The sequence below is a fragment of the Ambystoma mexicanum genome, chromosome 1p (genome assembly GCF_040938575.1).
Source record: "Ambystoma mexicanum isolate Mex_15411 chromosome 1p, UKY_AmexF1_1, whole genome shotgun sequence".
Taxonomy (NCBI): Eukaryota; Metazoa; Chordata; class Amphibia; order Caudata; family Ambystomatidae; genus Ambystoma; species Ambystoma mexicanum.
Genome location: NC_090921.1, coordinates 418353650 through 418425738, shown reverse-complemented (window position 1 = coordinate 418425738; position 72089 = coordinate 418353650). Strand labels below are relative to the sequence as shown.

General features: G+C 46.6%; 1 protein-coding gene across 1 annotated transcript; it reads left to right on the top strand.

Annotated features, from left to right (window-relative positions):
- The first annotated feature begins 41434 nt into the window (after positions 1-41434).
- LOC138487834 (deoxyuridine 5'-triphosphate nucleotidohydrolase-like) lies at positions 41435-41929 on the top strand. The gene has a single exon (XM_069614466.1). It carries the CDS (start codon positions 41435-41437, stop codon positions 41927-41929), a length of 495 nt encoding a protein of 164 aa, XP_069470567.1.
- The last annotated feature ends 30160 nt before the right edge of the window (positions 41930-72089 follow it).

The following is a 72089-nucleotide window of genomic DNA, read 5'->3' as shown; positions in this document are numbered from 1 at the left end:
ACTTCTATCAGTTGGTTGACATCCCACTTCTGATACCATATGTGACGAGTCACAAGAAGGAGTCAAGCACATTTTGGGCATGCTACGTTTCTTTTAATGAAATAATAAAGAACATGCCTATCAATCCCTATTGCTATGGGGTTTTCCCTGCCTGACTAAAGTAACTCAAGGTTCTCGTTTGTGGTCTGGAAGTCCAAATTAAATGTCCGAAGTCCAATTATAACTCTATGTGACCCTACCACTAATGTGAATAACTAAAGTTTGCCAAACAAAAGTCTCTCATCTCCTGGTCATTTCCCTTTATGCCGTCTTTCTTTCTCGTGGCTTTATTCTTTTTTGTTTATTTCGTGTTTCCTTTTAAGCTTGACATGCAAATGTCTATGGTTAAAACCATATTCCTTATGTGGCTATTCTCTGATACTGTTTTGGGGTTTACCTGACAAGCTCTTTCAGTTCCTCCCAACTGTTCATGGGTTTTATGTTGTTTTTACCAGCTTGTTTTACATGTCTCTCCTTGTTATATTCTCTCACACTCTTGCCTTTGTGTTTATGCCTTTTTATACCTTTACTTGTACTAAGAGTTCCCCTCTCATGCGTTCTTCCTATTGACTTATTTCCCTCCTTATTACTTTCATTTGACAGTCTAAATTTACAACACATCGGACACTGTTTCAGGGATTGTTTTCTCCATACTTTAACATCTAGGGATGGTGGTCTTCTCTTTCTTTCCCACAGTTCTCTTTTCCACTTAGTTTAGTTTATTATTTCTGTAGCGCCAAAGCTAACCCATCGGCATCAAGGCACTGGCAGAAAAAACAGCAAAATAAATATCAAGTCAACACGCAACACAAAAGTAATACAAACAAAGAAAACAATAAAAAAGTCAAACAATATATGGCTGGAAATACTGCAATAGACCTGCACATCTATAATACAAATAAATAGGCTAATGGTTCCAATAAATAAGTCGTTTACACTGAGTCATTATATCATAGAATAAACCTGCACAGTTACAAATCCATCACAATTTTCAGGATGAAAGGGGTCGTTGGTTACAAAATTATGGGTGCTCAAAGTCATCCACCACAATGTGGAATTTTGAGTTACACTGGCATTGCTCAACGGGCGTCTGGCCCACCAGGGTAGGACTGTGGTCACATCACCACATCGGAGAGGATTTCTCTCCCTTCGTTCACAATGGTTTTCCCGTTGTCTCTGTTGCCGCTTCTTCAGTGTCCCAGGCTGACTTTCAGCATCTTTCCTATAGCCGTGCGCTACGCAGCTTATTCCATTTTCGTCTCTCCAAGGCATGCTTACGTCAGGGGTCCTCCCCAGCGTACTGTACTCTCTCCTCTCTCATGATCCACTCGTCTCAGTTAAATACAATTCTCTTAAAGAGATACTCTTGTTGCAAGTGTTTGAAGCGCGGAGGACTTTTCATTTTGTGATTTACTTGGAAGACAATGGACGTCTCTCTGCGGCTGCTCCAAATTGGGTCTCTACCACTTTAAGGATTTGGGTTTTAAAATCCCTCCACCTACGCAAAGCAGAGTGAAGTGTGCGCCAGTGTTTGGAGTGTGAAGGACCTTTCATTTCGTGATTTACTTGGAAGACAACGGACTTTGCTTTGTGGCTGCTCCAAATTTTTGTCCCTGCAACTTTAAGGTTTGGGCTTTAAAATCGCTCCCCATCCGCGAAGCAGAGCGAAGTGTGCATACGTGTTTGAAGTGTTCGGAGGTGGGCAGAAGTTGCCAGCATGGACTCAGCAACTATTATCACTTGATGTGGATGTGGTGAGGGAGGAGGTGGTAAGCCATAAATTGGTACTTTCCTACTCGTAGCAACGACTGTAGAAACTGTGGGCCATTGGGCTTTGATCTCCCGCTACGATCAGAAAAAACAACACGCTTGGCAGGCAATGAATTAACTGTTCGGTGTACTTGTCATTCTCTGTTGTGAACGAAGACCCGGGTAGACTGCGGGCCTTTGGACTTTGATCCCCTTTATGATCAGAAAAATAACTTTCCTGCCATTTTAAGTGTGCCTGATTCTTTCTGCTTGAACTAAGGATGGGATAGTCTGCAAGCCAGTGGTCTTTAATCGCCCTTTTCGATCAGGCGTCCTAAGTGTGCTGAACATTTTCTGTTCTGAACTAAGGATGGGAGAGTCTGTGGGCCAATAGCCTTTGATCTCCTTTCACAACCAGGAAACGACATCTTTGGATGCTACGGAAACTATTCTGCTCTTTGTATTTAACTGGCCTTTTGTAATATGCCAGCTGAACTCCACAGCATGGTGCGGACCCTTTAATCTGCCGTTTCTTGGCAAGCTCAGAATGAGCTATTGAGGGATATATATGTGAACTAACAGCAGGGTCCGATTTTGAACAATAGGTTGATGTCGGACCCGGAGTCCTTGACCCCTGATTCTGACTTGGGGTAACCAGTTGGGAAATGGAAATAATGATCAAGAGGTTGGTATTCAGGGAGTACTCTTTGGCCATGTGCGAGTTGTTACATATGCGCAGGTTCTTACCTCTGATCAACAAACAAGGCATGTTTTATCTTGCCCACAAGAGGATCAATTTACGGTTATGATGGACCCGGTTGAACCAAATGATATCGCCTCAGCTTAATTGGGGGCAGATTATCTGGTTGGGTCTTTCCCACTTGATAGCTCAGTAATTCTGGACGAGTCCTTCATTAGACTTTGTAATGCAATGGATGTGACAAACAGGACCTTAACGATGATGAGATAAGGTTACACCTTCATTGGCACATTTAGGGGGGATAGAGAGGACAAAAAGGTTTTTACGCCAAAGAACATTCATCTGAGGTGGCAGTCGGAAAACCTGCCTAAAGTATTTTAAATTGTATTGTGAAACCTAGGCCTTTTCCCCTCTATTCAGGACTCTCAAACTTAGGTGTGTTTTTCTTCTGTTTTTAAAATTACATTGTGAAAGTAGTGCTGTTCTTGGCCTTGCCTCCTAGCAAAGCACTCATCTAGTGAATCCCTCTATCACTACCTAAATGCCTGTCGTCTTGTCCAATTGTCTACGTGTCTCGTCTCCCTCTGTCTCGTCTGATTGCACCCTGTCCTGTGTCCTTCCCTGGTGTTCTCCCCTACCCCTACCCCTTCCCACTCCCCTCCCCTCCTTCTCTCTCCTCTCCCCACCTACTCTATGGTGCTCTCTGTCTCCCCTATCTTTTCTAACTGCTTCTCTATCAAATATCCTGCTCTCCTCGTTAAATCTGGTAAGAAGAAGTTTAAAAAGGACATCCTGGTGTGCAACCCAGGCCTCCCTATCGCTGACACCTATACTAGTGCCTCCTCCAGGCAAACTTTCACGACCTCCTCTTTGTCGTTCCCTCGACGGAGCTATGGACTCTACATATGGTCTCTGTGCTCTCTCCATTCTCTTCCTCTCCCATTAATGGTGGCACCCGGTGGGAGGCTCTCCTGGCCTCCTTCCACTCCTCGAAGGTCATCATTAATGTTTACTTGAATGGTACCGTCTTGGTCCAAGTACCTCAAGCCAACCTTCTCCTCTTTGATAGATGCTTCCCATGCCTCATCAATTTCCTTTCTTCTCCTGCTATCCCCTCTCTTCCCTCCACTGCTTCCTTGCCTCCCCCTGCTGTCTCCTCCTTGGCGACGTTGCCCTCTCCTCCTTTCTCTTCTGCCCCCCCTCGGGCCTCTTCTACACCTCCATAGGGTATACCTCTGATTTGTACCCCTCCCCGGAAGTCTTTCAAGGACGGCAACCTTCTCCATATTGCCACCCTAAACTCTTGCTCAGCTGTCAAACACTCCTCTGACATCTGCTGCCTCCTGGAGAAACTTGACCTCGATGTCCTCGGTCTCACCAAGACATGGTTCACGGCCAGCTCTGTCACAAGCTTTGACACTCTCCTCCCTGATGGTTACAAGATCCTCTGCGCGCCTAGATCCAACTGTTCCGGAGGGGGTGTTGCCCTGATCTTTCCTGAGTGGATTCCTGCCTCTGTCATTCCTATGCAGGCCTACTGCTCTTTCGAATGCCTTGTCTGCAGGCTCCCTCTCTCCCCTGGCCATTCCCTTACTGTGGCTACCATCTATTGGCCACCTGGTCACATCGTCTCCTTCCTCCCTGAGTGGGCGGACATCTCCTCTTCCCTCCTGCTCTCAACCTCTCAACTCCTCCTTCTTGGAGACTTCAACATCCAACTGGATGCTTCCTGTCCTTCCCCTGGACTCTTTCTTGACCTCTGCAACTCTCTCTGTCTCTCTATTTTCCCCTCTGGCCTGACTCACTCTGCAGGGCACCCTCTGGTTGTTCTGATCTCTTCAGACCTTCCCCTTTCGATCCCTCTCACAACTCCTCTGTCCTGGAGTGATCACTTTCTCCTCTCCTTCCATCTCACCCTCTCTACCCCTCAGGCCAATCCAACTCTAGCACTGCCACCTACGTTCTTGGCTATCCGACCCATGAAGTGTGTGTCAGTTGAGGCCATCTCCGCCACTTTCTCACCCCCTTCTCCACCTCTGGCTGACTCACATCCGGACACAACCCTCTTCATGCCCCACTCTGCTATATCTGATACTCTCGATGTTCCTGCCCCTGTCATGAGGATCTGCTTGAAACTCAAAGCCAAGTGCAATTCTTGGTACGACTCTGACCTCGTCATCTTTAAATGCAATTGCACGGTGGCTGAGAGGAAATGGCGTGCTTCCGGTACATCCTCTGACAAACTGGGCTGCCGCCTGTTCCAAAGGCAAAACCGGCTCTCTGTCCGCGCCAAGAAGAGAGCCCACATCCAAGCCCACGTCTCCGCTGCATCTAACAACTCGGCCAAACTCTTTCAAATCTGCAAGGAGCTGGCCAATTCTGCTGCAATCTCTACCTCTCCTGTCCCCTCCCAGGCCCTCTGCACGGCCCTGGCATCTCATTTCATCAGAAAAACTCCGGACATCCTGTCTTCTCTCTCTTCCTCTCCCCCTCCTCTCTCTACTCCCTGCTCTTCCTCTGAACCTTCTTCGGCCACCTCTCCCCCCTCCTTCTCTGCCTTTCCCCTGTTCTCCTCTGATGAGGTTTCTAGACAAGTCCGATCTATGAAAGTCTCATCAAAATGTCACGCTCACCTGGTCTCCATGGGGGCGTAGCACGTAGCCGCGCGAATGATATCTGCACTGGCGTTGCACAGCTTGAGTGATGATGCCTGTCTGCGTCTTCTCCCTCGATAGCACCCCAGGAGGCGTTTGCCTGCAATGTCGAAACAAGATATCAGCTAACTGAGTGGAGCCAGGATTGGTTCCACCTCCTTTAACCTTCTGATGCCCCTTCTCCTCTTCGGTCTCACCTTGGAGTTCTTAATGGTAGGCTCTATGTCCTGTAATCTCTAACAGGGGCGCGGTATTGTCATGCATGCTGGACGTGGTTCTACCTCTTACGCTCATAGAACAGCTAGACCGTTCTGTTCCAAATGGCGGTTGTGCGATACGTTGCAGGGAAAACGACGTTTGCACTTTTCACGTCGCTAACTTCACGTGTATTCTGCTTCGTCACGTGAACTACGGCATTACGTATATAAGCAGCATGGAAACTTCACTTGCTGCTTCTGATCGAATCATTTGGCGTTGTGTAGCTGAACCTCCGATCTGCGTCCCTGCAGGTTTCCTCAGCTGCTTCTTGGGCCTTCTATAGCGTGTTTTCCGCCACACGCTGATTCCTGGAGCTGTTTGTTCGCGTGTACTTCCACACGCGCACGTTGTCGTCAAACGCGGCTGTCCTGGGCTGCGTGAATCCTGTTCGCGTGCAAATCCACAAGCGCACGCTATCTTCAAGCGCGGCTGGCCTGGACTGCATGAATCCTGTTCGCGTGTAAATCCACACACGCACGTTGTCTTCAAACGCGGCTGGCCTGGGCTGCGTGAATCCTGTTCGCGTGCAAATCCACAAGCACACGCTATCTTCAAGCGCGGCTGGCCTGGACTGCGTGAATCCTGTTCGCGTGTAAATCCACACGCGCACGTTGTCTTCAAACGCGGCTGGCCTGGGCTGCGTGAATCCTGTTCGCGTGCAAATCCACAAGCGCACGCTATCTTCAAGCGCGGCTGGCCTGGACTGCATGAATCCTGTTCGCGTGTAAATCCACACGCACACGTTGTCTTCAAGCGCTGCTGGCCTGGGCTGCGTGAATCCTGTTCGCGTGCATATCCACAAGCGCACGCTATCTTCAAACATGGCTGGCCTGGACTGCGTGAATCCTGTTCGCGTGTAAATCCACACACACACGTTGTCTTCAAGCACTGGGCTGCGTGAATCCTGTTCGCGTGCAAATCCACACGCGCACGCTATCTTCAAGCGTGGCTGGCCTGGACTGCGTGAATCCTGTTCGCGTGTAATTCCACACGCACACGTTATCTTCAAGCGCGGCTTCAAGACTGCGTGAATCCTATTCGCGTGTATTTTCACACGCGCACGCTATTTTCTTCGCGGCTGTTCAGAGCCGCGTGTACTTTGTTTATACTATAAAAAGGGCGCTATTTCCAACTCCTGCACCTGTGATATTAACAGGGGGATTGATTCATTTCTATACTTTTCTCTACGTGGGAAGGAATCTTTTCAAGGATTATTGGAAGGTGAACAGTACTTTGGACGCTATCCTGTGGTGCATTCAACCTGGTATCTAGCGTGAGCCTCGTTCTGTTCGGGATAAGTCTCCCTTACTAATCTTCCCTTCCTTGTCGTTTGTTCTACTCCTGGATTTTCCTCAAGAGACTTCTGCTGGATTCTTCTGCCCTAGACTTAAGGTCAGTGTGTGCATTAATGTCAAATACTGTTCTATCATAGTCATTTGGGGCAGTTTCTTATGATACTTTATTTTGTTCTAGGCTGACTTCCTATACCTTACCCACGCCCTTTCCAGTGATCCATCTCTCTGCCTGTTTTATCAGTCAGAGAGTTGTATCATTTGGAAGGTCTAAACTTGACTTCACAACTATCAAATCGTGTGAACAGGGATCCGGAAGACCCTACCATCTGTATCCTTTTGAGTACCGTATCCTTTTCAGTCAATACTTTGGTACTTTATGACAGAATCAGAAGCCATGGAGGGTACGGATCCTTTAGCTGTTTTGACTCAGTTGATCAGCGATTTGAGAAATGAAATGGTTACGGCACAGGACATGTTACGGCACCGTATGGACGTTATGCAAGACGCCATGCACGCTAGTCCTCAGGGAGCACAGGTTCCAATGGCCACTGCATCTGGGACTATGACACCCCCACAGGAAACTATTAATGTGGTTATGCCCACTCAGTTTCTCTTGGCCCCCCCGGAACGGTTCACTGGTGATCCCAAAACCTATAGAACCTTCGTTAATCAGTGCCGACTCCATTTTCTTTGTCGTCCTACATCATTTCCTGACCTAACCACAAAAGCAGCATTCATGCTTTCCCATTTAGGGGGTACAGCTGCTGCTTGGGCTAACCCTTTGTTGGAAACAAATAGCCCTTTGTTATACGACTGTGACGATCTCTTGGCTGCTATGAGTAAAGTCTTTGACATGCGTTATGCTACTCAAGCCATGGATCTGGAGTTACTTAATCTACAACAAGGCAGTCAACCTCTTTTGCCTTACATTGCCCGATTCAATCAACTAACAGCCGAAACTCAATGGCCTGAAGGCAAGAAAACGGCTGTTTTCTACAAGGGTCTTTCAGAAGAACTGAAAGATGCCTTATCTACGGTTCCGGTGGTTCCTACGGGATTCAGAGTTGCTCGATTTGGTTCTACAAATCGATGCCCGAAGAAATGCTCGGAAAGGAGAGAAAAAACCCTTCTTACAAGCCTCGGTTCGTTCAGAGACACCGGCAGTCCCCTCGAACGACCCTGAACCAATGCAGATTGGCGCCGTGAGAGGCCGGTTGTCCAATGCAGAACGAGAGAACTGAAGAAAGAACCATTTATGTATGTATTGCGGTTCATCCGAGCATTTATTAGCGACATGTCCTAAGAAACCCGTCAAGCGTTCGGGAAACGCCAAAACTCGACAGTAGCAGGAGTCCCTGTTTCGAGTGTTTCCTCGGACTCCAGTACCATTCCTAATCACGCACCCATAGCTGTTGAGGTGACGTTACGTTGTGATGACCGAGAATTGGTTTCCAAGGCTATGGTTGATTCCGGAGCCACCAACAATTACATAGACATCACATATGCCAAGAATTGCTCCATACCCCTTGTAAATAAGAACAAACCTGAAACGGTTAATACCGTGGACGGATCTGTTTTGACTTCTGGTATGGTAACCCAGTAGACGGTACCTGTTCAGATGACATTATCGAATAATCATTCGGAAGAAATCGTCTTCGATGTCATAGCTGCTCCGCAGTACGAAATCATACTTGGTCTTGCCTGGTTAACCCTTCATAATCCCGCCATTGACTGGGTTTCGGGATTGCTCCAGTATCCTTCAATTTATTGCAATGAACATTGCTTTACCAGTCAGGAGGTGTCAAACAATCAACATATATTGGCCTCTATGGGGGGAGTTTCCACTATTAGCGTGGTACATCAAAGCGATACTACCATACCATGCGAATACGCTGATGTCTTTGATAAAGGCCAGGCAGAACAATTGCCTCCACATCGACAGTATGACTGTCCAATTGAATTGATTCCTGGAGCTAAAATTCCTACAGGTCGTTTATATTCACTGACTCCAAAAGAAGACGTTGTGTTGAAAGAATACATCGACAAAGCTTTAGCGATGGGATTCATACGGCCATCGCAATCACCTGCTGCGTCTCCTCTATTCTTTGTTCCGAAGAAAGAGGGAGATCTAAGGCCTTGCATTGATTACAGGGCACTTAACGACATCACCATAAAAAATCAATATCCTTTACCGCTGATAAACGTTCTATTGGATCAATTAGGTACTTCCAGGTACTTCACCAAATTGGACTTGCGAGGAGCATACAATTTAGTTCGCATTCGTGAGGGCGACGAATGGAAGACCGCTTTCAAGACACGGTATGGTCTTTACGAGTATTTGGTGATGCCTTTTGGTCTGTGCAACGCTCCCGCTACTTTTCAGTTCTTCATAAACGATATATTCAGGGACATAATGGACCAGTTCGTGGTGATTTATTTGGATGATATTCTGATCTATTCATCTTTTTCGGAACACGTCAAACACGTTTCTACAGTCTTACAAAGACTCAGGGAGAACCTTCTTTTTGTGAAAGCCGAGAAATGCGTCTTTCATTCACAGGAAGTGGAATTCCTGGGTTACGACATTACCAATCTAGGTGCTCGAATGAGTCGATCCAAAGTGAAGGCCATATTGAATTGGCCTGTTCCGCACAATGTCAAGTCATTACAGTCTTTCCTAGGCTTTGCGAATTTTTATCGCAGATTTATTCGTTCCTTCTCCAAAACAGTAGCTCCTTTGACGGCTTTAACTAGTTCCAAAGTTCCTTTCTGTTGGAACCAGAATGCCCAAGCATCATTCGAAATGTTAAAGGAAGCATTTACCACTGCACCCGTGCTTCAACATCCAGATCCAGATCACCAGTTTATCGTTGAAGTGGATGCATCCAGTGTCGCTACTGGAGCGGTACTCTCACAAGTTTGCAGAGAAACCAAGGAGGAGCACCCAGTGGCTTTCTTCTCTCGCAAACTTACCCCACATGAACGAAATTACACCGTCACTGAGCGGGAATTGCTGGCTATCAAGGATGCTTTCCGAGAATGGCGTCATCATCTTCTTGGGGCCAAACATCAGGTGTTGGTGTACTCTGACCATAGAAATCTTCAAGCATTCAAATCTATGAAATGCCTTACGGCTCGACAGGCCAGATGGCATGTCTTTTTTGCCCAATACGATTTCCAGGTCACATATCGTCCTGCCAGAGAACACGTTAAGTCGGACGCTTTGTCTCGTATTGGTGAGGAGGCGAAGGAAGAAGCACAAGTGCAAAATCAGTTGTTGGCAGATCATGTAATATGTAGTTGTTCTGTTCAACCATCCTTAAAAACCGAAGTACAAGAGTGGGTGAAAAATATCCACAAGTTATCCAGGACATGAGTCTGGACGTACATAACGGTTTACCATTCACACAAGGAGTGCTCTACTTACCAACGTCTTCGACGCGGAATAAGGCCCTCAAGTGGAATCATGATTCCTTGATCGCAGCCCATCCTGGACGGAAGAAAACACTAGAGCTGCTCAAAAGATGGTGCTGGTGGCCATCCATGACAAAAGATGTCATAAAACATGTATCAACTTGTTCTGTATGCATCCAATGCAAAAACACTCCTGGTAAACCAGTGGGCTTACTCCAGTCCCTACCTGTCCCTAACAAACCATGGGACATGATATCTATGGACTTTGTGGTAGAACTCCCACAAAACCAGGAGTACGATACCATATGGGTTGTAGTGGATTACTTCACTAAATTGGCTCTTTATATTCCCTGTATTGGTTTACCAACCGCTGCTGTTCTGGCTGACCTATTCATTCAACATATATTCCGTTTCTTTGGTCTACCATCAGTAATCATTACGGACAGGGGCTCACAGTTTGCGTCACGCTTTTGGAGAGCACTAACATCAGCATTACTGATTGATGACAGAATGTCCAGTGCTTATCACCCTCAATCTGATGGACAGACCGAAAGAGTCAATAGCACAATGGAACAATATCTGCGGTGTTTGTGTCTGCAGTTTCAATCAGATTGGCTCAAGGTCCTGCCGGCAGCAGAATTCGCCTATAACAACTCCTATCATAGTGCCATAGGCACTTCACCATTCTATGCTCTTTATGGACAACACCCCCGATCAATACCTTTGGATTCCAGCTTGTCTTTGGATACTCCTGCCGCAGGCCGCACTTTTCGTGATCTGAAGAATCTACAAAGGAAAGTGAAGCAGCAATTGGAGCAAGCTAAAAGACGCGACAAGTTCTATGCCGATGCTCATAGAGTACCCGCACCTGTCTACAAGGCTGGTATGAAAGTATGGTTGTCCACTAAGAACTTGAGGATTCCAGGCAAAAAGAAATTATTGCCTAAATACATTGGTCCTTATGCAGTACTCCAAGTAATTAATCCGGCTGCTGTCCGTCTGGCTTTACCACAACGATGGCGAGTGCATCCCGTATTCCACGTGTCACTCATTAAGCCGTGTTCTGAAGCTACCAGATTGCCTGTACGGCCTGTTGCTATTTCTGTGAGGGGTTCAGATGAATACGAGGTACAGGACATACTGGATATGAGACTACGTTCTGGTAGGCCGTTTTATCTGGTGGATTGGAAGGGCTATGGTCCCGAAGATAGGTCCTGGGAACCTCTTTCCAATATACATGCTCCTGCTTTATTGAAGCGTTTCCACACGAGAAGGGGAGAGGTTGCCCCTTTGGGGGATGGCACTGTCATGCATGCTGGACGTGGTTCTACCTCTTACGCTCAATGAACAGCTAGACCGTTCTATTCCAAATGGCGGTTGTTCGATACGTTGCCGGGAAAACGACGTTTGCACTTTTCACGTCGCTAACTTCACGTGTATTCTGCTTCGTCACGTGAACTACGGCATTACGTATATAAGCAGCGTGGAAACTTCACTCGCTGCTTCTGATCGAATCATTTGGCGTTGTGTAGCTGAACCTCCGATCTGCGTCCCTGCAGGTTTCCTCAGCTGCTTCTTGGGCCTTCTATAGCGTGTTTTCCGCCACACGCTGATTCCTGGAGCTGTTTGTTCGCGTGTACTTCCACACGCGCACGTTGTCAAACGCGGCTGTCCTGGGCTGCGTGAATCCTGTTCGCGTGCAAATCCACAAGCGCACGCTATCTTCAAGCGCGGCTGGCCTGGACTGCGTGAATCCTGTTCGCGTGTAAATCCACACGCGCACGGTGTCTTCAAACGCGGCTGGCCTGGGCTGCGTGAATCCTGTTCGCGTGCAAATCCACAAGCACACGCTATCTTCAAGCGCGGCTGGCCTGGACTGCGTGAATCCTGTTTGCGTGTAAATCCACACACGCACGTTGTCTTCAAACGCGGCTGGCCTGGGCTGCGTGAATCCTGTTCGCGTGCAAATCCACAAGCGCACGCTATCTTCAAGCGCGGCTGGCCTGGACTGCGTGAATCCTGTTCGCGTGCAAATCCACAAGCACACGCTATCTTCAAGCGCGGCTGGCCTGGACTGCGTGAATCCTGTTTGCGTGTAAATCCACACACGCACGTTGTCTTCAAACGCGGCTGGCCTGGGCTGCGTGAATCCTGTTCGCGTGCATATCCACAAGCGCACGCTATCTTCAAACGCGGCTGGCCTGGACTGCGTGAATCCTGTTCACGTGTAAATCCACACGCACATGTTGTCTTCAAGCGCTGCTGACCTGGGCTGCGTGAATCCTGTTCGCGTGCAAATCCACACGCGCACGCTATCTTCAAGCGCGGCTGGCCTGGACTGCGTGAATCCTGTTCGCGTGTAATTCCACACGCACACGTTATCTTCAAGCGCGGCTTCAAGACTGCGTGAATCCTATTCGCGTGTATTTTCACACGCGCATGCTATTTTCTTCGCGGCTGTTCAGAACCGCGTGTACTTTGTTTATACTATAAAAAGGGCGCTATTTCCAACTCCTGCACCTGTGATATTAACAGGGGGATTGATTCATTTCTATACTTTTCTCTACGTGGGAAGGAAGCTTTTCAAGGATTATTGGAAGGTGAACAGTACTTTGGACGCTATCCTGTGGTGCATTCAACCCGGTATCTAGCGTGAGCCTCGTTCCGTTCGGGATAAGTCTCCCTTACTAATCTTCCCTTCCTTGTCGTTTGTTCTACTTCTGGATTTTCCTCAAGAGACTTCTGCTGGATTCTTCTGCCCTAGACTTAAGGTCAGTGTGTGCATTAATGTCAAATACTGTTCTATCATAGTCATTTGGGGCAGTTTCTTATGATACTTTATTTTGTTCTAGGCTGACTTCCTATACCTTACCCACGCCCTTTCCAGTGATCCATCTCTCTGCCTGTTTTATCAGTCAGAGAGTTGTATCATTTGGAAGGTCTAAACTTGACTTCACAACTATCAAATCGTGTGAACAGGGATCCGGAAGACCCTACCATCTGTATCCTTTTGAGTACCGTATCCTTTTCAGTCAATACTTTGGTACTTTATGACAGGTATGCACAGTCTTTCCCAGTACCAAGTTACTTCACTGATCCTGCGGGGCTGTGCAGAGTTTTTGAATAGCTGGATTAAGCAGGTAAGTCTCTATGCCAATGGATGCTTGGTATAGGTGCTTAATGTCCTTATTGCCCAAGTTTTAACCTGTGTTTCTCTTTTCTTTCAGGCGCGGTCTTGAGCAGTTTTCGGATGAAGATTAGACTCTTCCTAAGATGCTGAGCAGATTTCCTCCAGGTGAGTATTAGCGCAGGTGAGTGGCGCTGAATGTCTGTATAGCGGTTTCTTTTCCATGCACGACTAACCTGCTGTTTCTTTTCCTTTTCTGCAGGCACAGCGCGGCTCCAGGACGGCGATGGGAAGAACCGCTTCAACGAAATTCCTGAAGAATGCAGACCCCGGGTGAGTATTGGGTGTCCGTGCAGATACCTTATTCTCTGCAGTTGCGGCGGCCCGGAGAGCAGCTGAAGGCACGGCCGATTGGATGGAGCACTGCAGGTAAGGCCTTCGTTGTTGTACTAACTCCTGTTTTCTTCTTTTCCTTCTCTCAGGTGCCGCTGGATCGGGATCTCAGGACGGGCGTGGCTGTAGAAGCAGACACGGTGAGCGTTACGCTGCAGGAGTGCAGAATAATGTGAAGCGTGTCCTGCCTGTAGGGTGTGGCTTAAATAGCCTTGTAAGTAGTTCCAGGTAAAATAGTCCCTCACCCACACCCTGCAATCTCAGGTAAAGTAGTCCCTCAGCCACACCCAGGGTATACAGATAGGCTCAGCCCTATTAGGCTGTGAATGTAGTCCCATGCAAATAGCACATGTTATAAGCCTGGCGCCAATGGCGCCAGGACTGAGTCCAGGAAATCCTAGGACACACTTTTGGGGCTTGATAAGCCCCTAAGGGTGCCAGTGACTGGGGTAGGCCCATAAGCTCCAGAGGTTTGGGAGTTTGTACCATGACAGCACTCCCCCCCAAGCCCTCCTTAACGGTGGATTCTCCCATTGGTCCTGGTTTGCTCGGATGATCACGATGGAATCTTTTTAACAACCGAGGAGCATGAATGTGATCACTAGGTTCCGACGATCTTTCTTGCGGTCCATATCCTTTCCAGTCTGTTAAGTAAAATAGTTTTGATTTGATGAATTTTGAGTCTAGAATATCCTTAGCTTCAAACTCCTTCAACCAGGATTAGTTTTGGTGGTTTCACTACTCGGGTTCCTGGTTGCAATGGTTTCAAAAGTGAGACGTGAAACACGGGGAGAATCTGCATGTGTGGAGGCAAGTCCAATTTCACAGCTACCGGATTAATGATGGCCTTGATGGTGTACGGACCTAAATATCTGGGGTTGAAGGGATGGGTTGCCTTTACTGTTATATGTTTTGAGGCCAGTCAGACTTCATCCCCAACTTGGTACTTTGGGGCTTCGCTTCTGTGAATGTCTGCCAATTTCTTGTATCTTTCTTTAGCTTGTCTCAGATGGTTTATCGCCTGTTTAAAGTCTTGAGTGATGATAGTGTGCAAACTCCTTACAGCTGGCATTTCTAGAAGTTGAGGCGGGTCAAGATTGGAGGTTTGCGGGTGCATCCCGTATATTGTATAGAAAGGACTCTGCCCCGTGCTGGAATGTAAAGAATTGTTATAGGCATACTCGGTTATCCATAAAACATCTTTCCAGCTGTTTGGTGTAACATACATCTTAGGTATTGCTCCAAAGTTTGGTTGGTCCTCTCGGTCTGACCATCGGTTTGGGGATGGTGGCTGGTGGAAAGTCTTACATCGATTTGAGCTAACTCACAACACTTTTTCCAGAAGCGTGAGATGAATTGACTGCCACGGTCTGAAATCAGGATGGAAGGAAATCCGTGTATTCGGACTATTTGTTCTAGGAATTCCTTAGCCAGGATTGAAGCTGAGGGTAAGCCTTTCAATAGGACGAAATGGGCCATTTTGGAAAATAGGTCCACCACCACTAAAATGGTGTTGAATCCATTCCAAGGAAGAAGATCAGTAATAAAATCAAGAGATAACGTATGCCAAGGTGTAGGCGGAATCTCCAGTGGTTGCAGTAGCCCTGGTGCTCTCTTCTTATGGGCCTTGTTTTGTGCACAGACTCCACAAGACAGTACGAACTGCTTGATGTCCTTACGCCATGTTGGCCACCAAAAGTGCCGCTTCATCTTGGCGTCAGTTTTAGCGATTCCAGGATGTCCTTCGACCAATGATTTGTGGTAATTTGAGATGACCTTTTCCTGAAGTTCTTTGCTAGGCAGATAGAGACGTCCGTGAAAATAAGGTAGATGGTTTGAAACTGAGTGGTGAATACTTTTGGTTGGCCAATCCTTCAGAATGTTATTATCAATGAGATGTGCGATTTTCTCATGGATGTCATCTAGTGTTAGAGATGTTGTTATTCCTAGGATTCTTCCTCCAGGAATGATGGGCACTGGGTCGGGGTTTGTGCATTCATCATCTACCCCTATACGGGACAGGGCATCCGCCTTACCATTTCGACAACCAGGTCGGTAAGTAATTACAAAGTCAAATTCAGCAAAAAATAACGCCCATCGGAGTTGGCGAGATGATTGAGCCTTTGCCACCTTCAGGTACTGTAGATTGCAGTGATCTGTGATTACCGGGATCGTGTGCCTTGCTCCTAAGAGATGATGCCGCCAAGCTTTGAAGGCCGCCTTGATGGCCAAAGGTTCCTGGTCTGTAATGGCGTAATTCAGTTCTGGTGCTGTGAATTTCCGTGACCAAAAGGCAACCGGGTGAAATTGACCTGTTTTGGGATCTTTTTGCGAGAGGACCGCCTCCATTTCCAAGCTGGAAGCATCGGTCTCAACCACGTAAGGTAGATCTGGACAAGGGTGTTTCAGGATTGGAGCTGAGATGAATTTTTGTTTTAAGTCCTGTAAGGCTTTCTCTGCCTCCTCTGACCATTGAAAACATTTGTTCTTTTGCAGCAGAGAGCTGATGGGATGCACTCGTTGCGAAAAGCCTAGAATGAAGCGACGATTGAAGTTTGCGATCCCAGCATACTCTAAACTCCTTTAATTGAGGTTGGAGAAGGCCAGTTGAGGATGGCATCAACCTTTCGCGAATCCGTACGTACACCATGAGGGATTAGGACAAATCCAAGGAACTCGACCTCAGTAACATGGAAGAAGCATTTTTCTAGTTTTGCAAATAATCTGTGTTGTCGATGCAAGTCCTAAGGTCTCCTTCCTTCTTAGGCACGAAGAATAAGGGTGAGACCGCCAGGGACTTGTACAGGTGGATAAAACCGTTAGCCAGGTACTGGTCTAGATACTTTTTTAAATGCAGATTTTCAGATTCAGTGAGCGCATAGATTCGACTGCATGGAATCTGCGCGCCTGGTATAAGGTTGATCTGACAGTCATAAGGTCTATGGGGGGAAGAGTGTTGGCTTGATCCTTCGGGAAAACATCCTGATAGTCTTGGTATACCTGAGGTAGCGAATTAGTTAGACTCATGATCGTTGTCACTTCTTTGACCAAAGGTTCTTTTGCTTGATAACAAGTATGAGCACATTCGACTGAGAAGGTCAGCCTCTTAGCACGCCAGTCGAGGCAAGGATTGTATGATTCTAGCCATGGCATTCCCGGAATTATTTGGAATTGTGGAGCCTTGATTATATCGAACACAATGGCTTCCCGATGTCCGTCTTGGCACAGTTCCGTCGACAGTGGTGACTAAGACTGTTGTTGCCTTTTCGCAAAGAGGAAGATTGATCCTTGTAGCCAATTCTTGATCCATATAATTACCGATGGCTCCGCTGTCGATATATGCTCTGACTGCATGCATTCGAGACGGCTGTTGGTGACTTATGAGGATCATTGGCAGGGCTAGGTGCGAGGCCTGGGAGTCCTTTTCGGTCGACAAGCGGACCTTTACGCTTGTCGGGCGGGGACATTTTCTGGTTCTGGCTCTGCCTCAACTTTGCCAGCAACCCCTACTGCTTTCTTGGGTGGTTTCACTGGGCGCTCTCGGAGGAAATGGCCGGCTGGCCCACAATACAAACACAACTGTTGTTGTCTTCTCCTATCTCTTTCAGCCTTGGATAATGGCCCTCACACTCCTCCAATCTGCATGGGTTCGGCCATGTCATTGGTCTTGGAAGCATTTTCCTTTGGGCGCACAAATACCTGAGTGTCCATTCTAGCTCGATCTGCCTTACGGTTCTGCAGTCTATGATCAAGCTGGACCACCAAGTCTATGTATTCAGCACAGTCTCTGGGTGGGTTGACCGCTTGAGCTAAAATATCTTTTAATTCCCCTCTCAAACCACGGTAAAACAGCGTTGTTCTTTTGTCATTCGGCCAATCGGTTTCCACTACCAGTCTATTAAAGGTTGCGATGTACGTTAATAGATCTTGGTTGCCTTGATGCAGAGACAAGAGTTCATTATCCAATGCTTGACCTTGGGAGTGGCGGGCAAACAACTTCTCCATGTCCAGTTGGAACCACTGGAAGTCTCGCAAGATGGGATCATCCCGATTGACTAGCGGTACCGACCAGTCTGCAGCACTGCCACTGAGATACGAAAGCACAAAGGCCACCTTCGAATGGTCATTTGGAAAATCTCCGGGCCTGCATAGGAAATGTAGACGGCACTGATTTATAAAAACTGCGTACCTTTTTGGGTCTCCTGCAAAGCGTTCTGGAGGTGCCAAAGGTACGGCTCCTGGAAGGACCACCTGAACTGGATTGCTTGGTGTAGTCGGAACCGTTGACCCCAATCCTGGTAACAGTGTTTGCCCCGCTTGTGATTGAAGCAGCTGTCTGGCGAGATCGTCGGTGCGATCCTTGGCTACGATCAGTTCTCTCCTCAAGGCATTGGTTTCCTGCCGAGCTGAATGCACGTTTGCCCTGTGTTCTCCCAAAAGCTGGGCTAGCTGGTCGGTCTCAGAGGTTTCCATGACACCCAGGTAGAGATTTTGTGTAAGGCTTCGCGTTCTGTCACGCTCACATGGTCTCCACGGGGGCATAGCACATAGCCGCACGAATGATGTCTGCACTGGCGTTGCACAGCTTGAGTGATGATGCCTGCCCGCGTCCTCTCCCTCAATATCACCAAAGGAGGCGTTTGCCTGCAATGTCGAAACAAGATATTAGCTAACTGAGTGGAGTCGGATTGGTTCCACCTCCTTTAACCTTCTGATGCCACTTCCCCTCTTCTGTCTCACCTTGGAGTTCTTAATGGTGGGCTCTCCGTCCTGCAATCTCTAGCAGGGGAGCGGTATGCACAGTCTTTCCCAGGACCAAGTTACTTCACTGATCCTGCAGGACTGTTGCAGAGTTTTTGAATAGTTGGATTAAGCAGGTAAGTCTCTATGCCAATGGATGCTTGGTATAGGTGCTTACTGTCCTTATTGCCCAAGTTTTAGCCTGTGTTTCTCTTTTCTTTCAGGCACGGTCTTGAGCGGTTTTCAGATGAAGATTAGACTCTTCTTAAAATGCTGAGCAGATTTCCTGCAGGTGAGTATTAGCGCGGGTGAGTGGCGCTGAATGTCTGTATAGCGGTTTATTTTCCGTGCGTGACTAACCTGCTGTTTCTTTTCCTTTTCTGCAGGCGCGCCACGGCTCCAGAACGGCGATGAGAAGAACTGCTTCAACGAAATTCCTGAAGAAGGCAGACCCCGGGTGAGTATTGGGTGTCCGTGCAGATACCTTCTTTTCTGCAGGTGCGGCGGCCCAGAGAGCAGCTGAAGGCGCGGCCGATTGGATGGAATACTGCAGGTAAGGCCTTTGTTGCTGTACTAACTCCTGTTCTCTTCTTTTCCTTCTCTCAGGTGCCACTGGATCGGGATCTCAGGACGGGCATGGCTGTAGATGTTCGAGTACTGAGCAGACACGGTGAGCGCTACGCTGCAGGAGTGCAGAATAATGCGAAGCATGTTCTGCCTGTAGGGTGTGGCTTAAATAGCCTTGTAAGTAGTTCCAGGTAAAATAGTCCTTCAGCCACACCCTGCAATCTCAGGTAAAGTAGTCCCTCAGCCACACCCAGGGTATACAGACAGGCTCAGCCCTATTAGGCTGTGAATGTAGTCCCAACGGCGCCAGGACTGAGTCCAGGAAATCCTAGGACACACTTTTGGGGCTTGATAAGCCCCTAAGGGTGCCAGTGACTGGGGTAGGCCCATAAGCTCCAGAGGTTTGGGAGTTTGTACCATGACACAAAACAGGTTCATCTCTGTTCCTCCAAAACCATTAAGGACCACATTGAACCCTGGCTCCTGCTCTGCCTGATTTCTGCAACCACTCCTTCGCTACTGGAGTCTTCCCCTCTCCCCTGAAGCACTCCCTTGTGCACCCTCTTCTTAAGAAACGCTCTGCCGACCCTACCAGCCCGGCTAGCTATCGTCCAATCTCCATCACTCCTTTCCTGGGCAAAATTCTGGAAAAGCTGGCCATCTCCCAGCTTAATCATCACACTAAATCTGCTGGTTGTCTTCATGACCATCAGTCTGGCTTGAGAGCTGCCAGAAGCACGGAAACAGCTCTCCTGAACATCAGTGAAGACTTGCTTTCCAACCTTGACTCCAACACCCTCTCTGTCCTCATCTTACTTGAGCACTCTTCTGCCTTTGACACGGTCAACCATGCCATCCTGCTCAACCTTCTCCGTAATAACCTGGGTATCACCGATCAGGCCCTGGCTTGGCTGACCTCTTTCCTCTCTGATCAACCCTTCCAGGTCCAATTTGGGTCCTTCCTCTCCTCTATCTCTATCTCTACCTGTGGTGTTTGCCAGGGGTCTAACCTCTCCCCCTGGCTGTTCAACCAATACCTGGCACTTCTTGCCCACCACATTGCTGCTCTCTGCCCCAACTTTCAGTGCTATGCGGATGACACTCAACTCATTTTCAGACTCCCTCTGCCTCCTCTTCTCCTTCTCTCATCTCTGACTGTTTGTTCGCCATCCAGGAGTAGTGTACCACCAATGATCTCTGCCTTAATGCCAGTAAAACTGAGATTCTCCTCATCGGCACACCTGCTCCCCCCTTCCCTGTCGCTCTCTGACCGGCCTCTCTTGGCCCTGTTCCTGCTCCCACCTGTGAGGCTAAAAACCTCAGGGTCATCTTCGACTCCACGCTTTCCTTCTGTTCTCACAGCTCTGTCACGACCCGTGACCCAGAACCCCACTGGCATGGTCACATGCCAGGTAGGGTTAGGACTCGGGGTTCATTTGGGGCCCCAAGGGCCTTACATTATCACCAGGGACTCTCCTGGAGTTATTCCTGGCGCCTTTGGCGCCAGGCTCACATTTGGAATGGGACTTGAGGGGACTACATTTTGTGTGGAAGCCTGCAGCCTACATGGAGACACCCACACAGTCTAGTCCATAAGAACCAGACTGTGCGGTGCAGTGTTTTAGGGTGTGGTAGCCCGGACTACTTCACCTGGACTACTTTACAGGGGTAGGCTATATAAACCACACCCAAGCTAAAGAACGTGCTTCGTGTTATTCTGCAGCCAGCAGCGCGACACTCATCGTGTTCAGAGACCAGCAGCCGGCGTTCCCGGAACGAGGACCTGCAGAGGAGACAAAAGAACATCATTAGCAGCCCCAGCTTACCTGCAGCTTTCCATCCTTCGATCCCGGTTGCTCGCGGTCTTCCATCCCGTTAGCAGCATCTTCAGGACATCACGCACGCACCAGAACGAAGCACCTGGAGGGGGAGAGAGAAAAAGGGACAACGTTAAACAGGTTACTCACGGCAATCACAGCAGTAACCATAACCTCCTCACCTGACTGGGCATATCTTGGCCGGTTCCGCTCTGGAAATCACTGCACACCCAGAAAGACCATCGCGACATGAAAAGGAATAAAGAATACAGATTAGCCCAAAAAGACATTAGCGCGCCGCACTTTGCGCTGAACCTACCTTTCTTCATACGCTCCGCGTCCATAAATCCCAGCAGGAGCCTGATCCAAGCAGTGCACCCAGCGAACCTCCGCACACCTAAGGGGGAAACAATCAGGGAAATACATTAATAGCACGAAAGAAAAGCAAAGGCCTTCAGAGACTGCTATAATCGAACTTACCGCCTTAAAGACACTTGAATGGGTTGGCACCAGTGAAGTTAACTCGGTCGCTTCAACCCACAGAAAACTACGCGCCCCTGCGCAGAAAGCAGGACGGAGAGCATGCCAGACATCATAACAAGGTGAGGAGGGGGCCATCAGGTCCAAAGGGCTGGTAGGAGGAAACGAAATCTGTGCCTAAGTCCAGTCCTCCTATATTTTCAGGCCCACCTGCCATAGAAGACATCATCCTGAATTGAGCACATCCGGGGGGAATCCAGAAACCAGGGCATACGGGCGTCCCCGTGGATACCAGGTGAGTGTAACAGAACGCAAAGCCTCATAACAAAATCCACCTGGGCGCCATGGAGACTTCAGAAATGGACCAACTGGCCCAGTTATTAGGACAATTACGCGCCGAATTGCATTCGGCTAGGCAAGAGACTAATACCCTGTGAAGCGATCTTGTCGTCACCAAGGATCGCACTGAAGAACTCAGCAGGCAACTACTGCAATCACAGGCCGGGCAAGCTCCATTACCTGGGACAACTTCGCTGGCACGGGCATCCACATCGTCTACCGCTCCAGTGCAAATCAATTTACCCGGAACAATACCGTTAGCACCGCCAGAAAGGTTTTCAGGAGATCCAAGAAAGTATGCAGCATTCATGAATCAATGTCGCCTTCATTTCCTCTGCAGACTGGCTGCATACCCTAACGATCAGGCACGAGTAGCATTTATTTTGTCATAGCTAAGTGGTAGTGCAGCGGATTGGTCAGTGTCGCTTGTGAGCTATGATGATCCGTTACTACGTGACTTTGGGGGCTTCCAAAGGGAAATGGAAAAACTCTTTGTACGACACACCCATGAACAAGCTGTAGACAATGAACTCTTATCACTCCGGCAGGGGAATCAGGACTTACTAACATACATAACAACCTTCAATAGGTTAGTGGCCGAAACCAGGTGGCCTGAAGACAAGAGAACCACATTGTTTCACCAAGGCCTTCGAGGGGAATTAAAGGACGTCTTGGCTCAGGTAGTTGACCCACCTAGAGACTGTAGTGAATTTATCAATCTGGTGGTGCAATTAGATCATCGACTACAAGATCTGAAAGCGGATCGGTCCAAATCCGACACACTGGCCGGGTATCTACGAACCAAGGATGCTACTCCGCGCACGTCAGAGAATACCACAGAGCCAATGCAAATTGGAGGCTTACGACCACCGTTAACAAAAGCCGAAAGAGACAAGAGGAGGCAACAGCAGTTATGTTTGTACTGCAGACAATCGGGGCACTTCTTAAAGGACTGTCCAATAAAACCCCCAAAACGAATTATGGGAGCTACAGAAAAGGATGATAGTAAGGAGTCGGAAAACTGCCTAGCTCGACAAAAGTAGAGGTCAGTTTGTCGAGTGAGAAGAATGAGCCACCGACCTCACATTTTGCAATACCAGTGATCCTAATCAATCACCAACAACCTTCAAGGATGCATTCCGTTGAAGCTTACATAGACAGCGGAGCAGTTAGGAATTATATTGATCAAGATCTGGCCGGACGGATGGGGCTTCCCTTAAGCTTTAAGCCGAACATAGAAAAGGTGACCACAGTAGATGGGACTGAAATTGCTTCCGTACCAGTAACCCAATGTACAGCAGGAATAACCTTGCTGTGCCAGGATGGACGCCGGGAATCGATTTCCTTCGATCTCATCAAGGCGCCTCAGTTTCAGCTAATACTAGGGATGCCATGGTTAGTTGCTCATAACCCTTGGATAGATTGGCGTGCAAGAAAACTGACTTTTCCTCATGATTGGGCCTCCACCTGTTATCTCCAAGAAAACGAGTCCAGTTTCAAGGTTTCTATGAGTCCTAGAGTCGTCATATCTACACTTGAAGCAACCAGTACCCTCCCTGAAGAATATCAAGATTTCCAGGATGTGTTCCAGAAGGAACAAGCTAATACACTACCTCCGCACAGGTCCTATGACTGTCAGATTGACCTCATACCTGGTGCACAGATCCGTTGCAGCAGAATCTATGCGCTCACCGAATTAGAAAACCAGCATCTAAAGTCCTATCTGGACTAGTACCTGGCAAATGGGTTCATTTGGCCATCCAAATCACCAGCAGCCAGTCCCCTGTTCTTCGTACCAAAAAAGGAAGGGGACTTGAGAACCTGTATTGACTATCGCGCCCTGAACCAGATCACCGTGAAAAACCGTTACCCACTGCCCCTTATTCCCGAGATGCTAGATCAAGTCAAAGATGCCCAGATTTATACGAAGTTAGACCTCAGAGGAGCGTACCACCTGGTCCGAGTTAAAAAAGGAGATGAATGGAAAACAGCCTTTTGTACTAAGTATGGGTTGTTTGAGTACTAGGCATTGTCTTTCGGGCTTTGCAATGCCCCGGCAGCATTCCAGTATTTTATGAACAACGTCCTAAGGGAGCTGATCGATGTTTGCGCCCTAGTCTACATAGATGACATCCTAGTGTATTCAACCTCAGAACAAGACCATGTCTGCGCTGTCCTAGACAAACAGCGCCAACATCGACTATACGCAAAACTTGAAAAATGTTTTTTCCACATAACCGAAGTTGAATTTCTTGGTTTCGTTCTTACTCCGAAAGGCATTCGAATGGATGCACACAAGGTGGATGCCATTCTAAAATGGCCCTCCCCAACCTCAGTAAAAGGGATCCAGAGTATGCTGGGTTTTGCAAATTTCTACCGTCGATTCATCCCAGACTTTTCTCAGGTTGTGCATCCGATCACCAATAAAAAATTCATATGGTCAGAAGATACCGAAAAGGCCTCCCAAAAACTAAAGGAAAGGTTCACCTCAGCCCCGATCTTACGACACCCTCGTCCAGATCTTCCTTACATCGGGGAAACAGATGCTTCCAGTATGGCGATGGGGGCGGTTCTTTCTCAAAAAGACCCTGAAACTGGCCAATTGCACCCCGTGGCCTTCTGGTTGCGAAAATTCACACCTCATGAACTCAATTATGCCATCACTGATAAGGAACTGCTTGCTATAAAATCTGCCTTCAAGGCATGGCGGCATTATCTCTTTGTGGCCAGGCATACAGTCACTGTAATTACAGACCATCGGAACTTACAATATTTAAAAACAGCAAAGGCGCAATCCTCGCTCCAATTACGATGGGCCCTTTTCTTCGCCGAGTATGACTACATAATCACTTATCGACCAGGTGTAAGAAATGGGAAAGCTGACGCACTATCTCGCATGGGCATCGATGAAAGAGAATATGCAACTCCAGATCCAGTGGCCATTATACCTGAGGACAAGCTTTTAGGCCTCACCACAGCTTTAACACAAAATGAACTTAGAAATGTGATCCAACGGGAAATAACCCCAAGAGAGTTACTGGAATGGCATACCAAAGGAAAACAATACACTGTCAAAAATCAACTGCCATATTTTGACGAACGCCTGTACGTGCCTAAAACCGAGCTACAACAACAAATCATTTCAGACTATCACGACTCTTTGATGGAGGATCATCCCGGAATTGCCAAAACTCTAGCCAAAGTAAAATGCAATTATTGGTGGCCCACAGGGCGTCAAGACGTCGTCCAATACGTTCAGTCATGTGGAGTGTGTGCACAAAACAAGGCATTGAAGCAAAGACCAGCTGGCCTCCTGCAACCATTAGAAATACCTCTGGCACCATGGCACACACTCTCTCTCGACTTCATTACTGATTTACCTCCCAGCCAAGGGTTCAATACCATTTTAGTTGTAGTTGACCTATTTTCTAAAATGGCACACTTTATCCCTTTCAAAGGCCTTCCAGATGCATTCCAGCTAGCAAAAGTGTTTTTGGAAAACATTATCAAGCTGCATGGATTCCCTTCAGTCCTGGTCTCTGATCGAGGGAGCCAATTTGTATCAAACTTCTGGAAAAAGTGCTGTGTTATTGCTCACATCGACATACGGCTATCCACCAGCCATCACCCCCAAACGGATGGTCAAACAGAGAGGACCAACCAGACTCTCGAACAATACCTACGATGCATGCTGCATCAAGTCGAGGGAACCTGGAGAGATCTATTATGGATAGCCGAATATGCTTACAACAATTCTGTACATTCCAGTACTGGGCAAACACCTTTTTTCACCCTCTACGGCAGACATCCGCATACTTCTGAACTTGACAGCCCCCCCAGCCTCGAAATGCCGGCTGTAAAGACTCTTCATGCAAACATCACTCAGGCCTTTAAAAAGGCAACAGAGCAGTTAATCCAAGCCAAAAGTAAGCAAAAAAGGTTTGCAAACCAACATCGGAAAAAGGCTCCTGACTATCAGATAGGAGACAAAGTTTGGCTAGCAACAAAATACATACCACTAAAGGGAACCCAGACTTTTCGCCTTTGCTATTTGGGGCCTTGTCCTGTTCAAGCAATCATCAACCCGGCAGCAGTTAAACTAACATTGCCAGCTAACATGCGAATTCATCCAGTGTTCCACGTCTCACTGCTAAAACCAGTACAACACGGTACACGAGTTAAACCACCATCTGAACCCATCATGATCGATGGAGAACCCGAATACGAAGTGAAAGAAATCCTGGATTCCAAATATACCAGATCCAAACTATACTATCTAGTCGATTGGAAAGATTATGGCCCTCAAGACACATCTTGGGAATCTAGTGAGAACATTAATGCACCACGTTTAATTAGAACGTTTCATCGAAACTTTCCAGACAACCCTGGACCAGGCAGAAGAATCACCTTAGGAGGGGCCTTGGGGGGGAGTGCTGTCACGACCCGTGACCCAGAACCCCACTGGCATGGTCACATGCCAGGTAGGCTTAGGACTCGGGGTCCATTTGGGGCCCCAAGGGCCTTACATTATCACCAGGGACTCTCCTGGAGTCGGTCCTGGCGCCTCTGGCGCCAGGCTCATATTTGGAATGGGACTTGAGGGGACTACTTTTTGTGCGGAAGCCTGCAGCCAGCATAGAGACACCCACACAGTCTAGTCCCTAAGAACCAGACTGTGCGGTGCAGTGTTTTAGGGTGTGGTAGCCCGGACTACTTTACCTGGACTACTTTACAGGGGTAGGCTATATAAACCACACCCAAGCTAAAGAACGTGCTTCGCGTTATTCTGCAGCCAGCAGCGTGATGTTCATCGTGTTCAGAGACCAGCACCCGGCGTTCCTGGAATCGCGGACCTGCAGAGGAGACAAAAGAACATCATTAGCAGCCCCAGCTTACCTCCAGCTTTCCATCCTTCGATCCCGGCTGCTCGCGGTCTTCCATCCCGTTGGCAGCATCTTCAGGATATCACGCACGCACCGGAACAAAGCACCTGGAGGGGAGAGAGAAAAAGGACAATGTTAAACAGGTTACTCACGGCAATCACAGCAGTAACCATAACCTCCTCACCTGACTGGGCATATCTTGGCCGGTTCCACTCCGGAAATCACTACATGCCCAGAAAGACCATCGCGACCTGAAAAGGAATAAAGAATACAGGTTAGCCCAAAAAGACATTAGTGCGCCGCACTTCGTGCTGAACCTAGCTTTCTTCATACGATCCGCGCCCATAAATCCCGGCAGGAGCCTGACCCAAGCAGCGCACCCAGCGAACCTCCGCACCCCTAAGGGGGAGACAATCAGGGAAAGACATTAATAGCACGAAAGAAAAGCAAAGGCCTTCAGAGACTGCTATAATCGAACTTACCGCCTTAAAGACACGTGAATGGGTTGGCACCAGTGAAGTTAACTCGGTCGCTTCAACCCACAGAAAACTACGCGCCCCTGCGCAGAAAGCAGGACGGAGACATCATAAAAAGGTGAGGAGGGAGCCATCAGGTCGAGTCCAAGGGGCTGGTGGGAGGAAACAAAATCTGTGCCTAAGTCCAGTCCTCCTATATTTTCAGGCCCACCTGCCATAGAAGACATCATCCCGAATTGAGCACATCCGGGGGAATCCGGGATCCAGGGCATACGGGCGTCCCCGTGGATACCAGGTGAGCGTAACAATCTCTGACATCTCTAAGAAGTCGCACTACCAGCTGCTCCTCCTCAGAGGTATTCTTAATTTCCTCAGCTTTCCCCAGAAGCTCACTGTCTCCAGAGCTCTGGTTCTCTCTAGGCTGGACTACTGCAACAGCCTCTTTCTCAATCTGCCTGCCTCTACTCTCCACCCTCTGCAACTCATCCAAAACAGGACTGCGAGGCTTGTCTTTGGCCTCAAGCCCAGGGATCCTATCTCTCCAGGACTGAAATCTCTTCACTGGGTCCCAGTGGTGGCGAGGATTAAGTTCAAAACCCTCTGCATTGTCGACAAAGCCTTCTGGTGCCTGGGGCCTCAATACCTTCAACTCTCTCTTCCTAAATATCTGCCTTCTCGAACTCTTTGCTCATCTGCCTCCAACTCCCTCAGGGTCAGTCGCTTCTCCAAACAGCGAGTTGGTGGTAGATCTCTTTCTTCTGCTGGGGCCTCCCTCCGGAACAGCCTCTCTGCCTCTCTGAAACTTGAGGAGAACCATCTCCGGTTCCGGAAGCACCTCAAGACCTTCCTCTTTGCTTTTGCTTTCTCTCTTCCTCTCCCCTGCTGATCTCCTTGCTGATTCCGAATCTGCACTGGTTATCTGGCTACTCTCTGATCTCAGGCCCAGGTCCCCACCCCGCCAGTTGCATACCTGCACTGCCCCATGGCAACCATTGCACTTAGGGACTGTATCTGTATCCCTACAGCCCCCACCAGCACTTGACCCCTGATGTCTGCTCTTACCCTTGCACTCGCCACCAGCTGACCGCACTTTAAAAATTATTTGGCTGTTATTCTATGTACTGCACTACCCCCTCCCCTTTCCCCCTTCACTTTTCCCCTTCCCCTGCCCCCTGCACTTGCGCAATCTCAATGTCACTGGGCCTAGTAGGATCGCTGTCTATTTTCCCTCTGTTCCCCCCCTTGCCTCGTCGCACCTTGAATCACTTGTGTATAGGTGCGTTATTAATGCCATATATCATATCGTATCATATCATATCTTTGGGCCGGCTTCCAAATCAGCACTGCACTTGGTTCTAGAGTCAATCCTTCGACTCTATGATAATATAAAAGATGTTGCTGTTGGGAATTGAATGTGATACAGGAAAATGTATCCATCGTGCTGCATCTATTGGGTCCAGGGAGTCTGGAACATATTGCATATGAGGCTAATGTATTTAATCCAAGAATGGAGGTGACCGTTTTACGCCCGGGGCAACAGGTGTATACTGGCCCCTCTGATCGAGATGTTATTCTAACTCCCCAGGGCTTATGTTTACAGCCCGGTCAAGGTCAACAAGAAAATCAGGAATTAATGGTTATTAGCCAAACCCTGAATAGTTCGTCATCCTTAATGGAGTGTATTGAGCGACTAAGTATTTCCCTCCCATTGAATGTAGAAAGATATAATGTCAGTGAGACAGATTTATTGGGCGAGAGTGATGGGCTAAACACCAAAAATTAGACTACAAATAGGAAGGTCAATCAGAATAAAACAATTAAACCCAAAAACATGCCCGTCCCCAAATTGAATGGACGACATTCCTTGCTAAAATGGTTACGAGGTTTGCCAGTCGAAGAATAAATAATAGATCTTAATTCTCAGGGTGCGACTGATTTGATGGGGATGGGTGGAAAAGGGAGCATTGGGCAGGACCAGGGGCGGATTGTGGGGGATATCAAAGGGTTAATAAGAGGACCCAGGTGTCCCCTTTATCTAGGGGTGTAAAAAAGGGTGTTGTCCCCGGTTGGACCTTCCATTGCATGGGACATGGGTGCTTTGGTCCCTGTCTCGCGGTAGTAGTGGGGCGGGGGGGGAGGGAGGTTGATATTTTGCTGATGATTTAGCCCTGCTTACTGCCCCACGGCTTTGGTGCAGGGACGTCCTAAGAATCAACAGTCTAAGATGACATCTTTCCTATTAGTCTCTGGAGGATAGCTCAGGGGCATAGCTCAGGGGCAATGTGCTCGCCTTGGAAGCAAGATGACACGGAGCAACACAGGTTCGATCCCTGGGTCCGCGCTATCGTATCATGTAAAAAAGATAATGGAAAAAGAATGTTGATGACCCTTCTATAGGAATGGGTTATACTGTAATCCACAATGGTTCCTCTCACATCCCGACAAAGGGAGATCTACCGGAAGTTGTAAAACATCAAGTCACTTCTGGGGGTTGGAGAACACAGAAGGATATGAAAGTGAAGCACAAGTGGAAAGTAAACTGATTGTGCAAAGATATAACTCGGAGATTTTGGGTTGGTCTTCGCTGCCTTGCTCCTGATGAAATTCAAATCAATTTATGTAAACTTCTACAAATCTTTAGGGAAATTCCGCCACTGAGATCTTTGACATCTGATGATATAGGGCCTCATTACGAGTCCGGCGGCAACCAGGCAGTAAAACTGCCTGGTTGCCGCCGGACTCGTATTACCATTCCGCCTCCGTGACTCCCGGAAATACCAGGGCATTACGACCCTGGTGTCCCGGGAATTCCGGAGGCGGAATTCGGTAAATCCCCATTGAGTCCGATAGGACTCAATGGGAATGGGGAAGTGGAAACACCGGCACCATCTCACGATGGTGCTGGTGTTTCCACGTCCGCCTGCAGGCGGGCGGTGTTAAACTCGCCAGGTCAGACCTGGCGGGAACATCACCTCCCGCCTGCAGGAGTCGGGATTGGGCGGTCCGGAATTAACAGTGGCGGCGGGTTTACCACCACTGTTATTTCCAGACCGCCCGACCTGTAATGAGGCCCATAGACTTTATCACACTACTACTGCAAAATAACCATAAGATGGTGTTACTTTCATTCAGTGATGGTGACAAATATGGTATGGGACCAGAAGTTTAACTTACAAACTCTGGGCTATCATTTGGTACCCATTGAATCTCCAGAGGTGGCTAAGTTGTTTTTGGTTCTACAGCAGCAGGAGCTGAAGTTGACGGGAGGAGTGATACCAACAAATAACATTCCAGTCCCGAATGGTGCTTCTCCGGGTGCTTTACTCTCTAATCTGATGCAGAATAGTCAGGACTGATAATCGCTCGAGCCAGCCCTCAAGACCTTTGCAGGGCTTAGACAAGGGCTGAATCAGCCCTAGCTTTCTAGGTTGAGATTTATGTCTTGGAATGTGTGTGGACGAACTAATTTGATTCGTTTCCTAAAGAAGTCTTCATTGGTAAGGGGTATGGATGAATTGCTGCTTCAAGAGACTATGTGCACTACACTCTTTGAATTAGAAGCGTTTCAAACTTTCCCTAATCCTGCTACTTGCCTACATATGGGACAACCAGTTGGTGGTTTGATCATTGCAATCAGTTCTAATTTGAACACAAGATTGTCAGTGGCCTACTCGTCTGAAGGGGTGTTGCCGGTTAGTCTTACTGCAAATGGGGTGTGTACTAATTTTTTGGTTGTTGGTGGTCAAGCTATACTGGAACCCCGCCAAGGTCAGAATAAGGGAGTTTCAATCCAATCTAGCAAACCTCTTTGGTGATTGGCTGGCTAAAGGGGAGCACCACTCAATTTTGCTGGGGGGGGCAGACTTTAACGCTGACTGTGTGGCAGGGGTGCAATGGAACGCTGGCGACTCCATCCCCAAAGCCTCTCAAATTTTTTTATTAGGGGCATGGCCTGGGATAATGTCTTGTCTAATTGGCAATTCTCGAGAGTTGATGGCGAGGATTTGTTAAGTTCTCCTTCATACACTTGGCATAGGAGAAACTGCTCTTATAGAATTTCATTTTTACCACTGATGATCTTAGGGAGGATAGGGTTCCTATTAACTATCACGACCCTGGTTTGGGTGATTATTTGATTCTTTTTTTTAATGTTAGGATTAGCTCTTTCTGCCTATGAGCCGGAACCCGCGCTCTCCTGTCTGGCCCACACAGGTGGGGGATGAGGTATTAAGTGGAGCAATAGACTGGGGGATGAATTTAATCAGTTAATCATAGAGGAGGTTTTGAATGTAAGTCTTCTGGCTGATCCTTATTCTTCGACAGAGGAACAAGCAGAGCAACTGTATAATGCCATTAGGGCATGCCTGAAAACTATTAGTTCCTGATGTTCTGGCCCCTATAATAAGAACTTAACACATTTATTTGATGTGAGAGTACAAAATTCAAAAAGGACCATGCACGGGGGACTGACTGACCTTAAGAGATTGAGACTACAAGGAAATGAGTACCAGATTCGTAAGAAGACGATACGAATCTAACGAAATTACTTAAGATGGACTTGCATCTTAGAAATAATCAACTTATGTTGCACAATCTCTGTAAAACAAAGGAGGGCAGTTCTGGGCAACGATAAATCAAAAGATAGGTGAGACAAGGGATTTCCTTTGAATCCACTGTTACTGAATCAGTATAGGTTGAATACTATGCGAACAAGTACTTATTGGCTGAGGGTTTCACAGATCTAAAGGATCCAACTGAGGGTCCTGTGATCTATGGGAAGTGTTCATGGGAGGGTGAAGATATCCTCTGGGCACTCAGTAGACTCAATCCACCTCTGGCTGCTGGACCTGGTGGTATTCCTCCATTTGTACTAAAGAATGCCCCCCTTATGTGGTCAACAATTTTTAAACCATTATTTGACACCATTTTGAGACACACTATTATGTGGACTCAGTCTATCATCATACCTATTTTTAAAAAAGGTGATCATCTCAATCCCTCTAATTACAGGCCGATCGCCTTAACAGATTCCATAAGTAAAGTTTTTGCAATCCTGCTACTGAGAGATCCAAATCTTGTTATCTCCCAATCCTCGCTCTTTTCGAGATTCCAAGGGGGTTTTAGAAAGAGTATGGGGACGGCCTTAAACGCTACGGTTCTGGCCATTTACTACATGATGCTACACATAACTCTAAGGGACCGGTATACATGGCAACGTTGGATATGACAAATGTACCTCCAAAATTGGTCCAGCTTGTGGTATTGCTTCACACAAATTCCTCTTTGAAAGGGTGCCTTACTCGAGAAGGCTCAGTATCCAGAACAGTACCTACAGCTCTTGCCCTTAAGCAAGGATGTATTTTGGCCCCAACTATTTTTAATTTGTAAGTTAGTGATATTGATGTTTTATGGCAGTTCCCTACTATATATGAAACTAGTCTAGGACATCTTAAATTACACTGACTGGCTTTTGCCAATTTTCTTTCTTTTTTGTTACACCGGCTCTTGGACTGCAACACAAACTACAATTGTTTTTTAAATATGCTTGTTTGAATAACTTAGCGGCAAATGGGGCCAAATCAAAGATTGTTATTATTTACTAAAGCCTTAAAGCCCAAAACTATGAGCTGGATGCCGGGCTTGGTTAAACCGGAGAAGGTACACAGTATGAGACATCTGGGATACAGTCTCTCTAATACCGAGTCGAAAGTTATGTGGAACACTTTGCTAGAGGTAAAAGTGTGCCTACTGATTTCACATATGAAATGTTTGAAATTCAGAGAATGTACATTTTCTATTATCCCGATTGTTCAATACCACATAATGAAAATAGAGCCAGTGTTATTGTACGGCATGTCTTTAATCGATCTCGGAAAGAAACTGAACGTTATTCAGGAGAATCTATGGAAGGAGATTTTGGGCCTTTCGTAATCTGATCCCTATTCAATTGTTCGCCACAAACTGGGCCTTGTATCATTACAGATGAGGTCTGTGTGGTGCCAATTGTCGAACTAAGCTAAGTTCCTTCAACCTCCAGACAATTCATTGTATGTGGACCTGAGTTTGATGTTAAGGGGTTCATCAGTTGTTTCGATTGATGTTTATAAAAGATAAATGCAGGATCTGCTTGTGGAAATAGAATCCTCGGAGGAAGAGTTAATCAGTCGTCCGGGTAGGGCAAAAAATGAACTATTTAGACAGGATTGGTTTGCCGCCATTGAGTTAAACAACACGTACTCATCCTATAGAGAAAATGCCAAATTTGCACATAAAAAAGAATCTTTCCCTTGGTATCTCACTCGTTTCCCAGGTGACAAAGCCCGGTCCCTTTTTATGCGTTTTTTGTCCATATTTTATTTCTTTGAGAACAAGGCATTTTGAAAAAGAATTGGAATGTTTTACCTCTGACCATTGTAGGATTTTGGTCGAAATTAATGTGAGGGGGAAATGTTTCGTTGATCATTGCATTATATCATTTTTTAAAGGAGCTTTTGAATTAATTGTCAAGTTCTTAGAAAACCTTTTTTTTATTATCTTCTGTGTGATGTATGTTATGTATTGTTTTGTGTAAGGTTTATTTTAAACCAATTCACAATTTTGCTTGATCCAACATTGCCTGAAGCAACATAGAAGGATCACACATTATTCTTCAAGGAAGGCAGTCCCATATATGCACCTATGGAGTTCCTTGTGAGAACGGGAGTCCTTGTCACTCCCAGTGAGGTCCCACTTGTCCAGAACCCTAGGGAAGGTCTTGGAGAGCGGGGTCACCTCACTACCCTCAAAACAGGTGTCTACCCCTTGGAAAGAATGGAACGAACACTCCCGATTCTTCACAGATCTCACCAAGAATTGTGTGTCCACCCATTAGCTATCATTCCCCTGGAGTAATATGCCACAGGGTATTGTATCCACTCATAAGTGAAAAATCACGGTACAGTGATGAGACCTGAGATATCGTCACTTCTCCCCGAGGTGGAGCCCCTTCCCATGGGGCCAGGGAGGTGAGCCCCCTCTGCGACAGTCCCCCTGGGGGTGGTGCTCAGCAGGAGGATCTCAAGGGAAGAGACTCACACTCTGGGGATCAGGAAGGACATCTCTGGAGAACGCAGTATGCCAGACCTCTACTCAACTCCTTTACACCCCATTGTGCCATGCCACACACCTCCATATTGCACTCTTCCATGTATGTTTGTAAAGTTGATGAGACAGCAGTCACTGAGACAAGGAAGAGTAGAAATGACTTTACTATGACATCAGTAAGAAGTACTGAGACGAGTAGGTGGTTTGGAGCTATTATTAATCCCCATTGGAACATGAATGAGCGGTCTAGATGTCATAGCCCATTCCGAATAAAGACTGAGGAAGGACTTACCTTGCTGTCAGACCCTACCAGGAGGAACCACACGCTTGGGGCACGTCCAGCACAGAGAAGGAGAGGTTGCCGTCTGGGACGCAAGAAGAGGAACTGAGGCATCCCTACACAGTCTGCCGCACGCTGGCCAACTGGAGAGCTGGGGAAACAGTAGTCCCGATGCAGGAAGCCGCCAGACAGTGCGGTCATGCCGAAATGCTAGCCTGCCCAGAACAAAACCCTGCTGAACTGCCACAAGTACGGGGGAAGACACAGGAGAGCGAGGGAAGGATATAAGGTGTCAGAAGTGCCTGAGACTGCTTAATGAGGCACGACAGAGACCCAGAAGGTCCATGGGCTGTCGGGGCCAAAGGGACAGAGAAGCCTTAAACCAATGGTCTGGGACCTATATATAACACAGAGGAATAATTTAAATATTATTACCTGGTGGGAGAGTAAACCAGGTCTATCAGGAGTGAAATACAAAGAAGAGAGCATGGTTGGGGACCCACACCTTAAGAAGAAGAGTATCAGTGGTCATCTTCTTCATGGCAGGACCTTTCAGGGTGGTGAACCAGGTCTGCCGAACCAAATCACTAAAGGAACTGTGATACGGGTCTGGGACCCACATTGACCAAAATATATGAGAAAGGACAAGGAAAGGGAGACATTCCCCCTGTCATTGTGAACTGTGTTAAAAAGCCTGAGAAAGGAATAACAAAATGGCCACCGCATCAAGAAGACGAGTCGGAGTGCTCTCTGTTGTCTTACAGAAAATTCATCCGGAAACCATAATAAAATACTTCCCAACCTTGGGCAACTACTGCGGGGGTGTTCTGTTACCCCCTCCTATCTCAGCAAGACAACAGCCTGCAATCGATAACTGCCACAAAGACAGCTCACACACGTGAGCGCAGGACCCGGCAGCCACAACTTCAGCCTGACACAGACGTGGGCGCTCCAGTATGACCCGGGAGCCACGTTCTATTTTGTTATCCCTCACAGCTGGAGCGGACTCTGCGGTCTGCGGGTAAAGTGGGACGACCGCAATCAGTAGTGCTTACAGTGCAGGCACTGAGACGGCTATAAGCTCAGAGGTCACGGTGCTTAGCAAAGGTTTTCCAGGGGCAGCACTAAATCACTGCAAGAGAAGAGACTTCGCCTCAGGGTGCCGATGGTCTTCCATGAAGACAAAGAACTTTCAGGGGTAGGCAGAGGAATGCGATTGCTGCGGTCAACTGTTTTTATTTTTTAACCAAACATTGGTTGGAGACTGCTATTAGCTATTTAAAACGTGGCTGACCTCTTCAGGTGATCTTTCATAGGATCCTCAACGCAAACAGGGCGATATGAATAGCCCTTCTGCCCACTCTTCTCTGTAGTGGGAAGTGTGGACTTTCCTGGAAATGTGTGAACCTCGGATCGTTTAAATACGACAGCTCCACTGGGAAACAAGTAAGTAGCTGCTCTTTCTGCCACGACCTACTAACAAGTATATCCAGAACTTTCCCCAGCGCGGGTGAAACCTCTGCTCTATACCAACTGGTTGCTATCTGTAGCGACCCCTTAATAGCAAAGCTCCTTCCCACACCAAACTCACAGTGGCACAATCAGTTACTGGGAGCATAGGCTCTGGCATACATTTACAAAGGGGGCACACTGCTGAAATAATTAAGACCGTAAGGGTACCACACAACGGGTCTTGGGCTCATCAGCATATACCTTATCTGGCACCAAACCCTGCAACAAAAACCTGCGGGAGTGTCCGGAAGCGCATGTGCAACCTAAACATATGGAAAAACGTCCCCAAGTCCTTTATACCAGCTGATAAATGTCGGGGAGTGGAGATAAACAAACCCAAGCCGGCCAACTCCAATCTCAACTAAAATCACAAAAACTGCTGGAAAAACTATGAGCAAGCAATAAAACTCCTCCTGAGCTCACGGCTAGGCCAAGGCACCCCTCTTCACTAACACAGCAACATGCACCTTCTGACATGGAGGCTTTTAGAGAAGACTTTACCAAAAGTTTTCAGAAACGTCAAGACCGGTTCACTTTGAAGTTTCAATCGCAATTCACAGCATTCACGGTCGATATACGGAATGCACTCGAGGAAGTTAGTAAAGAAATGACATCCTTAGCTAAACGGGTTGATCTGAATGAACAAGCCATTCAAACCTTGGACGCAGACTGCAAACAAACAGATGTTGCTATAGAGGACCTGTCTAGAATAACTCACAATCTAGAACTCCAATATGAGGACCTTGAAAATAGATCACATCGATCTAATAGCTGGATCAGGAATCTCCCAGAAACTATCCTGGATTCAGAACTAAAAGAAGCAGCTGTCCAGATATTTTCAAACCTCATAGACGGAGATGAACCTATAGACATACCGCTTGACAGGGTCCAAAGCGTCGGACCGAAGAGACCTGAATCTGGCTCCCGCCCCCGAGATGTTCTGGCAGCCTGTGCACTATATCCTCAAAAACAACTCATTCTCAAAGAGGCGAGGGCCTCAGACACGATCTCACATAATTGAACCGAAATTCAACTACACCAAGATCTCTCAAAGATTACTCTCCAAAACATAGACATATCTAGGATGTGGTAAAAGTCCTTCAAACCCGGGGAATAAGATACAGATGGACCTTTCCTTTTGGACTATCATTTACCCTGGATGGCAGGGAGCAAAGAATAACGTCAAGGGAGTTAGGACTGATCTTGCTGCAAATAGAAGACGATCCCGCTGGAATGTCATCGGAAAGTGCCCAACTCAACACAGCAATAAAAGGTACAAAACCCAAGGTCGGAGAATGGCAAACCAGTACATAATGAAAAAGGAACCGCAGGGAGCAGCAAAAAGAGGAATGGCGTTCGCGACTGAGAGGCCCTACACCGAAATAATCATTCTGAAGGACACAGCAAGCCAGACCGAGAACTGCTTCCGGATGGAACTATCATGGAACAGTGAATTCCTGATACACAGTAAGACAGAGCGTGACTGTTTTGGAATCTATCTGTTTTTAGAAACAGATGGAGGAGTTATGACTTTCCACACTTTTTCCAGTGTTTAAAGATGGACCGAAACCGGGTGAGTTTGTCCCACAATATGTTAGGGACTGTGATTCACACCTGGGAACTTTTGGGAGGGAGGGAGTTATAGGGGTTGGGGGAACGTTGCACATGATGTCTGCAATGTTAAGGAGCCATCAGGGTGTGGGGGGCTAAGTTAGTTTTGGGGGATCTCACATGCAGCACAAGGGCATGTTATTTACTTATGTTTAATATACGGAACATACGAATATCTATCAGCCCGTTAGCACATTTAACACATATTCAAAATTCAAGTGCTTCACATGGAACGTAAGGGGGCTCAACACGCCACAGAAACGTAGGAAGGTGGAGTCATTTTTAGGCAGCACCCACCTGCCTTGGTGGCACTTCAAGAAACCCACATCTGTAAAGCAGATAGTAGCATACTCCGCCTACGCTACTACTCCACAATAATAATGGCATGTGCTGAGAACAAAACGGCAGGTGTGCTGATCGCAGTAAAGGAGGGATGCAGTCTTCAAGTTATTCGCACTAAACACAGGGAAAGCAGATATGTCTTTGCGGTCCTTAAGGTATTCTCTGTCAAATTAACAGTAGCCTCAATTTATGTCCCAATACAGGCCAAGACGGATTTCTGAAACATGCGATGGGGTTGTTGGAATTATTTATGGCAGGAGATCTGCTAATAATGGGGGACTTTCATCTAAAATGGGATCCTACAGGGGACAGAAGTAGGGAAACTCGCTGGGCCCCATATCAGTTTCCATTTTTTTCATAATATGAGATCATTCCTGCTCTATTTCTATTTCAAGGGTCATGAGTTTTTTACGTCTTTTAGCTTCTGCAGCTATAAGGATACCCCTCGTAGTGGCTTTGAACGCATCCTAGATAATGTTGAATGAGATCTCCCCCTGCAGATTTAGATCAAAGTATTCGGTAATGTGTGCAGCAATTTCTTCACTGACAACTTGATCTTGTAATAAAGCAAATGGACATTTTCAGGACCAGAGCTGTGGATTGTCGTTTGTTATATCTAGTGTTAATGTGATTGGGGCATGATCCGAGAGGATGATTGGATGTGTGGTAATTTGTGTTATTATTCCCAGTAACGGAATGGCGGACCAAGCGTAGTCTATTCGAGAGAATGACCTATGCACATGTGAATAAAAAGTATTACCCTTCTCTTCCACCTTCAGAGTAAGCCAAATATGAACTAAGGAGAGATCCACAAGTATTTGTTGCACCCAAGACAAGGGGGAGAGTAGGGCCCAGTGAGTTTCCCTACTTCTGTCCCCTGTCGGATCTCATGTTAGATTAAAGTCCCACAACATTTTAGCAGATCTCCTTCTATAAATAATGCACTACACCTGGAACCCTAAGTCAGACCAACATAGGAATAAAGGGTTTTATGTATGGCAAAGCTCAGCACACAATAATGACATACACCGACGATATGCTGCACAGAACCATCAAATACAATACGGGAGGCCACATATGCATTCGAGAAATTTGGCACAGTGACAGGTCTGAAAATAAATGTGCATATCTCTAGAGGAAACTGCAGACCTACAGGAACGAACACGATTTGGATGGGTTTAAGAGCGGATTACACTATTAAGGGTAATAATTACCCCATCCATCACAGATTTATATGCAGCTAACTACACCCCTCTATTAATGGGATCCACTTATGTTCTCATGGCTGGGCAGAATCCACTCCGTGAAAATGTTTCCCCTTACCAAAGTACTTTATTTATTTAAAGCGTTACCTATCAGGGTCCAGCAATTCTTTTTCTGAAAAATACATAGGGCAGTTTCTTTTTTTGTGTGGCAAAATAAAAATCTTCGGATAGCTCTAACCACATTAATGCTCCCACCAGACAAAGGCGGGATGTGTCTTCCTAATTTCATGACATACTATTGCGCGGCGCAAATTCGAGTGATAATGGAATGGCCGCGGGCTAACTCGAAAATCACTAGGTACAGATGGAATTAGCGCTTGGGTGTCCTACACTAAGAGACGCGCTATGGTTACCGAAATACGATCTTCCACCAAATATACACATAAGTGAAATTATGCACACCGTGGAAAACACCTGGGATGAAGCAATCAAAAACATAGCATAAAAACTTTCCCCTCTCCTTTCACGCCCCTGTTTTTTTAATCCCCAATTCACTGCAGGTCTAGAACCAAACTTATTCAGGGAATGGAAAGCAGCTGGGTGTGTGAAGCTGAGAGATATGTTTTTGGGGAAAACAGTAAAATCGTTTTCACAATGCAAACATGAACTGGGGCTACAAGAAAAATCTACGTTTCAATGCTTCCAAGTGAGACATTTGATCTTGGCTCCTCTCATTAAAGCGGCGGTCACCAGGGAATGAACTTCCTTTGAGCAATATGCTTCATCCAACCCAGAGAACAAGGCCCTTATCTCTACTTTCTACAAAATATTGGGGGAAGGGACATCCAAAATGAAGATTACTTAGAAAGAACAATGGCAGGTCACTCTGGGGGAAGAACTTATAGATCAAGAATGGGAGACACTTTGGGGTACAATTCGCAAACTTACCTGATCAATTCAAATTAAAGAATTTTGGCTCAAACTTATGGTGCAATGGCACTATACACCAGCCCGCCTTGCCCAAATGAAACCTACCATATCTGAAAAATGGTGGCGGGAATGTAGTCAGGTGGGGATCTAGGAACATATATGACTAGGCTGTCTAAGACTGGTAAAATACTGTGGTGATGTAAATTCGTATTTGTATGAAATATTTTCCATTCATAAACCTCAGTCTTTACGTGCCTGTTTGCTACTCATGATGGATAAAGACTTTAAGCGACGCCCAAAATTAGTTCAGAAAGCGTATGTGATATTGCAATTGGCAGCACTACTTCTAATCACACAGAACTGGAAGCAAAAAGAGCCACCTCAAATCTCAGCGTGGTCCTCTAAGGTATGGAACTTCTTATCATTAGAATGGATGACATATTCCTTACAAGGGGATTTCTCCTTGTTTACTGATGACTAGAATGTGGTTCTAAAATCTTTATGTAAAGACTTTAACATCCAGTACTGCCCTCAAAGACTGCACCTGTTGGTCATTGCTTGAAATGATAAATGATAGCAAAGTAGTACAATGGTTCTGTCAAAAGAGCTGTATTTTAATTGGGTTATATGCAGGTGGTGAACGGGAGGGGGTGGGGCGGGGAAATTGTTGGAGTTAAGGGAGGGAGGGGATACGTTTTGTGATTTCATTTTTGAAATGCCAAGACAAATTATTAAAAAACAAAAAAAAGGCTTTAGAAAGTCCAGGGAAAGGGAGACACTTCCCTTGGCATGGTGAACTGTGAAACTAAAGCCAAGAGGTGCGAGAACAAAGCCAAGAAAGGTCACGGTAAGTGAGTCATTGCCCTGGCATTCTGAAATTGTAAAAACCTATTGAAAAGAGAGTCCAGGGGAAACGATTCATTCCCCCTGGCTTTGTGTGATTAAAAAACACTGAGAGCTGACACTTGGAGAAGGGAGGCGTTCTCCAGGAACCCAATAGTGAAGAAGCAACTATGGACAATAGGAATATGTGATGTTTGAACCAGAACTTTACCTTTGAGTTTGAATGGAGAACTCTGATGTTTTTTGACATTTCAACCTCAAACTTTGTTTTGTGTCTTGGAAAGTGATTGAGACCTGGGCAAGGGAATCTGTCCTTCAGGTGAAGATCCCACCTAACTAGTGAAACCGTGATCCATTGTCAGAAGGAAGGGAGCCATTCTTCTGGACCAAGAATATCCACTATCTCTTTAGTTTAGTTGTAGGTGTGAGGGACAGAAGTATGTTTTTGACACATGATGGTGGACTATTGATTTACACAGACATCTTGACAATTCTCTTAGCATTTTTACATGAGGTAGGGAAACCCCTCTCAGAGTTAGGGAAAGTTAAGTTGTCTCTTTATTTTCTTCATTAAAAAAGTGTATGCCAACAACCATGCCACTGAGTGGCGGTCTCCTCCTTCTGCACCCTTAAATATGGTGTTACAGTGGGATCTGACCTAGTTGACACAAACCCGGGAACCCTAAAATGTGCTAAGATGTGTGACAGAGCCTCTAACCCATCTGTCACCACTACAGAGCCTATAAGGTTCAACCTCTCCAGCAGTCGTGATGTAACTATCGAACCTGGAGAGAGACAACTCATTCCCACTGACTTAGTCTTGGCAGCCCCCAAGGGTACATACATCTGGTTGGTCTCCAAATCCTGGCTCGTCTGGAAGTATGGCTTTGATGTAATGGTTGCAGTTGTAGACACAGACTCTAGAGGAGACGCTAACATCTTACTGCAGAATAATGCTTATCATGTAAAAATCAAGGAGACAATTGCTCAAGGAATTCTTGTGAAGGTATTATTCCCCAAACTCCTAGTACCAGAGTTGGATTCCACTGAGAGAGGGGATAAAGACTTTGGGGAAGCTGAACAAGATCCAGACCCTAACCTAGGGTTACCCAAACCAAGTTTTGCACAGGCAGAAGCTGAGATAATCCCAGATTTGGCATTCGGCCAACGCAATGATCCTGTGTTGGCTTAGACCTTCCTCAAAGTCATCTCTGAGGAGGAGGTGTGTGGGGTCAGTAATGCAAGGCAGACAACTGCTTTTAGTTTTCTCAGTATTTGACATTTTATTTCAAATGAAGAAAGCAAACAAAACCTAACTAAGCTGTCCTGTACAAGGGAATTGCCTACCTAGTCTAGGATCTAAGGGAAAATCTCCTAACATACACAAAACTGGCCCTCACTCTAAACGACAGAAAAAACAAAGCGTGAACAACATAAATACAACCGATACAGAAAGTACCTGATGGGTTCGTTTTTTTAAAACCGTTTCCCCTTCTATGGCCATGTCATCTGTTCTACCCCCTGAAGTAAGCAAGCGGATGTTGGCACCTAATACTGTATGTTTGGCTGTTAAAATTAATATAATCCCGATCTCCCGGGGGTTCATAGACCCGTAAAAATTCATACATCTCAGGCTATGTCCAGAAGCCTGTGAGTCAGAAAATCCCTTATGCTGGCACTTAAAGAGAAGACTACTAGAGGTTTTTATTTATGGACCAGAGGAATTTTATTATTACATATATTGAGAAGCCTTGTGGAAAAGAACCAAGAGAAGCCCTGCGGAATAAAGTGCTGGCATGTCTTCGGCAAAGGACTGGGCCAGGAGTGATTAGAAGCTCTGATCTGAAGATTTTACGCTGACTTTAGAGGAATGTTTGCTGTACTCAAGAGAATAGAGACTGTGTGTTAGTAGGATGTGGGACTAGTAACCTGCCTTACCACCTCAGTATCTGTCGATACCTGCCCAAGGGCTCCTTGAACCTAAATCTATAGTTGATTAGATTTAGGCCCCATTCTCTTACCTCCATCCAGGATAGAAAAGATAGAGTTTGAAATACCTCTTCTGCTTTTACAACAGTTCTTCTTTTGTAACCTCTGCAGCGTCTTGAATACCATTTGTCAGGTTGCTTCTTCTAAGGAGGCTGCTTTCTCCTAGGGAACTCCCTTCTGCATATGATACTGTGAAAAGAAGGCTCCTTTTTCTCAATCTAATACTGTTTCAACTACATTCAAATAAAAATGTTCTGACAAAATTATAGACAACCACAGTTCTACTGCGTCTGCTGCAACTTGATACTTCGAAAAATATATTAGGCAACTTAGACAAGGCTCCTCGACCCCTACAGGTAGGCAATGCACACTTATTTCCTGTATGATCCTGTTTTCAGATCCCTCCCGCCTCCCAACCGGCTCCCACCCCTGATTGGTGGCTGCTCTGGTGTGCTCTGGCCTTCCTCCCTGCTAGTGCTGCACTTGCCATTTCTGACGTTTGAAGCAGGTGATCACCAAGACCCTTGTAGGCCTTGGTGATACTTTCTTTCTTTTGGGCATTTTAAAAATGTGCACTCCATGCGCTGTAGTTCTCCCTCCCACCCTCTCCCCTGCATCCATTTCCCTCCCTATTTTCAGGATTCCTCCCGCCTCCCGGCCGGCCTCCTCCCCTGATTGGGGGCTGCTCTGGTGTGTGCTGGCCTACCTCCCTGCTAGTGCTGCACTCGCCATTTCTGGAGTTTGAAGCAGGTGAGCACCAAGACCCTCGTGGGCCTTGGTGATACTTTCTTTCTTTTGGGCATTTTGAAAATTCACGCTCCATGCGCCATAGTTCTCCCTCCCACCCCCTCCCCTGCATCCATTTCCCTGTTTTCAGATCAGATAGTGTCCGCCGGTGTTAGCAGGGGAAGCCAGTGAAGCCGGCAGCCAACGGACAGCAACAAAAAAATAAGTGTGGCATGGGTGTGGAGTAGAGCAATCACTCTACTCCAGAAAGCCCTGCCACTCTACATTACCTGACCAATACATAGACTGCCAAGCCAACATCACTTTCAACACTCTTAGATAGAATTGTGACCATCAGCCTACGTCTATCCGAGACAGGATTGTAATTTTGCCTTGCATCCCATCTAGACATATTTGTGCATGTCAGCAAGTTCCACACTTACATAGATAGAATTAGATAGAATTGTGATTAATAGCAAGTGCAGCACATAGATTGAATCATGAACATTAGCGTGCGTCACATCTAGGTAGAAATGTGAATGTTAGCATGTCCCACACTGAGATTGAATTGTGAATGTTAGCATGCCCCCACACTTAGATGGAATTGTGAATGTTAGCATGTGCCTCACTTAGATGGAATTGTGAATGGTAGCATGTGTCTCACTTGGATGGAATCATGAACATTAGCCTGCGTCGCATCTAGATAGAAATAGGAATGTTAGCATGCCCTACACTTAGATGGAACTGTGAATGGTAGCATGTGCCTCACTTGGATGGAATCGTGAACATTAGCCTGAGTCGCATCTAGCTAGAAATGTGAATGTTAGCATGTCCCACACTGAGATTGAATTGTGAATGTTAGCATGCCCCCACACTTAGATGGAATTGTGAATGTTAGCATGTGCCTCACTTAGATGGAATTGTGAATGGTAGCATGTGCCTCACTTGGATGGAATCATGAACATTAGCCTGCGTCGCATCTAGATAGAAATGGGAATGTTAGCATGCCCTACACTTAGATGGAACTGTGAATGGTAGAATGTGCCTCACTTGGATGGAATCGTGAACATTAGCCTGAGTCGCATCTAGCTACAAATGTGAATGTTAGCATCTGTCACACTTAGATGAAATTGTGAATGTTAGCATGCCCCACACTTAGATGGAATCATGAACATTAGCCTCAGTCGCATCTAGATAGAAATGGGAATGTTAGCATGCGTCACACTTAGATGCAATTGTGAATGTTAGCATGCCCCACACTTAGATGGAATCATGAACATTAGCCTCAGTCGCATCTAGATAGAAATGGGAATGTTAGCATGCGTCACACTTATATAGAATTGTGAATGTTAGCATGCTCCACACTTAGTTGGCATTGTGAATGTTAGCAAGTGCCGCAATTAGATGGAATTGTGAATGATAGCAAGTGCCACACTCAGATGGGTAGAGATGTGAATCTTACCATGCGTCACATTTAGATGGAACTATGAACAATAGCAAGTGCCACCCTTAGATGGAGTTGTGAATAATAGCAAGTGCCGTACTTAGATGCAATTTTGAATGATAGCAAGTGCCACACTTAGATGCAATTGTGAAAAATAGGAAGTACCACTCTTAGATGGAATCGTGAACATTAGCCTGATTGGCATCTAGATAGAGATGTGAATGTTAGCACTCGTCACACCTAGATGAAATTGTGAATGATAGCATGTGCCAAACTTAGATGGAATCATGAACATTTGCTTGAATCACAGCTAGATAGGATTATGAATGTCAGCAAGTGCCACACTTAGATGGAACTGTGAATGATAGCAAGTGCCACACTTAGATGAATCGTAAACATTAGCCTGAGTTGCATCTAGATAAAATTACCAATGTTAGCAAGTACCACACTTAGATGGAATCGTGAATGTCAGCATGTGCCACACTTGGATACAATTGTAAATGTTACTTGCTTAGATGAAATGGATAGAATAGATGAAATGAAAAGAATGGAGGAAATGATGGAATGGATGTGATGGAATTGGATGGAGAAGATGGATTGGATGGATGTATCGAATGGATGGACGGAATGGACGGAATGGATGGATGGATGGATGGAATGGATAGAAAGGATGGAGTGATTAAAATGGATGGACACATGCGAAAAAGGATAGAATGGATGGCATGGATACATGCAGAATGAATGGAATGTAAGTATATGGAATTGGTGGATCGAATGGATGGAACGGGTGGAATGTATGTATATGGAATTGATGGATGAATGGACGGAACTGATGGAATGCATGAAATAGATGGATGGAATGGATGGATGGAATGGATCGAATTGATGAATGTAATGGATAGAAAGGATGGATTGAATAAAGTGGATGGACACACGCGAAAAAATCGATAGTAAGGATGGCATGGATACATGAGGAATGATAGGAATGTATATTCTGGAATTTTATATCCTGGAATTCCTGGAATGAATGGCTGTATATCTCTATGTCCCATCCTATCGCTGTAAGCCCATCCCCTGTCATTGTGTCTCTGTATGTCGCTGTGCTCCATGCCCTCCTGTTCCTGTGATATCGCTATGTATCTAAATGTATTACCCAACCCTCTTGTCACCATGTGTGCCCATGTGTCACTGTTGTCCTCTGCTTTCTTATCCCCCATGCTGTCGCTATATATCAAATACGAACACTACTCCATGAACACCTCATCACCCTAATAAAACGCAGCTTTCCCATGACATTCCGGCCTAGCTGCTCACATAAGCGTCCTTCAGGCCTAACGCAGCCAAACCCAGTCTAGATGTCCACCCACCAGACTACAAACACATTCAACTAATATCTTCAACACCACACCTAACGCTAGGATGCAGCTACCATCCGACAATTACATCAGCTGCCCACATACCAGGTGCACCTACGCACCCTATGACTCCTCTCTCCCTACTGACCTGAACTATGGTTCCCGAGGGCGTTCAACCTACCAGTGCTTTGAGGTTATACCAATGATATATAGAGTGCTATATATATGCCAAGTAACATAACATAACATAAGCGTCCTTTAAGTCTAACGCAGCCAAACCCAGTCTGGATGTCCAACCACCAGACTGCAAACTCATACAACTATTATCTTCAACACCACACATAACGCTAAGATGCAGCTACCATCATTAGATTTGTAAACAGTACCCTGCGTCAATTGTAGATAGGATTGTGAATGCCACAATTAGTTAGAATTGTGAACATTAGCCTGCATCACATCTAGATAGGACTGTGATTCTTAGCAATGCCACATTAACTAGATTTGTAAACAGTAGCCTGCATCACTTATAGATAGGATTGTGATAGGATTGTGAATATTAGCAATGCCACACTTAGTTAGATTTGTAAACATTATCCTGCGTCTCTTCTAAATAGCACTGTGAATGCTAGCAATGCCGCACTATTAGATTTGTGAACATTAGCCTGCGCCAGACCCTTACTAGACTGTGAATTTTAGCAATCCCACACCTAGTTAGATTGTAAACAGTAGCCCGCGTCACTTCTAGATTGTGATTGTTAGCAATGCCGCACTTAGCAGATTTGTGAACATTAGCATGCACCAAACACAGACAGGATTGTGAATGTTTGCAATACCACACTTCCACACTTAGTAGATTTGTGAACATTAGCATGCACCAGACCCATACTAGATTGTGAATGTTAGCAATGCCGCTCTTAGTTAGATTTGTACACAGTATCCTGCGCATCCTGCGTCACTTCTAGATAGGATTGTGAATTTTAGCAATGCCGCACTTAGTTAGAATTGTGAACATTAGCCTGCACCAGACCCTGACAGGATTGTGAACGTTAGCTTGAGTCGCTTCTAGATAGAAATGCAAATGTTGGCATGTTCGACACTTGGGTAGAGCTGTGAACATTAGCCTGAATCGCATCTGGATAGAAAAGCAAATGTAAATGTTAACATGCCCCACACGTGTATCACTGCTTTCCTGTTCCCTATGCTGTTGCTATAGATCCGTATTCCCCCTCCTGTCTCTATATGTCTGTGTGTCGCTCTGTTCCCTGCCATCCTGTTCACGTGCCTAGTCTCTGGCTCTTTAAAGATAACCATCATATCACATCACTAGGCTTACTCTCTACTATACACCATCATTCAACTAGAACACAGCTATCGCCCTGATTAATTTGGCCTGGCTGTTCACATACGAATACGAACCCACGAACACCTCATCACCCTAATAAAAGGCAACTAGCTGAGCACATTCCGGCTCAGTTGCTCACATATGCGTCCTTCAGGCCTAACACAGCCAGAACCCAGTCTGGGTGTCCACCCACCAGACTGCACACATCCAACTGATATCTTCAGGACCACACCTAACTCTAGGATGCAGCTACCATCCGGCAATTACCTCAGCTGTACACATATCTGGTGCACTCACGCAGGCTACGACACTATCTCTCTCTACTGACCAGAACTATGGTTCCAGAGGGCATTCAACCTACCAGCGCTTTGAGGCCATACTAATGATATATAGAGCGCTATATAAATGCCAAGTAACGTAACATAACATATAATAAGAAAGGGCAGCCTCTTTGCCTCATCTGTCTGTCCTACAGCTACCACACAAATCTGTCTTGGCTTCTAGACTACTTCTCTTTCTCAGTTTCAACTGTCTCAGATTCAGATATTGTTGATGATATCTTTTTAGCAAGCACCCAGCTCTCTTCCCTAGGTTTATGTACACCTTCTGGTCTACCCTTCGTACCCAAAGCTGTGTTGCCACTCTTTCATCCTTGGATAACCTTGTCATCCTTGTATCAGAGGACACTGCGGTTATAACAGTTTCAACCACCTCAGAACAACTGTATTCAGATCTTAATTGGGTTGGTTTCACCTTAGACAGGATCTGTCTACCGACTTGTGTAATGCTTGTTCTTCTCGTTACATGAGTCAGATTTTACTTCAGAAATGGATTGAGGTACACACCATCTCTCTTTGTTGATGAACTCCATATAAACCTATGTTCCCTTTTATTCAGGCAGAGTTTTGCTTTAACATGGATCGGGAAACACAGTGGTGCTGTTACAAGTATGCTGTTAGGAAATCTGATTTTCCGGCATTGCGATGCCATTGTGTCCGGCAACCCGTGATGCCAAAATCCCCGGCAGATTCTGTGTTGGCGTGCACGCGCATTCCAGCATGCTGGAAACAGCACTACCGGCATGCTGGAAACACCAAAATGACAATGCCCTCGTTCTCGGTGCCAGTGACTCCGAATCTGGCAACACGGTCCCAGAGCCACTGGCACCGGTAACAGTGGTGCCGCAAATATCGGGACTGGAAATACAGTGATCGTCAGAACAGGAAATCGTCCGGAGGTCATTACTAAAACACAAACTATTGCAATCTCGAAAACATAGGTGCCTTCCACCACTCCCGACCACAGAAACGCCACCCTTATCATGACATCAAGTGTCTGTGAGACCCAGATGCGCAAGCCACGCTTCAGTGAGGCGGTGCTCAAAATGTTATCTGACACCATAGTCCAGCATGCTGCAGACCTGTTTCCAAACGACCAGCACAGGCAGGCCCAGCTGCGCAAAAAGAGCGTCTGGGAAGAGGTTGCCCAGAAAGGGACTGCAGTGGGCACAACCACCCGCACAGTGCGAGACTGCCACAAGAGGTGGGATGACCTGCGCTTGAGAGTGCGCAACTTCCGCTCGGCCCAGCAAAGACAGGACATGGACACAGGTGATGGGAGTGCATCCCCAATACACCTGCTGCCCTGGGAGGAGACGTGCAGCAATGTGCTGCACCTGCAAGGCCATCAAAGGCGTCAGTGCAGCGGCGACCAGAGCCAGGACACCTGAAGAGGCTGGTGAGTACACGTAACCCCAATGTAATGTCAACTTCCCTGTCCACCCTGCACCCACTTCTGTATCAACATATGACATGCATAGTCCACAACACCAATAAAGCCTAGCATGTCACCCCTCAAGAGACCAGCAACCTGGGTGCACACATCGACATCCGCCCCCCCAATACATCATTCATACCACTAATACACCTAGAACATGGCACAGGCACCCTGTACTGCCAACAGAACATACTTCTGCTGCCACTCAGACACACATCCCCCTGCCACAGCTTAATTTGCGTGTGCCCGCCATGCTTACCCTGGTATAAAGTCACATCAGTGCTAAGCCCCTTCTCCACCCTCAAATGACCGGCGTCACACACAAAGGAAACATGTGTCTCCTTCGTCCCAGCCAGCCTGACCAATGAGCAGAAATGGCCATCTATCCCGGTACAGGCATCAGGCACATGCCGACCCCATCCATGGCACACCCCTCCCCAACCCAACCCCACAGAACATGAAAGCCACACCCCTAACACCATACCCAGCAATTGTCAGTACACCAAGACACTATCACTGGCACACCACTCTACCATGTATGGACATCACACATCCACCCAAACATGACACATGCATGTGTGCACCATGCCACGTCCCACACCATGTCCCAGTCACAGCAAAGGCACAAACAAGATAATGCATGACTCTGCCTCATCAATCAACACTGTTTGTTCACTGACAAGCTGCTTTTCTGACTCCCTCATGCACATCATCTGACAATTAAGACGCCCATCCAAGCACCTCAAGGGGCACCAGCCGGTGACGCCGCCAGACCCAACAGACCACCACCACCACCTCTACCCAGGACTCCACAGCCTCAACAGGAATAACTGCCACTGCCATCCCAACTGCACCCATCGATCCACCACCGGTCCCACAAGCTCAACCCATTGAGCCACCACCGTTCCCACAAGCTCAACCCATTGAGCCACCACCGGTCCCGCAAGCTCAACCCATTGAGCCACCACCGGTCCCACAAGTTGCACCCACCCAGGCAGCCCCAGCTGCAGCAGTACCACCACCACATGCACATGCACATGCGTGCATTGTCGAGGACATAGCAGATGAAGGTGGAGTGGACACAGTGGAGACCACCGACCACAGCACGGAAGAGCCTTTGTCATTCAGCCCCATGCGCCCAATTATCCCACAAAGTCCACCCTTCCCCAGTGTGAGGGAAAATGATGGCAGATTTAGCCTCATGGCGTGCCTTGACATCCCTGGTGCAGCAGCACCTCCAGGAGGCACAGCTGATGCGTGTGATGGTCCAGGCTAGTGGGGGTTGTAATGCCTGTGCACTTGGCCGGTGTACACAAGCAATAGGTCAAATGTCCAGGAGGGTACGAGAGGGGAACAGCACAATGTCATCTATAGCTGAGACAATGGCTCTGTTTCTCTCAGCCTTCCTAGACCGATGGCCCACGGAACTCCACCATGCACCATCCACCAGTACAACGCCTGCTAGTTCCATGCAGAGCAGCCTAAGGCGGTGTTCAATGCTGATGTCCCGCTCGGTACACAGCCGCACACCTGAACCGAAAAGGGGACGGAAATAGGCCCATTCCTGTAGAGATGACTATCTCTTAGAGGAGATCCCTGAAGGAATATGAAAATGAATGAAAGAGAAGTGGTGACGTCACAAGAAGCAAGCATGATGCACTGAGAAGAGTGGCTGAAAAAGAGGATGTATAGACTTTATGGAATCTGATGACAAATGCAAGCTGCTTTATAACTGTACAGATGCAGCAATGCAAGTTGACCAAGTGAAGGGAGGTTGCGTCTTTTCGGTGGCCGCCGCTCAAGCCTGGAATACCTTACCCCTCTCCTTGCGTGATACTATTGATCGCCTTGTTTTCCGCCGGAAACTAAAAACTCTGCTTTTCTAAACTACTTCCTGGTAGCATGTCTTTCCCTCCTCAGCGCCAAGATGCCCCCGGGTGAACGTGCGCTTACACAAATATCTATAACATAACATAACATAGGTCAGGCGTCAACTTCCAACTTGACCAAGCAGATAGAGACCACTACTAGTGTCCTCACATCGGGTCTTTAAATTGGCATTTCAGATGTGACCTATAATCTTACTCTAGAAAAGCACAGGCATGCCACACTCCCTGATACTCTCGAAATCGACTAGCTAAAATATCTACAACTAGCATGTTAAATAAGGCAAAATAAATGAATCAGAACAACTTTCCTTAGCAAGCTAAATGTGTGTGTCAGTGTCTACACTGAAACTGGGTTTCCAGTGCTTTCTCCGCCCAAGAGGCTAAGATAGGTGGGCAGGCTGGGGCTCTGACTGGTGAAGTGATTCTTACTTCCTGACCCAGAGGTTGCACGTGGTGGCGGCAGGAGAAAACGGCTATCAGCAGGATGTAGGAGGCGGCCAGCCGGGTGCGCGGCAGTTAGCGAGATGCAGACAGGTGGTTCAGGCAGATGCAGGTGGTCCCCAGTTCTTGATCCACGTAATGGTGCCAGTACTGTGGATTTGGAAATAGACCAAGAGAGGGTGGCCATGATGAGAGACACGGACAGTGCCACAGTAGCCTAGATACAGATAGTATTCTCTTGCATTGGGTTCCACGGTATCCCGCCCTCTTGCAAGGACTGTGCCAGCGAGCGCCAGAAAAGGAAGCACTGAGTCATTATATATGGGTCAGTTACACTTTCAGGTTTATTCAGGTGAGGCTGAGGTGTTCGCTAGTGAAAGAGAGGAGGATAGAGATAGACAAAGGGAGAGAGAGGGGGGAATGGAAAGGGAAAGAGAGAGAGGGTGGATGAGGAAGAGACAGGGGAAAAGAGAAAGAGGGAGAGTGTTAAAGAGAGAGAGAAAGTGGGGAAAGAGAAAGAAAAAGAGAGAGGGGTAGAGTAAGAGAGGGGAAAGAGAGAGTAAAAGAGAGGGAGAGAGAAAGAAAGAGAGAGAGGTGTAAAGAGAGAGTAAGAAAGAGAGAGAAGGAGAAACGGAGAGAGAGAAAGAAAGAGAGAGAGGGCAAAGACAGAGAACACGCGAGAACAAGAGAGCGAGAAAGAGAGAAAGGGACAAAGGAAAAAGAGGGAGACAGAAAGAGAGCTAGATAGAGAGAGAGAGAGAGAGAGAGAGAGAGAGAGAGAGAGAGAGAGAGATGAAATGGGACAAAGATCCAGCAGAGCCACGCCTTGACAGCACGACCCAGAAGTCTTTCCCTGACCATGGGCTGAGGGGTAGTATTTATCCCCCACTCCACCCTGCGCCCACGCTTGGCAGTACATTTCTAGATGGGGGGATCCGAATGCTACAGTCAAATGACCCCTTGATTAGCTTATATAACATTTATGATGGGTGCCGCAGCAACAAGATAAAGGACCAGGGGCCCCAGGAATCTCCACCTGGGGCTTGTGTAGCTGTTTGGACACGAAGCCGGTGTGGTGGATATTCCAGGAAGGGGTTCTGGGATCCCTACTGAAGTGAGGAAGGGGACAAAGATGGCTGCACAGAGACTTGTGCTTAACTGGGGTGGGGGACCTGGTCAAGTTCACAGGGGCCAACCATGGACAACCAAGGATCCACACCAAACTGACAGACGAGGCAGGGGTGACCTGAGCAGCATGGCAGACTGTACATGGAGCATAACATGACACAGACAATTATAGCAATGCACATAATCCATAACAGTGATGAATGAATACATCTAGTGCAGACAGGAATATTCCAGGCCTAAACAGCAATCTACAGGTGAATGCTTGTGCAGACAGAGTGTCGTTAGTAAGACAGGCATTTTCACACAAGGTTAGATGCCTAACAAACACAACTCAGGAGTCCATTTAAAGTTGGCAATGCCCGCCCCTACCATTTTCATTTTCTGTCAGACAGATCCCCAAAAACGTTGTATCACCAGACACATCCAAAACATATGAATGAAGTCTGCTATGTCAGTACCACACCAGAGGCAGCAGGGAGATGTCAATGAGACAAATCTTGATGTTTTGTATGGCATCATATAAGTTCTGTGAAGGACATTCAATTGTATAAGCCTGTGTCGAACGTTCCTAGAGACCTGTTGTACATAAAGCAGGACCCCATCCTAGACAGCGCCCTGTATGTCTGAACCCAAATCTATTTCCCTTGCATGTTTTATCTTGATTATCCCGCCACTCAAAACTGGACAGCAGTCTCCCGTGTAACCTCGACACTTGTTTCCAACCATCTTCCAATTCGTACAGCAGTGAAAGTGTCTCATCCACCTTTGGCTCTATAGTTAAGTCCATCCACATTTCCTTAGCCGACTTCGTCAGTCTCATATACGTCTGAAATTGTCCCGGATGTAGATGATATTCCTTCGCCAGCTCCATAAATTCCATTAGCAATCCACCCAGAATGTTGTCACCCCATATGGCCAACCCAATATTTTCCCAACTCCTCATAAATCGGAGCTCCCCTGTGTCCCTACAGATGGTAGCCACCACTAGAATGTGCCGTGAATATGGGTCTTCCGCTTGAATAGTTTCAGCTTTCTGCACCAAAGTATCTTACCCAACAACAGAAGAGAAGGTCAACATGGTAGACACTTATCATTAATCCACAAAGCCTCCTTCAGCATAACTGAAGCTCAAATATCTTTATTCGGATTTCTCCATTAAAATACATACAATAATTACTCATTTCATTATTAAAATCCTTACAAATTATGCCAACATCCTGATTTACCTAACATAAAATAATATAAAACGTCCCTAAAAATCCATCTCCTCCCAAAAGGCTCTAAAACAGGATTTATTTAAAAATATCCATATAAATAAGTGCTCTTCTTTCTTCTTTCTTTCAAGATTAAAACGAAAGTTCTCATTACTGCAATGAATTATAAAGGATAGTGCCTCTTGATAGATTCTAGTTTTAGTCTTTAAGTAGTGAGGTTTAAGACTTTTTATCCACTAATTGCGATATTTCCCATAGCTTAGCAGGAAATGCCCCAGTCCTACATCGACTCCCATTCCGCAGTTACATTTCTTGGACACCCCCCCATTTACAAGCACAATGGGTATTTAATGGGAGAACGTTAACTCTAATCATCAACATGCATTTTCTGCACGCACGGGACTTGTTCTTGCAGATTTCTCATCCAACTACAAAAGGTAGTTGAGTAGCCTTATACAATGTGAGGGAAGGTATAGTACACACCTTGGCCTATATAGTACTTTCTCGTAACATCAGGCTTTCCTCGACAACTCATTTATTATTTAGAATCATTCCAGGGTAGTCAATTACTTCACTTCCTTACAAACCCACTTGGTTAAAAAAGAACAACCCTCATTATATCATGTATATTTTTTCATGGATTCAGAGCAAACTATCTACGACAGTGCAAATTAAACAAGGGTATGCTCACTGTGCCTTAGAGAGGCTCAGCTTCATCTCACTGAGGAGGCCCACCAAGGCTGATAGACATGCCTTGGGTTGCTGATGGAACTCCTGGTCAAAGGAGAATTGCCTAGCCTTTCAGAGCTAGACTGCCCTTGTGGGACAAAGACTGCCATGCAAATTGATATTTCCCCTCTGTGAAGAGTGCAGTGAGTTAAAACGGGGCTGTAGACCGTCCCGAGTGGAAGAAATTCCATAGAACATTGTATTATTTTTAAATTTTGGTTTTATTTGCATTTGTAAATATTGCAACATAAATCCCCCCAAACCCCTTGCTGAATAACTCTGCTTCAACCCTTTACATGGTAAAAAGCATACAACATACATAATTAGCAAATATCAAGAACCCGTAGTCTTTTGAGGACAGTGCTGTAGGTTAAAGTCAGATTGTAAAAATTCAAGCACCTCTGCCCAGTCATTGGAAACTTTAGATTGTTCACCTTGAATCACATAAGTAGTCCATTCTAATGGCACAACTTTCCAGATCTTATTAAACCATTCAACCACCTTCGGAGGGTCCTTAGACATCCACTTCTATGCTATTCCCAATAACGCAACCAACTGCAACACCACAAATGTTGTGCATTTTTGCCTTGAGTTACGCCTCATCATGGGATCAAAGATCAGCAATAGGTTTGATTTCATTGTACAATGCTTTGAAACCACGAACAATTGTTGCATACAGTTATCAATCTCTGCCCAGTAGCCCGCCAAAACGGACAATGCCACCAAACATGCCCCCAGTCTCCAATCGACCCACATTGTCGCCAACATTGGTCCGAGAGAGAGGATTTAATCGTATGCATCTAAGCCAAAATTCACCTTACACTCTGGAAAGGTTTTAAAATACACACCAACAAACAGAACTTGAATCTTCCTGCATCCTGCTTGTTTCCAGTGAAGAAAAGCCTGAGGATCTCCCCCAGAGGAAAAGTAGGATTAAAGAAAATTGGAGTAAACAGTGAAGGGAAAGTCGTGAGCCCATTCGGTCTCGCTGCCCCATCCCATATTTCCTCTACTAAATGTGTAATCTTACTTCTATGAATATTGGGAGACCAGTCTTTTTTTGCATGCCATAAAACTTGCCCTAAGTTTGGACCCCCCAATGCCCATTCCATCTGTAGCCAACATTTCTCTTCATCTGATCCCCACCAGTCCTTAATTACCTGAAGCTGTGCTGCCTGACAACATTTATATAGAGCGAGAAGACCCAACCCTCCTTTCTCAGTGGGTGCAATCAAGACTTCATATGCCACTCTGGGGGGTTTATTATTCCAAATATAGTCAGAAATTCTCCTACGCAACATATTAAAAAATGCCAAAGGAATTCGGATTGGGAGTGCCTGGAAAAAATATAAAATCTTTGGGAGAATCACCATTTTTATAACATTTATTCATCCAAGCCAAGAAATTGAAATCAGACCCCACTGTCCGAGTTAGTTCGTGATCACTTTCAACAAAGGGGGAAAATGGCTTCACATAAGCCCTCCAAATCCGGGGTTATTGTAATTCCCAAGAGCTTAATTTGACCCTCAGTCCAGCCAAATTTAGTCTGAGTATGTAACAAGGACATAGCAGAAGGGGGCAGAGATAAATTTAATATTTCTTATTTGGCCAGATTAATCTTCAGACCTGCAACTGGGCCATATTTTCAAGTTCTCTTTCTATTCTGTACAATGATCTTTCAGGTTCTGAAATTACTATGAGCATATAATCAGCGTATGCCATGATTTTATGTTCTATCCCCCCCAATTGTATACCGTGAATGTCAAACGTTTTTGCCTAAAAAGGCTCCAATCCTAAGGTATACAACAATGGTGACCTGGGACATCCCTGTTTTGTTCCTCGCTGAACGGAGATTGGGGGTGAACGTTCTCCATTAATTAGTAACCGTGCCACCGGAAAATTGTAATTTACTTTGACCCTTGCCATAAACTGAGGGCCAAACGCCATCTTAGCCATAACCTGGAAAAGAAACGACCACTCAATGAGGTCGAAATCCTTTTCGGCATCCAATGATAAAAGAATTGCGGGTATTTGTTTATTTGCTCCTTTTTCCAACACATGACATATGCGCCATATGTTGTCATGTGTCTGTCGGAATTTTTATGAAGCCAGACTGATCTGGCTGAATAATAGATGGAAGACTCTCGATTCTATTTGCAAGAGTTATTGAGTAAAACTTAGCATCAGGGTTAAGTAGAGGGATAGGCCGGTACGAAATGCATCTACCTGGGTCCTTACCCGGTTTTGGAATCAGTATGATTTTAGCTTCCTCCATTGAAGGGGAGATACTGCCTGAACTGAGGAATGAGTTATAGAGGTACACCAACCTGGGAGCTAATACCCTCCCAAAAATCTTATAAAAAAGAAGCTGAAAACCCGTCGAGTCCTGGAGATTTATTCATGGGGAGTGATTTGATAACACCTCCTCAACAATCATTTCCTTTTCCAAAATGTCTCGGTTTATCCTCGAGATCTGGGGAAGATTAGCTGTCTGCAAGTAAGTTAGCTGGGATTGTTCATCTGGGTTCTCGGTTTCATATAACTGCGAGTAAAATGTGTGAAATTGTGTTATAATTTGTGGAGTGCCAGTAACAGTGCCCCCTCCCGACAAATGTATCATTTGGACAGTTTGTGAGGCGATCTTCTGGCGCAGTTGTCTCGCCATTAGTGTATCCGCCCTATTAGCCTTAACATAATAAGATTGGTGCACATACAGCAAAGATTCTTCTGCCTATTTGGTCAGAAACAGGTTAAGTTTAGCTTTTGCTACTCTATATGCTTTTGATATTACCAGGTTTATACGCGTTTCCATTTCTCTCATTACGTGTTGTAGTTCTGTTTCCAATGAAATTTCCAATGACATTCTGTGCCGACATTTATTTGCCGCCTCTGCTATTATAATCTCACGGATTGAAGCCTTAAATGCACCTCATACCAAAATTAAAGGAGATATCAGGAGTCATATTCTGCTCCAAAAATTCCTCTATTTTAGCCTCCATTTTCTCCTTTACCATTGATTTTTACTGTACCATCTCGGACGGAAATCGCCATTTCCATACCCTTTGGATAATCCCTTCTATAGCTATCCATATAGTCAGTGGAGCATGGTCCGAAATTACAATAGGGTGACAGGTCATAGAAGTAACTCTACCCAAGATGGGTTTAGAAACCCAAGCAAAATCGATACAGGAACATGAGCTATGCACATGTGAATAAAATGTATATTCTTTCGCATCCTGCATTAGGGCCGGCTACACATCCACCAAAGTCAAATTAGCAAATGTTTGTTTTAATACTTTAGAGGGTATAGAATGCATCGAGGAAGTAGCTTTACTTCGGTCTGGGTCCCAAGCAATGTTAAAATCTTCCAGCATTATTATATCTCTCTCACTGAACTTTCCAACCTGGGTTATAACTGATTTTATAAAGGCCTTTTGGCCCGTATTAGGAGCATATGCTGATGCCACTGTTATTTGCTTGGGACCGACCTTCAATATAGCAAAAATACATTGTCCCTCATTGTGTATATGTGTTTTCAACACTGTACAATGGGGGCCAGATTTCAATGCCAGAAGAACTCCCACCACTTTAGTCTTAGCATTTGCCTGTAACGCCAGTGGGTACCGACAAAGCAGCGGTTTATGGTTGTCTGACAAACATATATGTGTCTCTTGGAGCGCCACCAAGTCCGGTTGGTGGCGCTCCAAGAGAGTCTCCAGCATCCTGCCCTTGGTGGGCGTATTCGAACGTCTGATGTTCAGTGTTAAGCATTTAAACTGTTCCATTAGACCACACAACGTCCTCATATTTCAACCCATTTGCATACGTTATCCAAAAGTACCATGCATGTCTTCCCCTTGTCCTCTTCACATCCAGCTTACCCTCACCTGTTGCACCCTCCCTAACCCCAACTTGTACACTACAAACCCCAACCATAGTCTCCTGGTGTGAGCCACAGTTCCTAACAAAATCTGGGGCAGCCATGAACTAACTAATTCCCCAGGATAACGTGCAGGGTATCCTAGTACCCCCATCTGTTACCTTAACAGATAGATTCCAAAAATGTCTGCAGCATCTCCTCCTCCATTTCGGATAACGTCCAAGGCTGTTTTAGAACGTCCATTAATTGCCACCATTGCCAATGATTATACCTTAATATCTCATTTTGGGAGTCGGACCTCTCAGGTGGGCCCTCCAATCCTCCCTTTGTTGTTGCGTCTGCTATCTCCCTCGGCGTGAACCACCGACCATTGCCATGTTTTAGATTCCTGAGATATGCGATCGACGCCGTAGGCTGTTTCGCCTTCACACTCTTCTTCTTCGACTTGCAACCATGCCAGACCAGCTTCTTGTGACGTAATCCTACGTTGCGTGCCATCGATTGAAAAAAGGATCCCAAAAGGAAAAGTCCATCTATATTTGATCCCTCTGGCTCGTAGCACTCTGACAATCGTTTGCATCTCCCTCTTTTTCTGGAGAGTGACCTGGGAGAGATCTTGAAAGAGCTAGATTTCAGTCCCATTATAAGTAATCGTGCTTTGCTCATGGTCCATTCTTAGTATCCGTGCCTTTTGTTGATAGGAAGTACAAGCAGCCAAAACATCACATGGGCGGGCGCAAGGATCACTCCTTTTCAGACCGGTCTGATGTATTCAGTCTATATCGATTGGAGGATTCTCCTCACCTGGGAGCAAATCCCCAAAGATCTGGGTTGCCACCTCTCTTAGCTGATGTTGGAGCTATTCTCCAGATCCTCATATTGAAGCTCAAGAATTTGCTTTGTCCTTGCAAGGCGCTCCAGTACAATGTCTGTCTGCTTACTGTCTTTCTGTGAGAACCTGAATTGCCTGTTCATTGGCCTCAACCTGCTCCTCTAAATGAGCACTGTCCTTGCTGAAGTCTGAGAGTGATTGTATTATTTCCGACTTAAATTATGTAAATTGTGCCTGAAAAGAGGCTGAACATTTTTCTTGAAAGGCTTGAAAGCTGGCAGCAAAGTCCGCTTTAGCAGCCGCCATTGACCGAGACCGCTGCACCCAAAAATGTTTGCAAAGGATTTTGTTTCGTTTGAAAATTCTTGGAGGGGAGTGATTGAATAGTCCTTTTCTTTCCCCTCATCATAATACAAAGTGAATGAGTAGAAACGAGCGTGGAAAGGTCACCACTGCAAATGTATCCGAGTAAAGGGGAAAAAAATAATATGCACTGCAGCTGATATTAAAGCCACTTCCGTGTCGCAAGCAAGTTGACCATTTAATTAAGCCGAAGGGGTGTATTAAAATGAATCACAGACCTCATCTTGCGATCTCAAGTATTGGATTTCCCAAATGTGTACCCAAACAGCCTTAAACCTTCATCTGAACACCCTCATTGGGATAGTTATCCATACCCTCCTTTGCTAGTATCACACGCTCCAAACCGGCTCTCTGGGAGCATTGCCACTAACTTCTTGCACTGTTATGTATTGTCACGTGCACAGGACCCCCTTCCATGATCAAAAAACATTTGTTTTTAAAATAAAACGCTTCCCTACATAACCGGAGGTAATTGTATTAAATTGGGCTGCTTTGTATCCCAGAAGGTGGCCAACCTTTGTCAGTAGGTCTCCGCAGGCTAGACTATGCGCCCAGAAGCAGTGATGTCTTTATGGGAGGGCAAAAGGGGCACTTGCCATGGGCCCCCAGCTTGGAGGGGGCCCCACAATGCTGCCTGATTTTAAGAAGTCAGTTCACATTGTTTACCAAAGTTAACAGCACACTTCAGGATATTTTATGGTATCCTGTTTATGGCATGCTGCTGAGGCACTAAAGACAAACTATTGCCTCTTTGTTGTTGACAAATACATTTTGCCCTGATCGATTCTTCCGGTAATGCTTTCTGTGTTCACTGTAGTACACATAGTTTCTGCTTTCACTACGGCACAACTATTGTAGCATTCTCACCTTTCCGTGGGGATATTTATGTGCAATACGCAAAGTTGAAATGTAAATTAATAAATGTAATTGCTGCAATGGATCAGAAGATAGCTCAGTGTGTCAAGCACTCGTTGCAGAAATCTGTGTTTATATGCAAGATTATAAATACCAACAAGGTTGGCCCAGCCGTTCCTATGTCTTAAGTTAATAAACCTGCATGTGTATGTACTTTGTTTCGTATCACAACAGGTGCTATTATCAGCAATGTGCCTGCATCAGTGTAGTGAACGTCTAGAAATTGGTGTGTTCAGATAGTGAGTTGTCAACCCTAGACAGCCACCTCTAATGAGAAGCATAAGTGTTAGTCTGAGAGGTGATTAGGTATCCAAACTTAAGACTGTGGAAATAAAGCGTTCATGCTTGTAGCCTGGTTTTGCCAGCAGACGACAGAGTGATCCTGGGCAAATCCTATATCACTCACATTACTGTGCTGTATTCTGTGGAAAGGTTTGCCTTCTCGCATGCTGGTGGCATTGTTTAGCATATTACCTGATCTTTCTTTGTATGTAGGCCATGTGAGTGGAAATGGTTCTACTCAGAAGAGAGTGGACCAGATACCACAGGCCTCAGGCAAGCATATTTTAAGGCCTTCTCAATTGACACAAAAAAGTTTTCCTTTTGTACAATTCAAAGGTTGTTCTACATATTTATACATTACAATTACAACAGTCTTTTGAGTGTATTTAAAGCTTCAAAACACAAAATTAAAACCCAGATGAAATATTTCAAGCTCACATCAATAAGTATGCTGGTACTTACTTACGCCCCTTGATGATGGAGACAGTAAAGCTCGAATTCTTCCCATTTTGCATGATATGCTTATAATGTTTTGTATTTAAAATTTAACATATTGGGTTATGTAATTTGTGTACTTTCCAAATCAGTTCTATAAAATGGGATTATTTAAGTTCATGGTAAAAATTGGAAAGGAATGTGGTAACGTGCATAAATTGCTGAGTGGGCACAATTCCCAGTTTCACTTTTCAACCGGTGTGATCCTGCGCATCTCATGTAATCTGGTATTGCCTAACAACCTGTCATAATTGCCAGTCCCTAAACCTTTCAAAATTGTACCCTTCAGAGTAATTTCATTATCAATGTATGATCTTCAAAAAAGCCTCACTCAGTGAGTTCACTGGCTATAGTTTTGCCCACTCTATAATAATAGTGAGCATTGATCTATAGCACACTACAGCAACTTGTTTCTTTGCTCTCTAATGCCAACACCACGTGAAAACAATGTCCCTCTTGTAATGTCAGTCTGTCAGGATATGGACACCTTCCTGGTAGCTTCTAATCGTCATCCACTATCTATGCTTTGGTATGGGAAGCTTTATTTCTCCTTGCTTTCAATTTGTCTCATGTATCCCTGATTGAGAATGTTTGCTTTTAATGAGGCAGCTGATTAGTCCTCTGCTTATTCTGCATTATTTGCACCTTTTTTTCTGCATACTGCGTCCTACGTTTATGCTATGGCTGGTATACCTTCCTCGTGGCGCCTACTAATGCTAGAACACAAGTCATGGACTGTTACTGTTGGCCTTGAAAAGCTACTTGTTCAACAATCTGATTATAGCAAGAATGAAGAGGGTAAGGGTACTGAAAGGGAGTGCCCATGCCTATTTTGATTACTGAGAGGTAGCATATCAAGACATGTGTTATGATCGCGACGAGTGGGGCGCAACCAGATATTCTGAATTCATTAATTCCTTTGGTTCGGTGGAGGGGGCCCCCAAAGGTGTCTTTGCCCTGGGCCCCAAAAGTGCTTAAGATGGCCCTGCCCAGAAGTCACATCAGCCAACAAGTCAAATGCCTTGCATTACGTTTATCAGGCCCTGATTTTAACTTCTTCTATTGGCTCTTGCACACTTCACAGTATAGAGCCACAGTCTTACCGGAGTTTGCTTCCAACGCCGGTGAACATTGCTTGTTTCATTCCATCCGACCCACCTTCAAAGTATGTCCCATCCAGTAGTGCTGCTACAGCCTGCAGCAGAAAAAGGGCGAGGGAAAAGTGAGAAGCAGTATATTCCATTCAATCTTTGGTGTCCCCCATAGTGTGACCACCTCATTGCTGACACCAGCTTTCAAGAAAACAGAGTTCACCCTTGTTAGCAGACCAACCATCCCATCCGGGCTGAAGTATCAGTACCGTCCACCCGCTAAGTGGCCTGTCAGCGCCGCAATGCATCACTTTCTCCCGAAATCTCCACACGTGCTGCAGTACCCGTCTGAAGCCATCAGCACCATTCGGCCAGCGTGACACTTTCACAAGGTTCCGCCGGCATTTCTCTTACTGCTGCAACTGTTTTAGCTGGAATAACAAGCCCAACCCACATTGCTGAGTTCAGGAAGAGGCTCTCACCCTGGCGTGGGGTCACAGCCTGCCAGGCCTCTGACTGAGTGGACCTCGGCTGCCATCCTGGCAGACGGGTCACTCAGTGTCTGGGCGTGCAGGCCTGTGCCTCCACGTGTAGGCCTGTGGCCTACATGGATAATGAGACACGGACTCAGTCGTTCCTCTTTGGGAGTCTGCAGCCGCTCTGTCTCACGTGCCTGCAAGAGCTCCTTTTATTACCTGGGGCCATGACACCGTCATGGCCCATCTTAAAGGGGAAATACATATGGGAGGGACACATCCCCTTAAAGGGGCAATACACTTGGGAGGGTCCCACCTAACACTCCTCCTTTTTCATAATGAACAAACAAACGTTGCTATACCACACATGCGTCTCACCCGTTTCAGAACAACAAACTACTTATCACTCCAAACTTACAGGATAGACCAACCACGGGATATGCCACTGACTCATAGATAGCTAACTCCAACAGTTACAAACATAACATATACTAACCCATTTCTAAACACACTCAATAGATGACCGTCATGGGCAGTGAGCTGCCGGAGGAATATAGGCAGCTCTCCCACAGTTTGCAAAACCCTTTATTAACCTGGGGTTCGGCACGGCCACTACACAAACACCTCATGACTGCGGGATCACAGTCTCACCTTATTATTCTTTACTAAGACCACTTAACACATGTGGTTACTATGCAGGTTCACAGCATCAAAACACACCGGATTACTGAGCCCTCTTTAAGCAACTGCAGGGCAGCAGGAGACCAGTTCATCTTCCATCAGCACCCGTTTAGGGGTCACTCCCCGAGTCCAGGCCCATGGATGGTACAGTTCACGGCCGGCAAGGCCACACCTGGCGGGTACCAGGGGCCACATCGGCATCGTCTCTTGATGTTCAGAGCCGGGCAGCGAGACGCAGGTGTCAGGGCGTCCAGGCTCCTCCCTGTGCTGTGGGTCGGGCACGGGTGACAGGACATCACTCACCCCTTCTGTGTGATGCTCCCCCAGTCAGGAGTGTCTCTTTCCTCCAGGGCCGCAGGAGGGCGCACGAGCACTCAGGATGAGCCGCAACCCATACCCTGTCCGCTGCACCACTTCTGGGTGGTGGTTTGGTCGGACACCATTTGTTGGCTGAGATCGGGGGCTGGCAGTACTTCCCCCAAGGCCACGCTGGACTAGCCTTGTGACGACATGGCATGTGGGGCGACAACCGTGGCAGGCAGTTGAGGACCCTTTTGTGGCTCGGTGCCAAAGCCACCTGTGGGACAGGCAGGGTGGCCGTGGCGGTCCAGTATTGGGGTTGCCTGCTGCTTAGGTCTCTCCACAGCAGTGGGGGCGTCCTCGGGTTACCAGATGGTGCAGAGCACCCGTGGTCCAGTGCTTGGGGCCTTCACAATTGACCAGTCCTGCGCATGCAGCATCTCTTATGGTGACCCATTGCTGCCTTCAGTGTGCAGAGTCCGTCCTTTCCCTTATTCCGACCCGGAGGCCCGGCACATCAATGTCCCCTTCAGTTCCGGTGGAACGGGCAGCGTCTTGCTTCCTGGTCCAGATGACCATGGCTCCTCAATGTCCCTGTGCTAACATAGACCACTCTTCAGTTGGAGTGGCAGGGCTCCTTCTCTGCCACCCATGCTTGGGGAGTATAGGGGGGAAAAGCTGCATGCCTCGGTGTAGATGTGGGGATAGGGAGTCACAACAGACGTGAAGCAGTCGACAGTCGATTGGCGCGTGATAGCTTCTGACCACTTAGGTTTTCACACTCCGAAACCAACATCTGAGGGCCCATGTGCATTGGCAACGGAAGGTTGTTTCTCCTTTGCTGCTGGAGCTACCCACAGTATCTGGCAGCAACTAAAACAGCCCCCCCTAGATGTCCATTTGACACCAGTCCCCTTACTGATGTGCTAGGGCTTTCAACGACCACCTCTTATTAGCTGCGGCATAGATATGCTGGGGCAAAAGCACAGTCCTTGTCCCTGAACCCTGAAGTGGCAAACTGAAGAGTGTCCCATCATGCAGCGACCTGCTTTCATGCCGTGTGATATGCTTGAGGGTGCCCCAGTGGAGAGCGCTTCAGCTCAGTTGGCAGACGTGGGTGGCCCACGGTCTACCACAGCAGGAACTCAGTGTTGCCAATCCAGCCCACAAGGGAGGGTGCTTTGGTGGGATGTCTGGCACCAACTGCCCATTTAGGACTCCTCCAGCCCCTCTGAGCCTTGACACGTTTGTAGAGAGCTGCGCGCCTCCAGGATGCGGCAGAGCGTGCCAGCTGGACCAGCTATTGGCAGCATTTATTTATTTATTTATTTTTCCATGCTACAGCCGGGGCTCCTTCTGTTTGATGCACACACCTCTTACTGTCCTTTAAGACTTCACTGCACAGGCAGCCAGTAGACCGGGAGTGTCGGCACCGCAGGGTGCACGCTTGGGGCCAGTTGTTTTTCTGTTCTTTTGAGATTTGCTCCCAAGTTCACAGCAGGAGACGAATGACGAAGGCACTGTTGGGCTGGCGTTACACTGACCTTGCAGATAGTTTTGTTTCTTAGTAGTGACCATCCGAATACTCATCTGACCAGCAATGCGACATGCGTTGGTGCTGGTGGATTGCCCTTTTCGATCCTACTTTGCCTCTGTAGTGACCCATGGCACTTCATTGTTCTGCGCTGGTGGGGCTCAGGATAACTGTGAGGGCCATGTGCTTCTGTTCGCATAGCGCCAACCACCTTCCTGCGGCGCAGCGCTCCCGCATGGTGGGACCTTGCACAGCTGAGCACAGAGGGCCGTGCAGGCAATACGGCCTCCGGGTGTCACAGCTGGGTATTCCTCTCTCTTCTTGGACAGGCTCCCTTTTGATGCAAAGGTAATCCACCGCCCTGTTTTCACTCCGGTTTGGAGCACCGTTTTCTTTTTTTTTTAATTTTTTTTTTTTGTTCACTGGCGGCTGCCCAGGACATACTTCTCTCCCCTGGGGCAGCACGACTTCTTCCCCATCGGGAGGTCAGTCAGTTCTTGTGGGCCTCTCCCCCATTTACTTTCTGGCAGGCTTCTGGCTTGGGGCTTGCAGGGGCGAGCACCCACCTCTTTCTCTCCTGGGCGGGACCAGTGCGCACACGCGCCGATCGCTGTTTTCGGCAGGAGGCGTCATTTTTTTTAAAAAAAGGACCCGCTGGGGAAAACTTCAGGCCGACCCTCCCCTGGCCGCCCGAGTAATCTCTTCACAGAGGACCGCGGCCAGGGAGAGTCGGCCAGCAGGGTTCGGTCTCCCCTTTGTTCTCGCGGCTGCGGCCGCTCCATGTGTTCTTGCGGCTGCACCATATTCTTCCCTGTCGCGGAAAGGGATTCGGGCACTCAGGGGTGATGGGCACTCCCCGCCCTCTCTTCTAGCGTCGGGTGTCACATACCCAGGGTGCGGAACACCGCACAGGCAACGCCGCCTCTGGTGGGGTGGGGACGGGTGTTCCACAGCTCTCACGTGAGAGAGACCGCCCCTCCTCTTCTTCATCCTCGCAAGGCCAGGACAGCGCACCCGCGCTCCGCGGCGGATGTCGTTGGGGGGAGGGGGGGCCTCACCCTCTCCCCGCAGGAACCTCCTTTTCTTCGCGGCAGCCGCCGCTCTCGTTCTTCTCTTTGCGGCGGAACGCCGCGGGGTGTGTGTGCCCCACCGCAGGGCAGCCCGGGCCTACATCGCCGAGGCTGTGGCGGTGAGGCGCAGGCCACGCTGGACCCGCGGTGGGGTCGGACGCTCCTCTTTCCCCCTCCACCACTTACTGGCAGCAGGGGGGCCACGTGGACTTGTGGTCCTCGTCGCCATTGTTGGGGGGGTCGCCGGCCATGGTTATCCGGCAGGCGCCCCTGGGCGCTATCTCTGCTAGCGCCGTGCAGTCCCACTATGTGTGGGGGTGGGGGCCTGCCGTGGATGTCCGGCATGGCCCCGGGTGCCATGGGCCTCGGCATCCTGGCGTGGGGTCACAGCCTGCCAGGCCTCTGACTGAGTGGACCTCGGCTGCCATCCTGGCAGACGGGTCCCTCAGTGTCTGGGCGTGCAGGCCTGTGCCTCCACGTGTAGGCCTGTGGCCTACATGGATAATGAGACACGGACTCAGTCGTTCCTCTTTGGGAGTCTGCAGCCGCTCTGTCTCACGTGCCTGCAAGAGCTTCTTTTATTACCTGGGGCCATGACACCGTCATGGCCCATCTTAAAGGGGAAATACACATGGGAGGGACACATCCCCTTAAAGGGGCAATACACTTGGGAGGGTCCCACCTAACAGATGCTACGTACTTCAAAGTTCTGCATGCACAAACAGATAAGAAGCGGATGCGCTCCCATACAGTGGTAGAAATGGAAAAAATTGGTGGGGATCCCACAAGGGCCAGGGTGGGGGCGGAGTTTGGGGTGGGGGAAGGAGGGCCGGTGCCCGAGGAGGTGGGATTAAGGGGGGAGGAGCTGGTAGTTGACCTTCGATCAAAGTAAATGTTCAAAATAATAGTTTAAAATGGCACTATTTCTGTCATGCTGCTTCTTTTACAAACTATATATCAATTCCACTTTAAACCACTTCCATGGCACTGGTGATAAGTTACTTCACTATGCGGATATTAGTTTTGACCAGTGTTGCTGAGTAAATATTCTTTAAAATGCACAATGGCCATCCCATTTTATTAAAGAAAATCCCCATTGGGTACTATTCAAACAGGCTGTTTTCTGTTCACTTTAAGCAACGTTTTCTTTTACTTGAACCACACACCAGCACAGCTCCTGCAGCTCCTCTATGAAAGCAGTTGGGTGGCTGCATCCTGTGTGATGTTAATAGGGGTATTTATTGATACAATGTTTGTCAATACCTGTATATTTATTTATTTATGCAATGTTTGTCGTAAGGCTAAAATCAGAGAGGAAAAGAATGAATAAAAGTGGAGTCATCGAACACCCTTGTTTTACCCCCTTGTTGGTGCCATAATTCTGTGTATAACTTTCCTTTGATGGGTAATAGACTGCTGCATGCGTTTCCGAGTAGCACGCTTGAAAAAGATTCAGGAGGCTTCTTGGAAAATTAAGTGTTTCCAGATTCCTCCATGGGATATTCTTGTCTATGGAATCAAAAGTCTTTTCTAAATCCAGGAACGCAACATACAATTTGTCCCCTCTAATCTTACAGTACTTCTCTATTAAAACATTCAATATAAAGAAATGGTCTAAAGTAGACAACCTCTTTCTGAACTCAGCTTGGGTAGTACTCAAGAGATTGATTGTTGCTCTCTACCCATTCTTATAGCCTATGCATTAAGCATTTGCAAAAATATTTGTTGGTCGTGTCCAACAGGGATATTGGACGGTAACAATTAGGATTGTCAATGGACCCTTTCTTAAAGATCGGGATGATGAGACTCCCACTCTGCATAACAGGCCATATAGCTGCCCACATCAAATCTGTATCCAATGTGGCTTAATCGGACAGCCAACAAGCCAGATACTGGACCGGAGCTGCCAGAAAATATAGTTTAAACCATGGGAGTTTTATTCGACCCTCTCCATATCTCAGCAAAGCATTTCCAACACAATATTATTTCTCCCAGACCCCAAAGATAACCCCCTGATCACAGAGTTCACCAATCTGAAAAAAGATCTTGGAATAGCAACCAGGATATTCATGAAATGGTACAAGAGATGTGGTAAGACTACCATCTTAACCAGCGTCACATTCCCCACCATGGACAGTGGTAGCTTCCTTCAAAAGCCCACAGAGCTTACCACCCCATCCAATGCTCTTACCATATTGTGATCATGAGAAACTCCAATACCATGACATAAGTTAATTCCTAAATACTTGAAGAATTCCATTGCATACCCACCTCTGGTAATTCTACACATTTCATTGTAGACAACGTCGCCAACGGGAAAATACAGGACTTATAGTTATACCTGAAAGCTTAGCAAAATGATCGAACACCTCCTTCAATGGTTGCAGGTTATGTTTCGGTTCTTGTATATATAATCACATATCATCTGCATACATAGAGATTAAATGTCTTGCCCTATCCACTAGTATTCCTGCCTCTCCAAACTCGGACCGTAAGTATACCATAAGTGCTTCTAGTGCCAAAATGAACAACACTAGGGACAGGGGACAACCCTGTCTTGTCCATCTCTGCAACTGCCATGGATCAGATATACATCTCCCCTAGCCATAGGTACAGTTTAGATCAGCCTCACCCATTGTAGGAAGCTCTCGCCAACTCCGAATCTATGCAGACCAGCCTACATCCAGTCCCATTGCACAGGATCAAAAGCTTTGACTGCATCCAACGATAGCACTGCATAAAGATCATTATTTAACCGAGTCCTAAAAATGACATAATGGTGTCTCCTCCAGTTCAAGGATGCATTCCTACCCGGGACAAATCCAGTCAGTTTGAGACATGTTATCTGGTCCCTTATTCACTGCAATCACCCAGCAAGCAGGGCAGTGAGGATCTTGACATCTTTATTCAACATTGACAATGATATATATGATTCACAAAATTGTTGCGCCTTCCCAGATTTAAAGGAAAAGTGCGCTCAAAAATGTTATTGTCCCGAACGTTTGTGCATGTGTTTTTAAGCATACGTTGAACGATCGTACAAACATTTCCTATGCACCTTACTGTTGTTTTCCTCACTTTTACACATGCAAAATCAGGCAGCAGGGTGCGGCCTTTTTGTGCTAATCTTATTCGTTCCTGCATCGACCTAAGGTGAACTGCCCTGGCGGCACTAGATCTTATCCCCCGCCCCTGAGGCTGACATCACTAGACGTGTACGGCCCATTTCACAACGCCAATGCACGTCTCGTGTCAACGTTCTCTGCGCTCCAGCTAATGACGTGTCTCCATGGAAATGGCAGGATGCCTCTTTCCTTAATAAGTATAAACAGACCGCTTCTCATCTGACAACAGCAGAGTTGCTTTTTCAATCGTTTCACTGTCTTTTTTTGTGTATCCTTTGGCTCGTTTCTGCTCTGTTCAGCTATCTTCGTTGCTCGTAGGCCGTGCAAACAGATACTAGTATTCTCATTACCATCTATTTTAATTTTGTTGCATAATAGCAACAATACAGCCCTACCAGAACGAGCCAGAGTATTCAGAGGCAGAATTACTTGAAAGAGAAAGATGTGGAAACAATAGGGCTTCAGACGACAGTTGGGAAGACGAATCACCAGATCAAGAGCCTGAGCTTAGTCGCATGGACGACGTCTCCACCTGGTGTATCTGCAATTGCTGCAAGGTCATGCCAACCGAGGAGGAGAACTGCTGCTGCCGAGAAAACTCTGGATGCTTGTCCTATATCGGAAGACGAGACACGTCTGCAATGCGTTACCGATCTGCATGACTTCTGGGCAGCCTGCCTCACATGGTCCGTGTTGAGGATTATGATGGTGCTTATGCACGAACATCACGCAGCAGTTTGCCCTCGCAATCCAATTAACGAGTAAGTGTACTCTAGAAGTGATGTCACTTAGGCCAATTTGGGGGAATCATAGTGGTCATCTTATGTGTCTTTCACGTACAACCAAGAAACAATATTTCTCTGTGTCCCAAATGTAATGGAATGCATAGTTGTTCACTTTTGTAATGTGTCTACACTTTAAAGCCCAAGTTGGTTGATCCGTGAAGTAACATTTGTACAGGCAACAATGCCGTAGGATGCAAGATTGCTTTTTCAACTTTGGTTTGATACACTTATCTTGTTCATTTAAATACAGTTCGTATCTTTCTCTTCCATAGGTGGTACAGGCTGGTGGCCTATCGTGCATTTACATGGTGGCTTCATGTGAGGCTTGGACACCGCGTTCGACGAGTAATACCTGCCTGTGTCGTTGGTGCCATTACAGACACATTCCCCAGTGACAGCGGTCAGTACAGATTTTCCTACACTGTGCTGCAACCTTAAGTATATAATCTTTAGTACATTTGTGCCATCAACATAAGCAACAAAATAAAATACTACTGAACCTTTATGAATGGTTGTTTAAATTTTTCAGTGAATCAAGGACACACTCACTTGTCCTGGCAGGGCTGACTGGGTGGGAATGGCTGAGGTGCGAAACACCATGTACACTTCAAATATATCTTACGCGCAGGGGCCATTGTACACATGGCCTAGCCAGACCCAGTGTCTCCAGGCAGGCTCCACTGAAGCAGCCCGCGCCCCTGCAATCCACATAAGTGTGTCTCCATTCAGCAGTGTTCCAGCACTTTCCTGCATGCTTCTTGGCCGTCCATCCCCCCCTACCCCATCAATGAATTGAATGTGACCGACGAAGCAAGCAAAGTGTTTTTGGACCATTGCTACAATGTGAGAACTCGACAAGATGAAGAAGAAACTGAATGTAAGGAAGATGCTTTTGAATTACTCAGTGACCACTTCACCCAATCTAGACCCGCAAAAAAGGGCCACCCCATAAACAATCCACATTGATGGTTTCTCCAATTCGTGTTCAAATGACACAAGCTGAAATAACAGATGCTGAAGTCTCAGCGCAATTGACCGAGGAACTTGCCAAAGATCTCGACTTCAGTGTGTCCTGTTCGGCCAATATGTCCACCACAGTTGAGTCACAAACCACAATCATGCAGGACAATAGTCTAATAAAAGAACACAAATACATTGTATTCGACAGCTGCCTGCTAGAGATTATACTGATGCTGAAATGAGTCCATCCAGTGAGGGGGGAAGTATGCGGGCAGCCATTGGTGAATGTGACTCGTGTATCACTAAGCACCAACGTGAAAATCCAAGCCAGCTGTGGCCAGCTCCATGCTACATTTTCATGGTCTGCTCAACCGATGCTGGGCAAAGTGCCAGCTGGAAATCTACTCTGTGCAGCAGCATTACCTTTCAGTGGCTCTACTTTTAGTAAGTTCTTCAGTTTCTGTCAATTTGTGGGACTCCAGTTCCTTTCTAAAACGCAGTACTACAAATATCAACGAGAATATGTATTC

Excerpts from the sequence above, each read along its gene's own strand:
- LOC138487834 (XM_069614466.1), top strand. The coding sequence starts at position 41,435 with ATGTGTGACAGAGCCTCTAACCCATCTGTCACCACTACAGAGCCTATA.